At 29.6% G+C, this 72,089-nt stretch overlaps 5 protein-coding genes across 5 annotated transcripts in view; 4 read left to right on the top strand and 1 right to left on the bottom strand.

Moving 5' to 3' along the window:
- The window catches only part of LOC129914934 (uncharacterized), a 1,850-nt gene extending 1,627 nt beyond the window's left edge, over nt 1–223 (bottom strand). Inside the window, exon 1 of the mRNA XM_055994386.1 lies at nt 1–223. This exon is cut by the window's left edge and continues 175 nt beyond it. Coding sequence (XP_055850361.1) covers nt 1–223 — 223 coding nt within the window.
- A 41,947-nt stretch (nt 224–42,170) lies between these two features.
- On the top strand, nt 42,171–43,609 carry LOC129914628 (transcription factor Adf-1-like). The gene is made up of 2 exons (XM_055993965.1): nt 42,171–42,463; nt 42,819–43,609. Exons 1-2 carry the CDS (start codon nt 42,310–42,312, stop codon nt 43,499–43,501), a joined length of 837 nt encoding a protein of 278 aa, XP_055849940.1. The 5' UTR covers nt 42,171–42,309; the 3' UTR covers nt 43,502–43,609.
- Nucleotides 43,610–46,342: 2,733 nt separating this feature from the next.
- LOC129915848 (uncharacterized) lies at nt 46,343–53,388 on the top strand. The gene is made up of 3 exons (XM_055995538.1): nt 46,343–46,574; nt 46,649–46,753; nt 52,526–53,388. The coding sequence occupies exons 1-3, from the start codon at nt 46,538–46,540 to the stop codon at nt 53,386–53,388; spliced, it is 1,005 nt and encodes a 334-aa protein (XP_055851513.1). The 5' UTR covers nt 46,343–46,537.
- Nucleotides 53,389–57,426: 4,038 nt separating this feature from the next.
- Nucleotides 57,427–61,568, top strand: LOC129915849 (uncharacterized). Its single transcript, XM_055995539.1, has 2 exons — nt 57,427–57,657; nt 60,776–61,568. The coding sequence occupies exons 1-2, from the start codon at nt 57,510–57,512 to the stop codon at nt 61,432–61,434; spliced, it is 807 nt and encodes a 268-aa protein (XP_055851514.1). The 5' UTR covers nt 57,427–57,509; the 3' UTR covers nt 61,435–61,568.
- Nucleotides 61,569–64,036: 2,468 nt separating this feature from the next.
- Nucleotides 64,037–67,948, top strand: LOC129915241 (uncharacterized). The gene is made up of 3 exons (XM_055994721.1): nt 64,037–64,217; nt 66,882–66,899; nt 67,071–67,948. The coding sequence occupies exons 1-3, from the start codon at nt 64,082–64,084 to the stop codon at nt 67,778–67,780; spliced, it is 864 nt and encodes a 287-aa protein (XP_055850696.1). The 5' UTR covers nt 64,037–64,081; the 3' UTR covers nt 67,781–67,948.
- The last annotated feature ends 4,141 nt before the right edge of the window (nt 67,949–72,089 follow it).

Below are 72,089 nucleotides of genomic sequence, written 5' to 3'. Positions count from 1 at the left end.
CGTAATCCGAAAAATCATCACTAGGATCTACGTAATCCTCTTGTTCAGAAAAACTGAAAAGTTCGTCAGTTAAAGTTATAAATTTATTCCAAGCATCTTGGAGGCTTTCTAAGCGTGTTTCGAGAAGCTCAGATGACACACGGTCATCTATATTTTCAGCAAAAGTTGCTGCCCGTGTCAAAACCCCTTTAACATGACCACGTTTTGCTTTTAAAGCATTCATTTTTAATTTTAAGTCTTTAGTTTGTAGTAGAAAAACAAAATATTTTAATAAATTGAATGAATTGAAATTATTTCAAAGTAATTTATCGCACTTGTTTTTTCAATTAAATTCAATTTAATACAGCTTACGGTTCTTATCCAAGTTATCCACAGATTCACAGTTAATTCTTTTGCTTTCAATACCCACCATTAAAAAAAAAACATCAAGTTCAATTTAAGATTTATGTATATCGAAATAAGAAATAAATCACGAAAAAGGTTCAATTAATATGGCGAACGAAGGACCATGTTCAAAAACGAAATATTAATACGAAATAATAAAACCAAAAAAAAAAAATGTCTTTCAAAAGAATATTTAATGTTTACTGCTCGGTGGTTGTTAACAGAAAAAGAATGCATTTTAGTTCAAGATGATTGACAACGGCAAAATTATTATGCATATGTAACAATATGTGTAAGTAACAAACAACAAAGAAGGGGAATAGAAACGTTAACATTAGCATCGAAAGATAAAAAAAACTAAGCATAGGCCGTTAGGTATACATTTGATTTTGCAAAACAAAAAATAGGGTAATTTACTAATGTTTGGCCAAGTGGCACATATAGCAAAAATATTTTAAAGTAAAGCAAATTGATAAATTAATGAATTCAAACAATAATTAACATAATAAACAATAATTTAACTATGAATATAAAACAATAGGTATGGAGACCAAAAGTCTCACAGAGATGATTTCATCACATTATTCAAAACCATTTGATAAAAAAAAAGGTTCTGACAATATATTTTTGTATTTAACTTAAAGTGCAAATTATTATTCTTAAATATCCAGATTCAGAATTTTGAATCTCAGATTCATTTTTTTGAATCTCAAGCCGCAAATAGATCATAACTTCTGAGATTTTTCCACTATTTCCTCTCTTCACCCCCCCTTTCAGCTGTCAGATTCGCAAATCTCATTCTGAATCTCGTCAATAGAAAACGACATAATGTGCTTTACTCAAAGCAAATTTTGTCCTCTTTACTTATTCCCATATCAACTTGAGATGTCAAACTGGAATCAGTTGGCGAAAGATAGAGCTGGCTGTGGTAAGTAAGGAAGTGCGTTATTTACTCTCCGTTACTTTTAAAGTTCCCATTAAAAATGAGAACCTGGCAAATTTTAAACTAAGCATAAAAACTCCCTAACGCAGTAATCCCTAAGACATTTCCGTTAAATCAAAAGTTTAGAGGTCTTTGGAAAAAAAAAATCCGTGACGTTGTGTGTACTTTAATATGAGTCAAACTGGTAATTACTAACAGAAAAAAATCATTAAACTCTACCCTTAAGTCAAAAATTAAGAAAATAAAAAATTTTACCCGAATGAAGTATGAAGAACTTCTTTTCAAGTAACACTAATGTGCTGGTCTCGGGTAGTTGGACATTATGACTTCACAATCCAACAAACAGCAATAAAATCTGAAACCAAGTACATATACAAATCCAATAAAAATCCGAAAGAATCTTGAAATCTTCTTAATATAACTGAAACGGTACTGTTTTTAATTATTCTTAGACCTTTAATACGCATCAATCGGATGCTTCCGGCTAACACAAGCGCTCTGTTAGCTGTGCTCTGGTTACCTTCCGTCATTAACTTTTATGTTTATAGCTTTCATTTTGTGGACCATTTTTGGTCGATGACAATTATATGCCAGAAGAAGAAGAAGAAAAAAAAGGCCGCTCATTCGTTTCAAAAGAATTAATTATCGTACATTTAAGAGCATAAAATCCAGCTCAACACACCAGAAATGCGTCCGAAAATACTAGATTACAAAAACAACCCCTTGAAGAGTCAGTATGTACGTTATGTGAGTACACCAAAAAAGAACAAGGGTTGTGGATAGTCTCACACAAGTACCGACATCGAAATTTTCGAAAATAATAATCATAATAATAATTCATAGTGTAATCCGTTTTCAAGCGAACAACGCGCGAAGGCACAAGACCACATGAACATGATGGTGTTCCAAAGAGTCCCGATCCCGAGTGCCATTGTCATAATTGGAAGCTGTTACCTTTTGGGTAAAATTAAGTTGCCATAGAATATATGGGTTTTCGGGGGTTAAAAAGGAAACCCTATTAGTTGGAAAGCTATCGTATCGTATTTGCATAATACGAAACTCTATAGTTTGATGGTCTTTGAACTATACCAACATGACCCCTTTAACTATCTTAATATGTGATGGGGTTGGTTGGGGAATATAGTTTGCCGCCGCATAACTTACGGTCACATATGGTGGTGACGATAGTGGTGCGGGGTAACTCACCAGGGCTTTAATGGTTCATTGAATCTTTCTTAGATTACATCGTTAAAATTAAAAGTGGTCTTTTGGGCTGTTTTTAAAAGCTTTGGAGAACGAGGTGCTTGAGGGCTTATTATAAAATTTTAAGGAAATTGGCTATTTTAAGGTATAACTGTACTTATTTAGTGGAAATCCCTTATAATGGTGGAAGCATAATTTTAAATTGCTATTTTAATTTATGTTTGATGTTCATAACGGCTGTGGGTTTATATGCCAAACAATTGTTGTTAAGGTAACTTACGGTAATGATTATTGTGACATGTGCCATTAGAAACATATTTCTTTGTAGTAATATTGAAACTATTTCTTAGAAACAGTTGAAATTGCTTTAAGTTTTCTTTAACGGAAAAGGGTGTCGTAACTTTCACATAGTCCTAAGGTAAAGTTTAGCCTCTGGAAGAGGCAGACTTTTAGTTGGATGTTTTGAACTTTGACTCTTTATTTGACACGTAGAAAACGTCCAATAGCCTCAAAAATGTTAATGAATTTACAACGGGCACTTTTATTTGTATTCATTTAAGTTTGGTGGTTTGTGGCAAACACACAGATTCGATTTAAACTTCAAAAGCTATTAAAAAGTGTCCACAAACCAAACCCTTATTTATCATTATCGAAATCCTTTTCACACATCCGATGTGTCCGAGGAACAAACACCCCACCAATTAAAAAAAAACTCACCACTCCATCCATCCGTGAGGAAATGTCCAACATTTCTGCTGACCATTCACCCAACAACCAAAAAAAGGGACTAATGAATTTTAAATAAGGGCTTGAGGGCAATCCCCAACCCAAAAACATCACAATTAAAAAAAATTCTTACTGTGCTACAAGAATTTGTGTTAATTAAAAAATACTTTTAAGATGATCTCATGATGTTCTAATTTCTAAACTTTTACTGCATCCAAAGTAAAACTACCCTGGGGGTGAAATTTTTAGAATCAATCAGGCATAAGACTTGTACAACAATTAAACATTTCATCCATAAAATGATTAACGCTTATAGCATATAGCAGGGTTGTTTATGGTACACCCAAATGGAGCAGTTGAGTTACTTTTTATTAATCACGTACTTGTAAAATAATAAAAAAATATTTAAATTTTATATTATTTCTAAACGGATAGGATGAATTCTGTAACATCCCAAGTCATTAGGTATGACGTGAAAATATGCGTCTATTAAGGTCAAAGATGTTAATAAACTCATTTGAATGGAATTTCAAAACAGTTTTGAATTTTTTTTAAATTTAATTAGAAAATTGAAAAAATTTCTGAAGATAATCAAAATGGGAATTATGGAACAATGTTCTTTTGAATATCACATTTTTTAATAAATAGTACAGGAAAGTTAGTAAAAAAAAAGGCATATTGTGGAACGAAATATAGGACGGCTGAATTTTTCAAATCTGAAAGAAGGGTATTAGAAAAGCTTAAGTCCTGGTATTCGGGACGCCACCCCCTGGCGAAATCCGCCATTTTGAAAAACGCGAATCGCTCTATACCTCCAAAACTATGTGTCCTAGAGAAATGGTTATCAGGCCAAAGTTCTTGGAAATTTAATTATCCTTTTCTTTGTAGTACATTATTTTTCTGATCGGGCAATAGTTTTAAGGTTATGTTGTTTTAAATTTTATTTTTTCGATTTTTTTAATTTTCTATCATTCCCGGTAATAGTAATATAATTTTTTAAACAGTAAAAGTTATAGACCATCGAATTTCCAATAGTTTGGTATATTTTTGAAAGTCATGCGATGTATGAGTCGAAAGTTATTGATCTGAAAACTGTAGTCTAAGTACAGGAAAGTTAGTAAAAAAAAAGGCATTTTGTGGAACGAAATATAGGGAAGCTGATTTTTTCAAATCTGAAAGAAGGGTATTAGAAAAGCTTAAGTCCTGGTTCTCGGGATGCCAACCGCATTAATAAATCCGCCATTTTGAAAAACGTGAATTGGTCTATATCTGCTACACTATTGACTTGCCCAAATAAGCTACCCAATTAAAGTTATAGGTAATATAAATATCTTTTCTTGTGCATTCACTGTTTTTCAGCGAGGACAACACTTTTGAGGTTATGTTGTTTTATTTTAAATTTTTTTGTTTTTTTTAATTTTCCTCAGTCTCTATGATAGAAACAAAAATTTTTAGTATCATAAAAGTTGGATGTTTGACTAAAAACAAAATATGTGTATCACAATAGCTGCGTTCCTTTGGAAATATTTATCTACTTTTTAGTACTTAAAACTACTTTGAACTACTTTTGCTATATTGAAAAAGTAGTTCAAAGCAGCTTTAAGTACTAAAAAGTAGATAAATATTTCCAAAGGAACGCAGCTAATATTAAGTTTTATCTTATATTATATATTTTTTGAAAATATTGAAATATTATTCCGTATCTTTGGTTTGAAAAGTCATTTAATCTTCAAAAGGATACCAAATTAATGGAAATTTGATGTTCTACAACTTAAATGATGCTAAAAATTACGTTTTATCATAGAGACTGAGAAAAATTAAAAAAAAAAAACGAAAAAATAAAACAACATAACCTCAAAAGTGTTGTCCACGCAGAACAAAAGTGAATGCAAAAGAAAAGATATTTATATTACTTTGGTTAAGTAACTTATTCTGTCAAGCCAATAGTTAAGTGGGTAGATATAGACCAATTCGCGTTTTTTAAAATGGTGGATTTCGCCATGGGGTTGGCTTCCCAAGAACCAGGACTTAAGCTTTTCTAATACCCTTCTTTCAGATTTGAAAAAATCAGCCTCCCTATATTTCGTTCCACAAAATGCCTGTTTTTTTTACTAACTTTCCTGTACTTAAACTATAGTTTTCAGATCAATAACTTCGACTCATACATCGCATGACTTTCAAAAATATACCAAACTATTGGAAATTTGAAGGTCTATAACTTTTACTGTTTAAAAAATTATGTTACTATAACCGTTAAAAAAAAAACGAAAAAATAAAATTTAAAACAACATAACCTAAAAACTATTGCCCGATCTGAAAAATAATGTAATACAAGGAAAAGGGTAATTAAATTTCCAAGAACTTTGTCCTGATAACTATTTCTCTAGGACACATAGTTTTTGAGGTAAAGAGCGATTCGCGTTTTTCAAAATGGCGGATTTCGCCAGGGGGGTGGCGTCCCGAAAACCAAGACTTAAGCTTTTCTAATACCCCTCTTTCAGATTTGAAAAATTCAGCCGTCCTATATTTCGTTCCACGAAAAAGTCTATCTTTCCTGTACTAAAAGTAAAAAGAGATGCTTAAAGAATTTTTAAATAAAAAATATATATAAACTACTTTTAGTTCAGATTATTACTTCATGGATTCATTATATGAAATTCCTGAAAATTCGAAAACAAATTCACTAATTTTTTTTTTATTTAACGAAAAACAACTTTTTTAAATTGATGATATTTCTTATGTTGTGTTAATTAGGTAGTTATTTGATTTTTTTTTTACATTTAACCACGTTTTTCTTTCTAACTTAACTCTTCTTTAAAAATTTAACAAAATAAGACTAAAGTTCAATTCGATGTTCATTCAAAAACTTGTTCAACAATCTGCTGACCAAATTTAAATTGTGCTCTACTCATACACATTTCTACTCCAAAAACCCATATGAAGCATCACACCCTCATGTTTCGCCATCAGTAACCTTATTACCTATACGACCTCAAATAACACCAAAAAGCCCTGCGGCTTGTCAATTCAAATTTGAAACATGTTAAGGTGTCCACAACATTTGTTCACTACTCCCAATAGATTAAAGAACTTTTTTTTCCCCTAAAAATGAAGAAAAAAAGAACATCAATTCTCTGGTATTTTTTATTTTACACATTACTTTTGTTGAAAGGACACAATTTTTCACCACCTTTTTGCCACATTTTTTCAATTTAAAATATCAAAACCCCATTTTAAGACAAAAAAAAAAAACATAGTCCAAACACGTCACTAAGTTCGACACAAAAAAATGTTAGAAAACGATAACGAATTTTCCAATACACGCATTATTACTGTCATACCCAATTCTAATTTCAATTTTTCAATAATCACAGCAAAAGGACCTTTGTAATCTTTTTTTCAAAAATTACAAACACCCCAAGGACTTAATATTGTTAAATTTATTTTTGTATGCTCACTAGGTTTTGATACAATGGTACATGTGTGTGGAGTTGTGAGGTCCCTTTGATTGTCAAAAAATTATGTGTGTTTCGTCCATTCTGTCGTCGTTGTCCCTTTTTTTGAGAAAAAAAAATTATGTCATCCGACAATCAACATGTCAATGTGGTTTTGAGTAGTTTAGAAGATGCCATCATGTTGAATAAAGAAGAAAAGAATAGACAGGAAGGACATTCATTTCTGACCAGCAGCAACTTTGAAGAAAATGAAATAAAAAGTCAATAGGACGAGAGTATAACGGCATCTACCCTGTTTGATCTTTGGCTCAACATGTAGCACATCATATTATCAATTTTTGTAAATTGACATTGTGCGTGCGTGTACAGAGTTTTTTTTTTTTTTTGTTTGTGTGTATTTTGTAACACTGGACAAAAAAATGAATGACAAGGGAAGGAAACAATTTGATTTCCGGTCGTTTCATTATTGAAAAAAGGTTATCCCAATGGATGGTAGTTTTTGTGTTTGTTTCATTTTTGAGTGTTTACTCGAATTGCCACATAAAAGGAATTTGAGTTTTCCGGCGTATTATTTGTCTTTTTGTGTATTAATTATGATGATGGACCAATATAAGCTAAGTGTTTACTTTGTGATTGAAATATTTCTGTGGTAATAAGTTAAAAGAGCTTATGTCGACATAAGTGAAAATCGATTTTATTTGCTTAACATGCTCACCTTTTGTTCAGCTTTGTTTTAGTCTGGGTCTCATTTCTCTACGCAAAATATAAACCGTTAAATTTAAAAAAATCATAGTAGCTTAAGTCTTTTTGGACAAAAACTGCATTTGCATAATAGCTAATGTATATGTTAAAATAAAATCGTCCAAATCTTAAAAAGAATACATTTTTTTAAATCAGCTTAAGTCGTGACATAAGCTTTTATGACAATTTGAATTCAAATATATTCATCGCTTAGGTCAACATAAGCTATTTTAAACTTGTGGTCGAGTGAACCATTTGTGTTCTTATGTCGACTAAAGCCATTTTAAAAAATTGCATTTTGAACCAAAACCAATTTTGCAAAACAGCTTAAGTAACATAAGTTGTTTTGCTTTTTGAAATGTCCGCCAAATTGTAAACTTAAGTCAAAGTAATATATTTTTTCAATTGTAACGGTCGTCCCGAACGTTTTCAAGAAAAAATATACATATGGAAATTAAGGGTATAACAAGCTTGTATCCTAAAAAAAAATTGTTAATCTAGCAGCAACAGTTTAAAAGTAATCACAAAAAAAGTACAAAAAAATCATGTCCACAAATTTCATTTGCTTATACTGAAAAATGATAAAAATTGACTTAAGCTCTTTTAACTTATTGACACAGATTTATTTATTGAGTTTTTTTTTTTTAGCAAAGTTAAATAGCTATTCTTTATACGATTGTATTTTGAAAAACTACTTTTGTCGTTCTTAAAAATTAACACTCACTGTATTGCATTAGAAATCGTTAAGACGTCGATACCAAATTTATTAGATGTTTTAATTCGCACAACGAGACTTTTTTAGACAAATTGAATTGAAAAATTAATCACTTTATTTTCTTAAAATTTTGTTATACCATTTTTTTTTAGTTTAAAAAATACTTTTTTAAAAAAATTACTCCGACAATTTTCAAAAAAAAAACAGGCAAATGGGAGAACATTAATAAATTCAAAAGATATTCCCATAAAAAAAAAACAAATTTGTCCCATAGTGATTAGTTATTTAGAGCACTTTTGGTAAATTCAATGAGAAATCGTATCTAAGTGCCGTACACTCTTTTTTGTTAAAATTAATTTTATTTTTATGAAAGCTATAAAGAACTTTAACATTCAAAGCAATTTTTACCATAAAAGCACTACCATAAGAGCACTACGTATTTTATAAAATGTGTACGACAGATTCTTTTTCAATCTTCAAATTTTAGAAAAATTTCAAAATGTTTTTTTTTTGGTTGTATAGTTTTTTCGGAGCCAATGTATTTGTATGTAAGATTTATTTAAACAAAACATTTTTTCCTTACAAAAAGGATACCTGCCATACAACGGTTTCAATTTCCTCAAATTTTTATTTCGAAAAAATGAAGAGCGGAAATATGGCGTCTTTTGTAAAAATTAATGTATTATATTTGGAATTCCCCTATATTTCCTAAGTGGCTCCACCAATGTCATTTAAATTTGTAATTGTTATCTTTTGGAACTAGGGTAATTGCGGGATAGATGCCGCGGTTTTTGAAAAATTAATTTTTAAATTATATAATGGTGAAAAATTTTAAATTTTTTTAAAAAAACTAAACAATGGGTTTGTTTACTATCCTAAAAAAATACTTAACCTAAAAAAAAAATATTTTTTTTATGAAATTAACAATAAAGAAAAAAGTATTAAGTGGGCCATCTCTCCCTTCATGTGTGGGAGAGATGCCGCATAGTAAATGCATTGAATTTGTATTTGTTAATTAATGAGGAACGTGTTGTATTTTTTAATCATCACGCCTACAATCTGTACGATTGATGAATTCGTTTTTTTTTTGTACAGGGTACGATTTTTTAGTACCCATTGGCTAAATTTTTTGCATTGGATACATTCTTGTTTTTTTTGTTGAGAAATAGTTTTTTCAACATTGGTCACAATTTTTTCGGTTCTCAGCGGGCTCAGCCAAAGCAACATTCACTTTTCAGTAGTTGTCTTCTTTTAACCTGTTTTTCTTTTTTTTTTAACGAGGTAGTTAGGTAGTGGGTAAAACGTCTGAAAATACCTTAAGTTTTTAAAAATTGGGCATCGGTTTTTCAGGAAGTGGTGAATTTTTTAAAATAATTTTATTGGCGCAGCGCTTTTGAAACAAGATGATGTGTGAATTCCCTTTTCAAAATGATTGCAAGAGTGAACGTGATTGCTTACGTGGGAATGTCAGTTCTGAAATTGTTGTAGGAAGAAGAGATGTTTCTGAAAGCTGAGATGTTGCGGGGTTATCCCTTTCTCGATGCATTTTAAAGCTTTTTCTAAGACATCTTTGGTCTAACTTCCTCTTTAACTCTTACAGATACATTTTCGTGACCTAATAAAGCTTAATATTTTCTTTTAAACGAAAAAAGACACTAAAATCAGAATGCGGCATCTTCTCCCAACAAAAATGCGGCATCTCTCCCTTTTGTGAGGGAGAGATGCCGCACGACACCACACAACAACAAAAAATAAGAACAAAAAAAAAATCACACCCATCACTTCTTGAAACACATATTAACTAAACAAAATCATTACATTTAGAAAAAAACGCAATAACTTGTCTCAGAAACGAAAAATTCCCACAGGCTGAAAAATTTCCATAGTCAAAAGGCGAGCAAAAAACAAAACAAACGACAAAAACTTCCGTTACATATACAATATGTGCAGATTTTTTTTGCTACGTTTTAATTTGAATGTTAAACGAACAAATTACAAAAAAAAATTTTTTGCCTGGACGACTAGATATATGATTTCAGTTGACTGCGGCAACTCTCCCGACGCGGCATCTCTCCCGCAATTACCCTATACTTGCATTCTAATTTAACAAAAATTTTAACAAAGATTTGTTATCTTTTGTTTTTAATTCTTTCCTTAACCAGTAAGTTTTATGAGGTTTGCTAAAATATAGGTAATTTGAACTGCAAGAGTTGACACAGTCGTAAATTTTTTTTTACCTATATTTTTTTAAATTTATATAGTCTAAGAGCCGGCAGCATATTTTGGCAGTTTTGATATAACCGAAATTCGAGTGTGCACATATCTAGATATGCACCACAGTATATCAACGGAACAAGTCTGGCAGTGATCTTTTTCAGCTTTCCCTTGCCAGACGCATCCAAAGTGCAGCAAAAAATCAATTTTTGGCGTTTTGGTATAACCGAATAAATGATACACCAAAAAATCATAAAAAATCCCCTGATTTCGAATCTGTGGGTACCGCAAGTTTCTTTTTCAGCTTTCCCCCCGCCAGACCGCTTTAAAGCTTTTTTAAGTGCATTTTTCTAATAAAAAACCTAATTACTTATTTTCTGTTAGGTATAACCGTATGATGGTAACAAATTAATATTCTATGTCTATTCCAGGTCTAGAAAATATAATTTTTAGCCAGCTATTTTTCAGCCTTCCCTCTGCCAGACGCATCCAAAGTGCAGTCAAAAATCAACTTTTGGCGTTTTGCTAGGTATTACCCCAATAAATGATACACCAAAAAATCATAAAAAATCCCCTGATTTCTAAAATGTGGGTACCAGAAGTTTTTTTTTAGCTTTCGCCCCGCCAGAACGCTTTGAAGGATTTTTAAATGCATTTTTCTAATAAAAAACCTAATAGCTTATTTTCTGTTGGGTATAACCGTATGATGGTAACAAATTAAAATTTTATGTCTATTCCTGGTTTGGAAAATATAAGTTTAAGCCAGATATTTTTCAGCCTTCCCTCTGCCAGACGCCCTTAAAGGTTTCCCAAACATAGAAAAAACACCTAGTTTCTGTTTTTTTCTTATAAAATTGAAATAATATTTTTTTGTTTAGAGTAACCATATGATGGCCAAATATTAACTTTCTCTGCCTTTTCCTGATTTAGAAAATGTAGGTTTAAGCCAGTTTTGTTTCAGCCTACCCTCTGCCAGACGCCCTAAAAGGTATCTCAATAGTACGGGAAAGTTAGATTTTGCTATATGGGTCTGGGAAAAAATCCGAAATGCATTTTGTCTTCAGGGATTAAAAGAGCATAAACCCAGGGATCGAAAGAGTCTAAAACCACATTTTGTACAACCGCACCAAGAATCATTTTGTTTGTCCCTATAAAAAAAATTGCAATTTTTTGAAGTTTTTTGCCTACAGATCGAAAACGGTCCGTCAAATCGAAAAACCAATATTGCAACAAATGAAGGTAATTAAAAGATCTACAACTTTTACAACGAACAAATTTTTTAAAAAACGCTCAAGTAAAAGAGATATGACAAAAATAAGAAAAGCACTTTTTGACGTGTTAAAAAAAAAAACACCCCAACTTTTAAACCTAAGGGATAATCGAAAAATGTTATTTAACATATATTGTAGAAAATTAAATTATTTCAAGTTTGTCATACATTGTTTTTTTTGTAGGTTCAAAAATACGCGAGTTATGTCAAAAACTAAAATTTGTATTAAAAAAAAAAAAATGGCGGCCAAATGACTCTTAGTGCGATTGAACAAAATTTAGTTTACGACTCGTGTCTTTATGCCTTTCGAGCCCTGAAGTCAAAATGCATTTCGGATTTTTTCCCAGACCCATATAGCAAAATCTAACTTTCCCGTACTATTGAGATACCTTTTAGGGCGTCTGGCAGAGGGTAGGCTGTAGGCTGAAACAAAACTGGCTTAAACTTACATTTTCTAAATCAGGAAAAGGCAGAGAAAGTTAATATTTGGCCATCATATGGTTACTCTAAAGTCAGCTATTACATGAAGCCTCAAGAGGCGCGACTCTTTTTTCGAATTTTCTTTTGATAATCATTCTGTGAGGCGCGTACTATTACACGATGCCTCTTGAGTCAAAGACTCAAATTTGACATTTCTCTTTTGATTTAAGTATTGTTGTTGTTGTATTCCACCAAGAAGCAAAAAGAAATGAAAGGGAATGTTGAAAAAAGAAAGAGTGGAAAAAGAAACGTCAAAAAAGAGTCTCAGAATTTTGGCCCACGACTCTCCGGTACACAGTGGTACCGGTTTCTAAGAAGGACGGCCATAGGAGATTATGGTTAGGATATCAACAAAATATACTTGAATATGTGTGAGAATATATTTTTTTAGCAATAAAAAAGAATAATTCCAATGAAAAACAATTGATTTATAAAGAAATCTTGTATACATTTAATAACAAAATGTAAAAAGAAGCCTTGAATTAACATACAAACAAATGATTAGTTATTTTTAAATTATTTATTTGTTTTTTTTTTTCAATTTCAGTCATAATTTTTATGTTACATATCAGATTTAAAGCTTGCTTAATATCATATATTTTTATAAAAATATGTACAAAAACTTAAGGAAAACATAAAAATTTAAAAAAAGAAAAAATAATTTTAAAAATTTTTAAATATGAGAAATATGGGTAAAATTGAAACAGTGAGTGTGAAAGAGTCAGTCGTAGCCCGTCGCACTTATTCGCAGACAGATTCAATTGTTTCAGAAACTACACATGCTAGAGAAAATATATGTATATGAATCATGTATTTATATTGATGACAACATAGTTAAAAGTTTCGTTAAAGTGAGAAGAAAAACAAAAGTATGGAATTTGAACCTGTCCTTTTCTAGTCTGTTTTTTATTGAAAATTTTAAATAAAATAGAATTGTAAACTCTTTAAATGTAGTACATACCTTCAACTTTAAGTTCCATAACAACAAAAAAACTTTAAAAATAATTTTAACCGAAAAATACACTTAAAAGTTTAAGTTGATTCGGGACCAAAAATAAAGCTTGAAACCAGACTTTTTTCGACAACTTTTCATGGTCGATATGAAAAGTTCCGTTATTTTCTCAAAATTTCTGTTACGCCATCTTAAAGAATAGGCTATTTATAACATATATAAAGAAAAATGACGTCATTATATTGACATCGATATTTCGGCCTATGGCCTACTACGGAACCACTGTGCGGTTGGACAATTTTTTGTTTTATCTTCTTTCTCTTTTGCACTCATTGGTTTTGAAAAGAGGCGCGCCTCTTGAGGCTTCATGTAATAGCTGACAAACAAAAAAATATTATTTCAATTTTATAAGAAAAAAACAGAAACTAGGTGTTTTTTCTATGGAAAAACCTGTTTGGGAAACCTTTAAGGGCGTCTGGCAGAGGGAAGGCTGAAAAATATCTGGCTTAAACTTATATTTTCTAGACCTGGAATAGACATAGAATATTAATTTGTTACCATCATACGGTTATACCTAACAGAAAATAAGTAATCAGGGTTTTTATTAGAAAAATGCACTTAAAAATGCTTTAAAGCGGTCTGGTGGGGGGAAAGCTGAAAAAGAAACTTGCGGTACCCACATTTTAGAAATCAGGGGATTTTTTATGATTTTTTGGTGTATCATTTATTGGGGTAATACCTAGCAAAACGCCAAAAGTTGATTTTTGACTGCACTTTGGATGCGTCTGGCAGAGGGAAGGCTGAAAAATAGCTGGCTAAAAATTATATTTTCTAGACCTGGAATAGACATAGAATATTAATTTGTTACCATCATACGGTTATACCTAACAGAAAATAAGTAATTAGGTTTTTTATTAGAAAAATGCACTTAAAAAAGCTTTAAAGCGGTCTGGCGGGGGGAAAGCTGAAAAAGAAACTTGCGGTACCCACAGATTCGAAATCAGGGGATTTTTTACGATTTTTTGGTGTATCATTTATTCGGTTATACCAAAACGCCAAAAATTGATTTTTTGCTGCACTTTGGATGCGTCTGGCAAGGGAAAGCTGAAAAAGATCACTGCCAGACTTGTTCCGTTGATATACTGTGGTGCATATCTAGATATGTGAACACTCGAATTTCCGTTATATCAAAACTGCCAAAATATGCTGTCGGCTCTCGGTCTAATAGGTTCACTGTGGTGTATGAGTAACTTTTTTTTTTATTGAAAAATCTTAAGTTGTCCTTTTTGACAGAGATATTGATAGATTACCTCATAAAGTCTGTAAAAATGTTTTTTTTTTGTAAATAAAAAGAAAATTGAAGGTTCTAAAAATAGGTATAACAAAAATATTTTTATGCATTATTCGACCATACGAACAGCCTACACTATGTAATTTGTCGGGTGTATTTTCAGTGTCGCACCGTGTTAGTTTTAAAAATACAACAAAACAAAATTGTTACCATATTAAAACATACAAACATTTGCTGCTAAGATCAAAAAGTTAAGGTGCTAGTCACCAGTAATTAATGTGGGTCGAAAACATAAAAATTCTAACTTCAATGAATGAACGAATTCACTTTGTGTTGTAGTTATTTCGCCAGTTTTTTTTTGACACGAATTAAAGCAATTTTTTACAAGTCATGTTAATTCCACACAACTACTACCGCCTACCAACCCATCACTAATTGGCCTCTTCTAACATTATCATTTATTAAACTTTAAAGCCTTAAACAATGTTTTGGAATCTGTTTTGCTTGCCGACGACGGACAACCAGTCCCTACCATGTCTCATGTCCCATGTCCCAATGTCCGATTTATATTTGCATATTAAAGCCATTTAAATGCTCTTATCCTAGTCTGGTCGGCTTGTTCTTGTAAATACTGTTTGGCCAAGCGTGGACCTAAACGGTCACAACATGTACTAGGATCATCTCTCTACTATATCCGCTTCAGCTCTGTTTGATTTATTTTAATTGAACACTATGTTTACTCGATGATGGGGCTTTACTGTTTTTTGTTTCCTCTTTTTTTTTCGTTTTCATTTTGTAACTTTAACAATTTATACCAGAGCTTAAGTCAACGTTATTGCTATTGAAGAGCTGGAATTCCAATTAATTGGCTTTTGATGGTCAAATATGCCTGAGCACACATTTATAGTCTCAGCAGCAGTAGCATTTCGGAAGTTTCAAATTGGGCCTTATTGTATGTGTCTCTCTTTATTCCCTGAAAATTCTGTTGCATATGCAACCCTCTCTGATCCCTTCCCGGAGACAAAAGGTAGTACTTCTATTCAAAATTGCAGCAAATGGATTTGAATGTATGATGCGGGGGCCAAAGATATATAAGTTTTGAAGCGATGTCAATAAGCGCCTCCATTGAAATTGCATTTGGAAAACATTTAAGCGGGGGATTGGGGGGGGGGGGGTCGATGGATATATGGATGAATGACGAGGATATGATGGTGGTCAAAATCAAAAGGATTCAAAGCACAAAGCAAGGTTGATGGTCCTGTGTTGGCATTGGCATTGATTTGATATATCAAAAAGGCAGCATGCAGTCCAGACAGATAAACAGACAGACAAACAGACTGACAGACACGGCCCGGCCCGGTACACACAAAAAACTATAGAAAATCCATTGATGGAAGGAAAAATAAATTTCCAAAGATAATAGCGATGGGGATGTTAAATCAATTGATTCCAGAAAATCCCGCATTGTACCTATACATAAGAGAGAGAAAGGGAATCCTTTTGAATGGCATCAGAACTTTTGTTCGGGTATATATTCGGAAAATTGCATTTAAATTTTCCAATAAACGTCTGCAACTTGTCGAATATACGAGTAGACTTTGAGCAAAGGGCTTCCATTATACTAATAGAATTATTGATGTTGATGATGGTATCTATAGAGCTACCTTTTGAACTTCAAATATAAGAGTTTTTGGACAAGACATTGCATACACACATAAATTTAATAAATTTGTTTTCAAAGTTTTTGGTTTTTAAAAAGAACTCTACAATACAAGCTTCTATAGATAAACTTTAAGTGCAATTTATGAAATTCTATATGAAAGTTTTCTGTTTGATGTTTTTTTTTTTATTTTGATGTGTTGTTTACTTGTTTACTTTACAATTTATGGTTTGGTTAACCAATGTCTCGGAACTATTTTCTAATAGTTTTTATTTTTTTTTAATATCTGCTAGGTTCTTCAGGCTTTTTTTTTCTTCATTCGTATGATGACGAAAATGTATAGCAAATACTCTCATCTGTAATAATATGTATTTCCTCCAATTTTTTATTTGGATTCTTAAAAATTAAAAAATTTGTTTGCTCCTTTGCAACTGGTATTGAACAGTTCACACATTGGAGGATGTCTTAACTGATAGAACTGACTCGAGAAAAGTAGGAAAATTAAAATATTGCAGGTTATAGTTTCTTAAGTACTAATTTTTTTATGGAAGTCATAAGAGCTTATCTAAAAGCGTTTAAAAAAATCGTAGCTAATTTTAGTAAGACTTCCGACGTTTGAACTGTAGGTATGCTACTAATGAGAAACATAAATGAAAAAAACATTTTTTTCCAGGTTTTTTTTTGGTGAAAATTTGAATACTTACAAAATCCTTTTAAATGATTAGAAATATCTGAGTGTATGGTTTGATAAAATCGGTCTATATCCTTTAACGAGAAATGCGTTAATAACCAAAATGTCAGTTTTCTCAAAAAACGGCAACGCCATATTTCCACTATCCAAATCTTTTGAAAAAAAAAACTAAAAACGCAGTTTGATTGGAATAGCTTAAATCAATACATTTACCAAATTTAATCGGAATCTCAGATTTCGAGAAAATTGCAATAACTCAAAAATTTTGTATGGGAGGTACAATTTTTAAGTGAGAAATAAAAAAATAAAAAAAAGAAAAGCAACCTTGGAAATTACAAGAACACCATCTGTACCGCCCGTTTAGGCTGCAGCTTCGGGTTGGGGTCGAAATTCTGTATGTTGCAAAATTCTGTATTCAAAATACTGTATGCCAAAATACTGTATGTCAAAATTCTGTATGTGCAAAATGCTGTACGAACAAAATTCTGAAAGTCAAAATTCTGTATAGCAAAATTCTGGTTGGTCATAATACTGTATTTCAAAATTCTGTACATCAAAATTCTGTATATCACAATTCTGTAAAAATGCTGTAAAAAATATCGTTTTGACAATGTAAAAAAGTGCGCGCGCACTTTTTTACATTATCAAAACGATATTTTTTACAGCATTTGTACAGATTTTTGAAATATAGATATATTTAAAAGAGGGTTTACTATGAGTTTCTAAGAGATCAACTACATATATAAAGAGGCAAACTTCTAATGCTGATTAATCTAGGTACTTTATTAGGAACTACGGAAAAAAGAGAGAGAAAACAAAACTACACTTATTTCAAAAAACAATCTGAATAAAACCACGTTGCATACCTAAAACGGATGAAAAAAAAAATTTATATTGATTTTTTTTTGTATATTTAAGAAAAGTTTGATTTGTGTTCCTAGAATTGATTTACTTTTTTACTTTAATAATTTTGTTTGTATAAAATTACAAATTTACTGTCAATAATTATATTTAGGCTAGTATTTAGTGTTTTTTTATCAAAGGAAATTTCTTTAAAAATACTGTATTGAAAATACAGTATTTTGCCGTACAGAATTTTACAAAACAGAATTTTGCAAGTCAGTATTTTGTTCATACAGTATTTTGACGTACAGAATTTTGTATTTACAGTATAATGACGTACAGAATTATGGTCTTACAGTATTTTGACCCCACAGAATTTTGTCGTACAGAATTTTGACAAGCAGAATTATGACCCGCTCCCTGCAGCTTCATGTACAAATAAAAGTAAAGACGCACAGATGAAAGTCATGACGAAACCCACTTTTTTGGATTTTCACATCGTAATGGTAGTTTTAATTAAAACCTCGAAACTTTATGGGCCAAAATTATGGATTGCAAAATCTGAGCTGCAGGCAATTTTTTTTTCATAAAAACAACATAAAATTAAAGCTTTTTCTAATTTACTGACTTCTACTAGGTGTGCATCTAGAAATATATTAATATTGATCAGTATAATAATATAGGTACACACAAAAAGCGTTCCCGGAACATTACATGCAAAAAAAAAAACAAATCAAATATTTTTAGACATTTTTTTTGGGTTGGGGTCAAAATTCTGCCGGGGTCAAAATTCTTTTGTCAAAATTCTGCTTTCAAAATTCTGCTTTACAAAATTCTGCTTTCAAAATTCTGCTTTTCAAAATTCTGTTTTTCAAAATTCTGTTTTTCAAAATTCTGCTTTTCAAAATTCTGCAAAAAATTAAAAAAGGGTTTGGAAAATGTTAAAAAGCGCGCGCTTTTTAACATTTTCCAAACCCTTTTTTAATTTTTTGCAGAATTCTGTAAAATCATCTTTTTGAAAAATTATCTGCTTATTTGATTACTTACCTACATAATTTGTCATTTTTTAAATGCGAATTAATTTTTGTTTTATAAATGAATAAATTTGAAAATATTAAGAAAAGGTTTTTAATATTAAACATTTCCGAAAATAACTAAAAATTTATTAATTTATCAAATAAAGATGAATATTCAAAAATTTGAATAAGAAAAGGAATATACAACATCGGTTCCAATTAGTATACATATTTTATTTGAAAGAAAGTCAGTATATGCATTTCAAAAAATATTTGCGACACTTAACACTTAAAGTACCAATGTTGAATTACATTAATGAGGTGTATTTTTCTTTAGCCAGCGCATATGCTATAAAAAAAAAAACAGAATTAGCAGAATTTTTTTGTTCAAATATAATGCTGGCAGAATTTTGAAAAGCAGAATTTTAAAAAGCAGAATTTTGAAAAACAGAATTTTCGCTGAAAAAGCAGAATTTTGAAAAGCAGAATTTTGAAGCCAGAATTTTGACCCGATCCCATTTTTTTTTCTACATGTCTTTAAAAAAATTAAGAAATATCAATACTTATAATAAAATTGCAAAAAAATATGATGCATTGTAACAAAGTGTCTTTTAGTGGCAAAACTTTAGTCATATCTAATGGTCAAATGGTAGTGTGTTTTTAGTTGGCGTTAAATAAATAATTTATTTTAATTTATGTATATTTAGTGTGTTTTATTTTCGTTTATAAGAAGCGTTCATCAATCAACCGTCATTCCAGGAACGCTTGTTTTAAGGGAAAATAAGTTTTTTTTTCATTAACAATATTGGAGACCACACCGAAAAAAAAAAATTGATAATAACAGCTATCAAATTAACATTTTTCAGTGACAAAAGTCGTCCAACAATTAAAATATCAATTTTGATATTTTATCATATAATTTTGACATTTTTTAATTTCAGGTGGGATAGTGAAAATTTCACTTTGACAATTAAAATATTATTTTGACATTTTTTTATGTTTAAGTGGATAGTGAAAAATTCACTTTGACAATTAAAATATCAATGTTGACTAGATTTTACGTTTTAGTTTATTATAATGAAACCTATTTCTTTCCTTTTCTTTTTTATTATTGTAAGAATTTTCTTTCTTTTTTCAAAACATTACTGAAAGGGAATATTCTTTACAAAATAGTGATGATATTACTTTTTCTATTATAGGATATATAATTGTTTTGTTATTTTCTCTCAAACTATGTGAAGTAAAATCTTAGTGCCGATCAAATTTTCTCAGTAAATCATACATTTTACTTCGAAAAAACACAAAGCGCCTTTAAATTGGTACACATTAAGAATAGAATTTTTTATTTAATATTTTTCAATAATTTGGAATGAGAAATTGATATGAAAAAATGATAATAAAATTTAAAAAAAAATTTCCAAAATGTGACATTTCAATATCATCCTGATAACATTTTAAATATCATAAAACACATTTTATAGAGCATTTTTGGCTGATATTTAAAAAATGTTAAATTGATATTGGTTTTTTTTTTGGTGCACTAGAATATAATCTCAAAAATTTTTCGTTTAACATAGTGAGATAAAAATTATGTTCAAAACATTATTTCCGGGAACGTCTTTTCTGGGAAAGCCGTAGGATTCTGAATAAATAATGTAGTATTACCGACATAATTCAGCCTGTTTTTGGTAAAAATCGTATTTTCGAAAAAAGCATTTAAATCCAAAGGTATGATTGGTGAGTTATTTACAATCGAATGTTTTTCTTAAATTCAGAGGAATATATTTTTGCATGAAAGGCTCAAAACAAATTTTAGTTTAATAATATGAGTTCATAGTGAATAGGTTTATACTTTTATGAACAAAAATAACATATTTATATTTTTGGATTATCGAAATAAAGGTTTACCCTTTACCGAAAAAGGTTCATTAAAAAAAAAAAACTCTGACTGAAATCGATTCTTCCACACTTCAGTTCCAGGCTCTTTTAACAAACAAAATTTGCTGACAGAAATTTTAATTTGCATTAAAAAGTAAGTAAGTTTCAAGTCAAGCTAATAAAAACGAAGCTTTTGTGTTTTAGAGAAAATTGCGTCAGTTGTACAACGGAGTTAAAAAGGAATCCATTTTGTATAATTTTTAAATAGTTAATTATGGATTTTCTTCTGAGGAGGTTTCAATTCAATACTCCACAACTATCAAATACACACTCCACTTTTTTTTTGTCGGTTTTAAAGTGATTCAAGTTATTGTTTCATAAACGGTCACTGTGACGTATGTGTAACTTTTTTTTATTTGAGGAAAAGTTTTATCTTACAAAAGAAATAATGAAACCAGTTGATATTATTATTTTGCAGACCAGTTACAGGTAGGTACAGTTGGAAGACGACTTAGTGTCATAATTTTTATATTTACGAAAATTGTTAAACTAAAATTTAACTGAAATATGATTAAGGTATTAAAAAAAAACTTTTATAAAAATAAAATATAGGTTCAAGATCATTAAGAAAGGATTTCAGGGGAAAAGTTCAGGTTTCTTTCGGGCTTGAAACCATTTTAAACTCTGCTAACTGATTCGAAACGTCTCATTTTGTTACTTCATTAAAAGTTTTGCCTCCATAAAAATTATGAACTGGCAAGGTCGAATTAAATTATGTTTAAGTAAATCGAAGCCAAAACTGATGAATCGTTGCCAGAACTGAAAAATCACAACTCAAATAAGTGAATTGCAGCCAAAACTGGAAATCACAGACAAAATTTGAAATTTCGATGGAAAAAATATTTTCTTTTAATTCCAACGCCATTTCAACTTTTATTTGTCACGTAAAAACTTCAATGAGTATTGGAATCAAAAATTCCCCTAGCCTCAAATGCATTTTCACGGTATTTCATCACTTACTCCAAGGTTTATAGTTTTAACAAAAGAAACTTTATCCATCTACTTTTACTTTACATTTACAAGTTCTTAACAAAAATAAATTTTAATTCCTTTATCTTATAAAAGTCTTTAGCCTTAACTTTCCTCTTCCTTGTACCTCAATCTAAAACTCAAAAACAAGATAAGAATGCAACCATCTTAAATTTCTACAAAAACCGATTAGACTTGAATCCTTTTATTAAACTTATTACCAATTAAGAGTAAAACACAAGAAGGACTCATTCAGATAAAAGATCTCATTTCCCAAAAATTTACTACACGAACACAAAAATCTGGACACCCATAAACGACCAACCAACCGACCGTTGTTGGGGGGGACCAAGGTATCCCAAAAAGGATTTTATTTTAAATATTTTTGGCATCATCCTTGTGGATGTAAATTTTTCGATGGAAGGTAGAAGATAGATAAATAAATACTCATTCCTTAATCTACTTGTTAATTTATATCTTCTGGGGGGGATTAAAAATCCACTTGGCGAACTGTTTTCGGAAGAAACAAAAAATAAAAACAGGAAAAAAAGTATCCTTTCTATGAAATTTGGGTGCGTGCACTCAATTGGAATGCAAAATCGGTCCAAGAGTCTTCTTGTAAAGAAAAAAAAAGTAAAAATTTAATTACAAATTCTCATCGTTAACAAGATTTAAAATTACCAATTTAAGTGAGAGGAGAGCAAGCAAGATATAGCTACCTACTTAATTAATACCAAACTGACTGATGGAGTGAGTCAGGTGCTTGTAAAATTCTTTGAACGAAAAATCTGGTCGATAAAGAGAAAGTGAAATTACGATAAAAATATGCAAAATGGCGATATCGTAGAGTTTTAATTTTACATAAATTTGTTTAAGTGTGTAAATGAGAATTATTTTGGGCGATGGTAATTAAGGATTAAAAGGGAAGGAGTGTAGTATTTATGACCTGGTAGAATTAGAACATACGCATTTTAGATCAAAAATCTGTTACAATATTCCTTTTCCTCCTAGATTTTTAATTTTCATATTTGTTAAGTCCGTCGAATCCGTTTAAAAGGACTTTTCCAGCTTAAATGAATCTTGTATCTGCCCTATCTCACTCCAATGTTTCCACCAAAAAAAGCATTCACATTTCTCAAAACCCAAACACGTTACAGAATCGAAAGTACTAACTGTACTTACTTCTGTTAGTTACCACCCTTAAATTTGACCTAAGCTTAGCTGCAATTTAACGCACATCGTTTATGTTAATCCCATACCACGCATTCGTCCTTTTTTTCTTTTGATTCTATATACGCGATAGTATGCCTCACCGAATGTTAATTTCATTTAAACGAATTGGACGTGGCACACAATTTTGCTACTGCTGCATACAATACTCGTTGCTCGCTGGCGTTATAAAAATGAACTTTATTGTGACTCCAATAATATTATAATCCTGTAGGAAGCGGAATGTAATGGTTTTTGTGTTGTCTTTCTTTTTGTTTCTTGCAAATTGGTCCAGCATATAGAAGGAAGGAATTCAAAGGCGAAAAAAAATCTTATTATCTCTTAAATTGTCTAGCATTCTGGTAGATGTAGAACCTGGTCGTGAAAGCTAAAAGTGCTTAACTGCGGTTAACTCGTTTTGGTATCGCATAAAGTGAGGGTGTTCCATGCATACTAAATGAGCTGGGTTCCTTGATGCTATTAGGTAATGTTGCTGTTTCTTTGCAAAACTGCATTTTGTATGTCTTAAGAAACAAGGAGTAACTTTTATTTACAGCTTTTTGGATTGCATTTCAGAAATTTGAATACAAAATAAGGAATTCCCCGTTAAATAGTTTTGAATCAGAAAAATGCATATCGGATATGAAACAATAATAAATCTTGGAGATGACTGGATGGTATTGACGGCGGGTGAATGATCCTGGCAGTGAATCCTTTTAATTCTTCCGATTTCTTCATTAAGGTCTTATGCCAACTTTTCACGAGTCGATTTTAACCGCTAGAGTTACCTAAGGTTTACGTTCACACGAATTGACTTACGCCGAAAAGCTCTGCCGGACGGTAAAAATCGACTCGTGAAAAGTCGGCATTACTAATTACTTTTTCTCCTTCTCATATTCAATCAAAAGGCAATGGTGTGAAATAATGAGCCCATATAGTCTATGAATTTTATTATCTAACACATGTTTCTTTCCACATGTTTCATACATCATTTTCATCTTCTAGGGATCAGGTCCATTTGAAATTTGTCCATTATACTTTATACAGAACTTTGAGGAGATCTTTTTCATGATCTAAAAGAGAAGTGGACTTGATCCATTTATATTCTGAACGCCTCATATCTAAACAGGTAAAAACTCGGAAATCGGTTGAAATTTTTGCTATTGCTAAGTTCCGAAAATATATTTTTTAATCTACATTTCGTCGGCGTAAAGCAAAATTGTTCAAAAATCCGCTTTTTACCGAAAATGAGATAATGATGCAGTTTTACTAATTTGAGGGTGATCTTTTCGAATTTGAAAACCGTTTTTGTCTAAAAAAATTTCTTTGAGCAGATAATATAATTTAATTGGATATAGATCAATAAAAACAGGTAAGTAGCTTTCTGAAAGTGAGACCCGAGTATTGCACCTACTAATGAGGTAAACTTGTATGGTTTATTCAAGAGAAAAGAACAAACTTTATAAAAAAAAAAAACTTGAATGGCGAACGAGCAGAAAAATGTCGCTTTAACCCTTAACTATAGTGTCGAAATTTTGTGACGTATCTATAGTGGTGGGTCCAGTGGACCCAGGTGTTATGAAATGATAAAATAAAATACAAAATTAAATTTTTTTTATAAATTTTTTTATTGAGCATTAAAAGATAACAATTTTAGAAGAAGTAAAAAAAAAAAAAAGAGAAAATTCATTTTCAAAATAAAATTTGCACTTTAAAATTCAGTCTTAAAAATCTTATTAACTTTTTAAAAGTAGATGTGGGTCCCCTGGACCCACCACTTTAGTTAAGGGTTAAACCAATTCGAAACTTAAAAATCGTTCCCTGTAAAATTTGCTTTTTGTGATTTAGAATAATTTTGCTTTACGCCGACGATTTGCAAACAAAAAAAAAACAAAATGTGCAATTTTACTATGGTAAACACGTATTTGGTCCTAAACTGACTTTTCCGATTTCCAATTTCTATATTGAAATATTAAAGTTAAAAGTAGCCGTAGTATTAAATTTAAATTTTTCAAGAAAAAAATTCAATTTCTTTGAGAATGGGTCGATGAATTCTTTGTTTTCATGTGTCGAATAAAAATTTCTTAAAAATCGCATACTAAAAAAAAAAAATTTTCGTGTATCTCAATATTTAGAAAATCCCATAAATCATACACAACATAACTCCAAAATAAAATTTAAGTTATTAAATCTTACTTTTCATTTATGTCCAAAAGTCACCCTTTCACCTTAGTTATTGTGTTAAATCAAAGAAGCCATCAAAATACAAAATATAGCACGTATACGCCACAGTGCACGAGGACAACTAAAAAATAATGTGAATTAAACTTTGGTCTGGTCTTGCACTCAATTATTGCACACAATAAAATTGAACAATATCTGCACTTTTTTTGTCCTCAGCGTTAATAAATAAACAGAAACCCAAAAAATTTATAAATAAGAATAACAAATTTAAAAAATATTTCTTAAATTCTTATGATTTTTTTTTTATTTTTTCATTTTTAATCAGTTAATTGTGTGAAAGAGACAGGAAGTGTTGCTTTTAACGAAACAGATATATGCAATGTGTGTTCTCTTAAATGTTCTTTGAATTCATTAAATGAAAAATTAAATCTTGATTGTTAAGTTTAAATCTAGAAATATCAGAAAAATCTGGAAAATGGCTTGTAAAATACATATTACAAAAACAAAAAATAAACAAATACAAACCTAACACAATAAATAAAACAAAAATACAAATAAACAAAATATAGTTGGCATTATTTTTTATCATACATGTTTTGATCACGGTTGCCACTCGCATAAAAAATTTCCTACCAAAGTTTCCAAAAAAACCTACCAATTCAAAGAAAAACCTACCCAACGAAAATTTTCGATTTTAAGAGAATAAATTCTTGTTTAAAAAAATAAAATGCACGACTGGGTCGCACGAACTTGCTCTTGGAGTTAAAGTTGCTTAAATTTTTAAGACTTTTTATATAGAAATTTGTAAAAAAAAAAAAATAAAATTCGTTTAAAAAAATAAAATTAAATCTGAAATTAAATTGCCCTCCAAAACAAGTATGCAGTTTTGATTGATATATAAACGTGCATTTTTAGAAAAAAAAATTTCAAAATCGTTAGAGCCGTTTTTAAAAAAAAAACAATTTTTTATAAATAATTTTTTGGAAAAAAACTTTTAAAATAAAATTGTAATGCCATTTTGTAGAAATCACTAATCAAGAATGTGAAGTTAGTGTTAACACAAAACATGAAAATGGATGAGTTCAGACACCAACAATGAGGATACTGCGTTTACATACACTACTTAATATTATTACTCTCGGTTTAGATGGGCACATTTGTTTGGCACAAATATTTTGGGTAGATTTGACATAATTACAATTTTTTTTGTCAATTATTAAAAATAAAATTATTTTAGAGAAAGAACTTGGAAAAACCTACCAAATTGACTTCAAACCTACCAACCTACCCAAGGTAAAAAAACCTACCTAGTTTGGTAGGATCCTACCCACTCCGGCAACCGTGGTTTTGATTACTAAGCATTTCAGAGATTTATTTGGCTTTAGTGAACGTCATTAAGAAAAAAATTTTGCATTCGATATGAGACCATTTGATCTCTAGCCGCTCAGCTAACTTATGATGCAGAAATGAATATGGATACCTATTGTTTTAACTTAAAATCTTGTGATATAAGAAATACAAATTTCCTTTACGTAAAGCCTAAAGATAACTATGTCTTGCCTATCTACCGTAAAATCTCAACATCTAGGTTGTCTACGAATTTGAAATCTTCTTTCTTCTTTATTAAAGCTAGCAATTCTAGGCATAAATACAATTTTAATTATCATTCTGTTTGGTTGAACCAAAAAAGAAACCGTTACTTTTTTTTTCTACTATCAATGCTAATCAGTCTAACAATAACAAATGAGTCAATGACTTTGAAGGCTTTTTTTTTTTGCTTATCAGACACAATGAAGTAATTTTTGCTTTATTAGATAATAATAGAAAAAATAAAATAGAAAATGGATCAACCAATTAACACCACAATCGTGGTCTCGTAGACGAGAATATCTTATCTACATACGTGTTGTTGGCTGTGTTTGCAGTCGTGAGTGAAGGCATCGATATAGTGTGATAACTTTGATTAAATCAATCCTACAGCTGAATTAAGTTTATTCTCCTTATATGAAGCTACTTAACTTCCGTTGAGTATTTAAATATTCCAGTCAAAACCATGAACTTGAAAATCTTTTTTACTCAAGTGTTTATAAATATTTAAAAATCCACTAACAAAAACTGATAAGATAGATTACAAGTTCACATTGAAATAAATGTCAATTGGACCAAGAGAGGCAGTGTGCAAAACGCCATGATGTTTTGAAATGACGTATGATTTGTGAAATCCCTTCGCATGCATAGGAAATGAGAATGCGAGGGTTGTATAATTTTGCATTGTTTTGTATTTTGTTTTGATTGAAATAAAATGTAACAAGATGATGTGTCTATTTTTGATTGAGGGGATTTTGTATGCGATTTTTCATAACATTAATGACTAACAATTTTTTTGTTTACAAAATTTAAGTTGGATTTTACATCATTTACAGTCATTCAAGACAATGGAAAAATAGTGCATTCTTTATGAATTAATACACACAAAGGGAAGACGGAGTAAACTTACAAAGAGTCTTTTTGGTGACGTGGTTTCTGCGAAATTTCTTTCTGAATTAAAAAATACAACTACTGTTTATAATTCAAGAATAATAGCCTTGTTTTCGAGAGTAGGTATTATGAAAATATAATGCAAGGTCTTGTAAGGAAAAACATTCAATCCGAATTCAATTTGACTAATTTTTCTAATTATTCCTCACAACTATAAATACAAAATTTACTTATTTCATTCAAATCAGAAATTCAAATTAAAGTTTATCCTTTTTTAAATGCATAGTTTGAAGTCAAAGAGACCATTCACTACCAACGAGAGTCCTTAAAATATATTTCCATTCAATTTTCTGCAGGAACGCAGGAAGCTTTTTATTCCCATTAAAAATAAATCGCAAAAAAAAAAACATATATAATTGCCTGCCGTAGCAGATGTTTTCATAATAAATTTTGTCCGCATAACCATCTGGATTATAAATTAGCCATGGAACTCATTTTTTATGCACACACAAAAAAAAAATAGGAAAAACCAACAAATCGAAAGTTTAAAAAATCATTCATGCAGATGATGTTTTTTTCGAATGTCCGCAAGCTTGATGATAAATCTCCAAAAGAGTAGTGAAATATCCAAAAAGGATAATAATAATGTCTAGTGTATCCTTGCGCTACCCTTGTGCTATTTATTGGAGAAAGTATACATTAACAAAGTGTTGAGTTGACTGATGTTTTGATGTCGAAAGTATTTGCAAAATTTTGCAACCCTTCAATTGGTGATGATGCGACACATAAATTTTAGCAAGGATAAAACATCATCATCATAATAGGTACTTCAAATAAAACGCTATAGGCTAAAGGACGAATGTGAGATATGCTAGCATTTATCTTGCAATAGAGTTGAAAAAAAGATTTTTTCAACGAATTGGGCGAATGAAAAAATTGCGTGGAATAGTAAAAGTGTACGGCAACATCAACATTTTTTTTTTCTTTTCCACAACAAATGTTTGTTTGGAATGAGATCTTTCAAAGAAAGAATACGAAAATGTTTGAGCATATAAGATGCAAGGAAATAATCAAGGGATGTTCGGTCAGAATACCAAATAAAAACAGTGAACGCATGAAAAGGACACGTTTCGATATGCAAATATTACAAATGACTTGTTTACTCCCATGTCCCGTGTGCATCTTTTTTTGCAAATGATTTTGAAATCCGCCGGCCTATTCAACAAGATGAATGATGAAATCCTTTTGTATACGGGCGTGGCATTTTAAAACGAAAAATCGGACTTTAAAGGCAGTGCAAAAAAAAAATATTTAATATATGCGTTTTCCCACTGCGTAAAGATTAAATGGATTCAATGGCACTCTATGACTTAGGAACAATGCCTATCTAACCACTGACCTTTAAAATAGGATTAGATAGAAAGGAGGGAAATAAGTTCTTGGTTTTTGCAAAAACATTGAGGGTGCTTCAAGATTTTGCAATCGTCCAAAAATTACATACATCCTCAAAATTTAAAATGGAGATTGTGATGAGGCAGATTAGGGTCAAGGGCTTAATTCAGTCACGTGAACAATCAATGAATTGTTTTTTTTTTTTTTTTTTCAAGAATAAAATCAAAATTTGCAGAAATAAAGATGCTTGAGAGGATTTTCATTCTAAATTTAATGTGATTTCAATGTTTTGTGTGAGTGGTGCATGATGGAATAGAACTCACTGTGTTTTTGTGTGGTGAGTTTCGAGTGGTTTATTACGTTTATTACGTTTTTTTTTGTTATCATTTTTCTTATCTAATCAAAATGGGAAATTGTCATTTTTTTAAGAAAATTTTACTACAGCTGTTTATTTGGCATAAAATCATTTTCTGTAAGATTCATGTTTATTTTGAGAAAGATAACTATTTGTGTAGTTATATACATAAGTCAAAGATGTCCCAGTCATCAGCCTGGCACTATTGCTATTGGTGTGATAAAATGCATGATAAATGTATTACATTAGGGTGTTTCATCTTTCCAAAGTTTTGATTTTCATATGACTTTGCTTGCTCCCCGAGTCTGAGATATATAAAAATTATATATGTATACCAAATTTCAAGAAGATATGTTCAAAGTTTAGGGGTTGCACACTTTGGTCACTTTTTCTCAACTTTGTGAAATTTCTTTTAAAAAAAGTGACTTAAGTGTGTAACCTCTAAATATGGTCCAATATTCTTGAAATTTGGAACAAAATGTTTTATATCACTTAAACTGGGTGCGTAAGAAAAGTCTGCAATAATTTCACATTTTATTTATTTCCTTATAAAATAAAACACCCTCATCCAGCTAAAAGATATTGATGTCACATTACAACTAATTATATCTTCTTTCTCAGTTGAAAAGTTCAATTTTACAATGCCACTAAAGCCATACAAGTCCAGTACCACCCTCAAATTTTTTGGCTCATTTGGTAGAGAATTAGGTGAATATCATAACACTAATTTTTTGCACTCGTGAAATTCACATTTAGGCCGCCCGGCCGTCTTGGATTTTAGTTTTTATTAAATATATCGACTTCTGTTCATCCTAGGTAAAAGACTTCAAATCATTAGGCGCCCACCTTACCACCTGAACCAACCCGCTATGAAAATATTGATCGCGATTTTTGTTCTAGTGCCAAGTTGCAAAAAAAAAATTAACTTTTCACTCAAATTTTAATAAGATTTTCTCTATAAAAATAATAAGAAATCCTTATAAAAAAACCTTATTAACCGTTGCTTTTAATAAGATTTCCTCATAAAACATATGGGCAGTAAAACAATATGGCAATCTGTAAGTTTCTAGGTGGTCATATTTTTATCTGTGTAGGATGTAGGTACTAGGTACCTATGAACGTAAAATCAGTCGCGAATTTTATTTTATTGAAAAAAAACAAAACAACAACAATAATAATTTAAAATTATTTACATCAGAGGTGCGATCCTTTTCTAACCATAGTTAACTATTGTAAAATAGTAACGAATCGTTACTATTTCCAACTCACATCCATGAGATGAGTTGAGGGTGTTGATGTGTCGAAGTTTATGTTTTGTTCACAAGATAAACTGAAAGATTTTTCTTCTTTTGGCAATTAGCGGAAAAGTGCAATTAAAATGGAAGTTTTGCAATCTTATGATGCAAGGAAAATTTACATATTTTGAATAAAAACATGAATTTCTGTTGTATCTACCTTGTATTCTAAGAATCTACACAAGGAAACAAGCAAAGAACAGAGGTCTATATTTATGACTTGATGAGGAGTAAGTATGACTTGATTGATAGAACTTTTTTGAAAAACGTATCCGCAATAAATGGAAGTCCTGCGAGTTCATTCTACCTAAAATAAGGCTTTTATTATTGTAATTTAGTAAAACCAACTATTAATTTTTCATGTTCCGACGGATTCCCAGTCTAAGCTAAGAGGGAAAATTCAAACATTAGTTCATAACTCGTTCGGTTTAAATCGGGCCAATACATAACGTTTATGAAATTTAGGCTAACTTGCTGAAACGAAACTTTAAGTAGAACATAAACTCTTTTACCTTACGTTTTCCTCTGCGTAAACTGTCACATAAAGTTTTATGTAGAACTTAAATTCTTAAGTTTCGTTTGAGCAAACCGCTCTTAGACAAATATTGCTTGGCACCCCTATTTTAGTTCTCCTCTTAAAAGAAGTGCTTAAATTTGGTCTGTTGGCTAGTTTTGAAATCTTAAACATGAGGTTTTAAATATTTTTTCAATATTTGTATGGTCCTCTTAATAGACAATTAATCAGAAATATTTTTTTTCATTACAAGTCGTGAGTATCATAAAGTGAGGTTACACCCACATTTAATAAATTCAATTTAAATTTGTTTATCACTCAAAAAAGTAACCCAATCAGCCTTGGCAACAAAATGCTATCGAAAAAAAGATAAATAAGTTATTGTCATTCAAAGTATAAAGGTTTAATTTTTGTCATTTTATATGTAACTTTTATTGATTGGTATATATTTATTTTGAATCAAATCAAAACAAAAGCCAATGTACAAAAATATAATTCTTCTTTTATCAATTTATACGTGCTCTTGCATAGCGATCAATCAATATAATTTTATTTGTCATTTTGGTCATACCTTTTGCTGATTGTATTGACAGCTGTTTGAAAAGAGCTTTGGTTTTATCATTTCAAGTGACCGATATTGCTAAATGCATGTACGACAGCACAGATAATAAGAATTTAAAAAAATTAATAAAAAGCACAAAAGACCCTTGAACTATCATGATAGGTACTAAAAAAGTATAAAATTGTCAAAATCGTTCATTATTTATTAAAAAAGAAAAGTAATCTAAACAATTCAAACCTTAAATGGCGCCCAAAATGTGGGAAGGCTGAATAATTATCATTTTGCTTCCGGATTTCTTTATTTTATTTTCAACCCTAAAGTCATTCATCATATTATTAACACTCAAAATTAATTCATTTTACATGTCCATGTCAAAAGGTCTTCTCAACTTCCTTGACACCAACTTAATTTACCGTTTTATTTCATTTCGCAATCGGAGATAGGTATTCATTTCATTTAAAATCAATGTAAAACTCCTCCTCTTCATCCTTTCTATATAAAGTTGCTTTAAAATAAAATTAATTCTTTTCTGCACATTAACATTTAGTAAATTTATTTAGATATTCATTTCTCTCTCTCAACTTTTCAAGAAGTGATGCGGTGTCTTGTAATCTCATGAGATCTACTCATCCATTAAATTAGAATAAATTATGTGTTTGCCACACTCTCGCACTTCTTTTTACCAATTCAAATTATACAAAAACCGTTTTAAATATCCAGCAACAAAGGTGAATGTGAGCGAGACTATGTCATACCTCTAGCTGATGGCGATAGGAACCTATCCAAACCAGACATCATAAATAATAATCTCTAACGCGTTGTGCTACCGCATCCTTAGCTGCCATTAGCAGTATCGAGCCACCATACCGCCAGCAACTCGACGAATCTTATAAATATTTTATGAATTTTCAAAAATCATATCTCGTCGGAATGTGTAACCTTTGGAAACAGTAATGGCGGTGGTGGGTTGGTATAGAAACACTACGACGACGCTAAATTTTAATATTCAATTATCGAGGGTCCTTTTTTGGGTTGAAGTTGTTGTAGATATAAGTTAAAAGTTCTTCAAGGTATACATTTTGCTCCTTGACGCAGCACAGTACCATATTTCCATAAAATACAAACCAAACCGAACAAAAGGATATAATATATCCTTATCGCCTCCGAATTGACTTGAAACATAATTTCGAAATTCCTGATGTCTAAGTTGCACGTCCATATTAAGGCAAAGGTAATGGAGGAAGTTGGAAGGATGAGGTATTTTATTTGAAGAACAAAAAACAACCTTAAGGCGTCATTTCTTAGTCCTTCGACTTTTCTTTTAATGGAACATCATCGCGGCTATTAGCAAGCACACACAAACGGAAACAGAAAACTCCTTTGAAACGTCTGTTGTTGAAAGGACATTGGTTCATGGACCTTGTTGCTGTGTGAAGATTGGACACGGAGGGTGTGCAATTAACATACAACCCCCTCTGGTTGAATAACCAACCCGTCAGAGAGTATACACGTTTTTTATATTATTCTTTGGTTTTTTACTCTCAGAATTTTTTTTATATTCAATTCTCTGGTGAATTTTATTGCTTTGATATTTCCCTCTGAATGTCATAATTTAAGTCCATTTGCAATGAGTTTTTCGTTAACATTTTATTTTTTTTTTTTTGGTGTTTCCGGGGTTTTTTGATATCACGATTAGTTTTTTTTTGTTTTGTATTCTAGCCTGTGATGTTTTTTTTTTATATTTCTTTTTTTTTTGGAATTTTAAATTTCTTTTCAATTTCAATATTGCATGTTGCGTTTATTATTATTTTTTTTTTTTAACTTTTTATTATTTTTTTTTTTTCGTCATGTTGTTAGTGAAAGGTTAAGAATTTATTATTCGTCTGTTGAAGATTTATGATTTGCGTGTTGAGGGGTGTGTGGCAACAGATTAACACAGTTTTTTTTTTTTTTTTTTTTGAAAGGAAGATGATTAGAACTAAGTCGAATAGAATTTGAAAAGAGAATAAAGATATGAGTATTAACTGTTTTAAATTCATGGGGATATTCTGTAAGGCATATCTTACCTACCTAATATGTAATTTGATTAGAAAAATATTGTGGGTAGGTACATTTTTTTTAGGGTATCGTGCATTAATTTTTTTAGGTTTTAGCTGAAACCTAAGAATCAAGCGAAGAAAGGGATGAAGATTTGAGAAGAACATTGTAAAAAGGCAACCAATCTATAAAGCAGAATTGTAAAAAATAATTATTTTTTTAATGCATTTGTTTCCCATAAAAAATGTTTTCGATAAAAAAAATATCAATTGCAAATGAAAACATTTTGCATTAAGAAAAATGTAATTGCAACCGAAAAATATTTGCTTAAAAATAAATTTTGTTTGCAAAAAAAAAAAAAAATTTGCGTTAAAAAAATTTTTATTGCAAATACAAAATTTTCTGCATTGAAAACAAAAACAATGCATAGTGTAAATAGCTTATGTATAGTCAAATCTGAAAAATTGTAAGAAATTCAAAGAATATTATTTAAAAAAAATATTTAATGCACACATTTTGCATTGATTTTTTTTTCAATGTAGAAAATTTTTTATTTGCAATACTACCTAATTTTTTTTAATGCAAAATTTGCAATAAATATTTTTTTTAAATGTAAATATTTTTCAGTTGCAATAAATTTTTTTTAATACAACTTTTTTTTTTTGCAACAAATATTTTTTTTTAAATTTCAAACGCATTTTTTTTTTTTTTTTCAAATGATATTTTAACAGCCCTGCTATAAAGAAAGTCTTTCGTCAAATGTTCAAATGTTCTTAAATAACTGAATATGTTGTAAAATCTTTACACTTTTCTTTTTGATTGTAGGATTGATACCCATTATGGGCGAACTTTGTTCTTCTCACAGATACAAAATAGCTAACAGTTTTTTTTTTTTCTTTTAATTTGAATTTTAAATTCATTTTTATTTTTCATCATCTTAAAAAGCTAGACAAAAATTCATAAAAAACTAGCCGACTTATCAATTACTTACAACTAACTTACTGGCCCTATACGGGCACTCTAAGTTAAACTTCATTTTTCTTAATTCTAATGCCTTTCGGCCTTATAACAATTTTAATACTAATATTTCAATGGTTGTTATTTTTCACCAAGAAATAATTTAAAAAAAAAACTTGGAATAATATCATTTTTTTCTTATTTTTAAAACTTACACACTAATTAAAACTGCTTAAAACTACTTAAACTACTTAAGTACTAGAACAACCACAGCAAGCAATCCTTTGTTTATTTTTTTTTTTTAGTTTTTTTTGTATTTTGTTTTTTTTTTTGTATTTTTTTTTATTTTTTTTGTATATTTTTTTTTTTTAATTTATTTTTTTTTTATTTCCGAAAATTATAAAATTGTCTAGCAACAAAGACTCTAATCTAAAGTCTAAATTGAATATTTAGCACCTGGATAGACTCAAGATATTCAAAGAAAGTACCACAAAACGCTCAAAAATGCACTCTTTGAATCAAAAGTTACCAGTGACTCATAAATCGCAGAAAACAGTAGGTTTACTGATATTTATGAAAATTATAAAATTTTGGAATGTGAGATCGAATCCCTTTTTCTATCTGCACTGCAGTCCCCATTGCATTTTTCATCCACTGGGGATCGATCTTACTACTCCTGCGTCACAAGGCGAATGCTTAACCAACGTGCTATCTCATCGTTGGAAATTAGGGTGATAAAATGCAACAAAAGCTAAAGGCCGTGAAAAATTTAAAATTTTCTTAAGTTGTTTCAATTTTAAATTAAATTATGTTAGTTTTTTCAACATTAAATCAACGTTGAAATTATTAAATTTCACGTTGCGGTTTTTTTTCCTCAGTGTACCTACTGAGAAACAAACCCCTTTCAATAATGTGTAAAAATTTAAGCTGAATTAAAGACAAAACTTTAATAATAAAAAATAATAAAAGAAATTCAAACCTTTTTTTTTTCTTTGTTTTAATTTGCAAACCCAACCTAAACTATTTCTTCTCAACCATTTTTGGTATTAGATAGAATACCTACTTAGATGCAAAAGCTGATAAGGAATCTCATAAATTTGAATTATCAAAGCTTCAACCATCTAATTTCTAGTCATTTAAATATTCGACTTCAATTGAACTGTGACTTCATTTGATTACCAAAACATTTTTAGTAAAACTTATCATTTCTCTAAATTTAGCGTTTTATTTTGCTGTTAATTAAATCTCCGATTCTTACACTCTACATAATTATTTCTCTTTAAGCTCTTCCAACTCTTCGATCTGCATAATCTAATTTTTTCCAAGAGATACCATCAAATATTTCATTAACTTTAAGATTTATTTTTCTTCTACTTCGATGGAAAACCTTATCAAATCCAACTTCCTGGCTTTATATCCTCTCCCCCATTCTACCGGAAAACATGTCCGAAAAATCTTAAGAACTTCTCATCCACCATATCCACACAAAAGATGTGTTTACTTGCAACAAACAAATTCAAACCCTGACTGTGTTGTTTGTAAAGCCAGCCAGCAAAGCCTATAGAAGTTATAAGCAACACGGCGGTAAAGGATATAAATTTTCTAAGGATTTGCCATTTTCACCCCTTTTATTTGAATTGAAAAACCAAAAAAACCTCAAGACATGGGCTGACTGCTGCTGTGTCGTATTCTCGTATTCAATCTTAAGCCACTAAATAAAGAAACGAACAACTTGCAAAACAAGACAACAGCCAAGTAAGCAACAGAGTCACACGGAAAAACCGCCCACGAACGACCGTAACATTCAGACTTTTTTTGTTTGTTGATTTATTTCTTCGAGTTTTATTTTTAATTTACGACCACTTTTTCTAAGGGAGTTATAGGGTTGGTGTTCAAATGAAGACACCAACCCAAGACGACCAACGACGTCAGAATGGCGGCAAGACAATTCAAAACAATGTTCACCATCTTTACATGAAAAATAATTGCTCAAACAATTGGATGATGAAAGGGATGAGCAAGGATTTTTCTTCTTCTGCCCAAAACTTTTTTGGTCAAGCCCATATCCGAATCTCTACGAAAACCAATCAGATGGTCCACTTAAGTTAATGAGATTGAGTAATTAGACGGAACCAGTTGCCTGTTTCGTATGTTTCTTCATTTAGGACATTTAGGATATCTTCATTTAGGACATCGAAGATATTTATTGCTTCGTGTCATATTTCTTTGAGGGTGATGAAAAATCGCCAGGATCTAATGAAATTTACGACTGAAACAACAAATTGTGTTGATAAATGATGGACACTAAGATATTGGTCAATCTGGAGAAATTTCTTGGTCAGATTTGTTTGAAATAATTCCACAAATCTACAAATGCTAACGAGTTTGATTAATTTGAGGTAAAAGGATTTAAAATTGATAGATCATTCGAAGAAGAAATTTTGGTTAGACTGAGTTCCGAAATGTAACTATTTCTTAATAGCCCAGAACATATCGTAAAAACGATTCCCGTTTGGGTCGTAAAGGTTCATTCACACACATAACTTCAAGGAGAGTGATTTTATTGGTAACCTTTCTCACCATTTGTGTTATGTTATCTACAAAATCCAAAACCTACATTTGCATTTTTTTTTTTTGTTATCCTTATCCTTCCCCTAGCAAAAAAAAGTCCTTTAAATATCTGCATCTGAAATAATCTTTAACCGCAAATCTTTCACATTCGACACCATTCGTCAAAAGCGTGCTATTGACATAAAAAAATAAAGCAACTACCAACAATAACTCTGACTGGCATGATGAGAATTTTTTGATATGATGAGGAAATAAAAAAGGATATAAAAAATATAAAATAAAAATAATAAAGGAACTCAAAGTGCAGATCACAGCACTTTTTGTTAACAAAAAAAAAAAGCCGGAGTAAAATTGTTTTTATTGCTTAGTAATAAAGATGAGAGAGATAATCTGTATTTTGGGAGTGCATGCACTGTAAACCCACAAAATGAATATTAAAATGGGATAACAAAAATTAAAAACAAACAAAAATATTATTATATTACTTTCTTAAAGAAAGCCTATTGATGATATCCCCCATAAATTGGCTCAATTATTTTATAAAAATATAAAAAAAAACTTATTTCTGAAAAAAGTTCATGGATATTTTTGATTTCGATATAATTTTTTAAAGGACAAACAGTATAGTAAGATCAATTTGATATAAAATGATTTTTGATTTTTATTCAAATGGGCTATGTGAAGTTGGCACCCCTAAATGCGAATTCTTTTTCAAACTTGCCTAGAATCTTTTTTTCACATCAGACACCGAAAAAAATATTATCTTTTTTTCCTATGCAATAATAGTTAGTTTAAAACCGTGGTTTGTTTGCCCAAGGTTAACATAGGATTACCCAACTATTATTTTCGCTATCCTACCATTAAAAATGGTCCTATCATTAGATTAAAAATTATAGAAACATTATTTTGTATTGACCTCAAAAACCACATTTTTTTTTTTGTTCAGTGTAAAAATCGTTGATTTATCATTGTGGTTCATTTACCCAAGGTTAGTCCAGGCTCAACAGTAGTTATAAAGTCCAACCAGCTTCATTAATTTACAAAAAAAAGTACGTATACACCACAGTGACCATTTTAATTTATAATTTGGAAAAAGTAAATCCACTGATGTGGGCACTGCGCCTCAAATGTTATTTATTTGATTTAGAATTCTTACTTGATTGAATATACATACATACATATAACCAGGGTTGTAAAAAATAATTTTGAATGCATTTGTTTTCCATTACAAATTAATAATAATTTTTATTGCAAATAAAAAAATTTAATTAAATCAAAAATATTTATTGCAAATGAAAAAAAAAATGCATTAAAATTAAAAAATTTATTGCAACTGAAAAATATTTGCATTGAAAATAAAATTTGTATTGCAAGTAAATATAATCTCAACTAACCATGGCAATTCCAACAAATTCTATCACTTTTCTCGTTAACCAACTCTTAGTTAAAAAAAATTATTACAATAAAACTTTTTTCAAATAAAAAAAAGAGTTAAAACTTAAAACCAAAATTTCAACTAAATTCATTCACAAAAAAAAAATCATTTTTCAAAAAAAATTTTAAATTAGTTTTTCTTGAAACTTCTAGAACTTCAACTTTATCATCAGCCCTTTAGACCTATCAAGTTTCAAGGCAAAAAGATTGCTTCTTCAATGAGATAAACTGGATTATAAGCGTGAAAATGTCCTAAAATGTAAATGGAATGGCCGATTTTGATGATTTGTTAAATGTAACTATGTTTGTAGAATAAAATATTATATTTTACTTTGAGGGATTTTTCTGCTATATTTATAAAAAAAAAAAAACACTACAAATTCTTGAATTTTTTACATTAAATTTATCACTTCTGCAGCACAAAAATACCCATTACATGTCGCACTCATTTTCAATTTTGGGAAAAGTGAAAAAAGAAATGTTGGTTTTGTCTTTCCCACGGTTATTGTTATTGCAACCGTAAATTGCAAATCACATTTTTATAATTAATACACCACAACAAATTAAAAAAAAAAAAATGTATTATTTAATTATTAAATTATGTAATTTTTATTTTGAAAAAAAAAAAATCACAATGTTTAAATTCAGTTTTCCAACAAAAAAAAAGTAAATTGATTTCAAATAGGTATCTAAATAATATAAATGTACCACAAATATTTAGAAAGACACGAAACTAATTGTAACTAGGGTCAATGTGGGTAACTGTAAACAGGGGTAAATGAGAACATGGCTCATAACAAGCTTCAGTTAAATCTTTTTGATGCATACATAAGTACAAATCGTGGACGCATGTATTTTTTAACTTATACGTCAAACTCATTGCTGTCAAGAGATAATTCATTCGACGAGCGTATTTTCCGTGAAAGATAATTTTTTAAAGTGTCAAACAAGTCGTTAGTCTTTAAGAAGTATTAAAAATTTTTGCAGATTCAATTAAGTCAGTACAATTTGCAAATACTTTTTAGTTTCGAATTTTGATGTAGATTCTATGTGAAACAAACAAATTTTAAAATACAGGACATTTTTGTCGATTTGCATGTGTTTACATTTACCCCAGAATATTTTTCATGATGGGAAAATGTAAACAACGTATTCTGGGGGTAAATGTAAACATATATTTTTGCTGAAATTATTGGTTTTAATATAATCATTTTTAGCAAAAAAACAAAACCGACTTCCATGGATCAAAACTAGGTTTTATGGTTTTTAAAATAGTTCCTATGGCAAAAAGTGAACGAAATTAAAATGGGACCACACTGCAGCCACCAGCTATTCAATACAAAAAGAATTATCTAAATTGGTTCACTCAGTCCAAAGTTATGCGGTAACAAACATAAAAAAAAAAAAAAAAAAAAAAAAAAAAAAATACAGACGAATTGAATACCTCCTCCTTTTTGGAAGTCGGTAAAAAAATAAAGTAGTTTTAGTCAATTACTATTGCTAAAGTGCCACGGAGTAACACTTTAAAGTAGCCAACACATCGTTTTCAGTGAATGATGTTGCAAAATCGGTCTTTGACGTAAAAAAAATAAAAATATGACGTTCAGAGCTGCTCAGGATGCATATTGGGTGCCTATATAAAGAATCAAAGGAAGAAAACAAAAACTTTTATTGGAATTTGAAAAAGTTTTGAAAGTTTTTTTCAAATACCTTCTTGAACGTTTTTCAAGTCGTTATCCATATGATAAAGAGGAAATTCTAAATTTTAAACCACTGTTTACATTTACCCCGAATTTGTAAAAAAACACAAACATGGTGGGGTATTTGTAAACTTGCCATATTTGACAGCAATTTAAACACTTTGGTTAATATTTTTTTAAATTTATAAAGAAGAATTGCCATCATTTCATATTTGCATTTGAAGATACCTGTCAAGTTGTTCCGTAAAATCATATTAAAATCTAAAGTCAAAAGAAAAAAAAAACATGAAATTGTTTACATTTTCCCACATTGACCCTATGTATGTAGTTTTTATTTTGTTTGAAATATAAAAATCACGAGAACAACACAATAAACTTTTTAAATTCAAATTTTCAAATAAAAATAATTTAATTAGAATTTCAAATATTTATGATGTGACTGAACTGGCATATTGCATTTTGGATATGTACAAAACTCGAATTTGGTTGTACAAAACTGTACAAAACTTGTGCATACTTTTTTTTTATTTTTTTTTTTATTTGAGAAATGTCCGGGCTGGGGAAATCAATTGGCTATAACTTTCGTTGTAAGCTTGTACAAAACTCGGCTTTGGTTGTACAAAACTGTACAAAACTTTGGCATACTTTTTTTTAAATTTTGCGATAGGTCCGGGCTGGGGAAATGGACGTGATTTTGACGCAAACTTGAATTTTTTTTAAATTCATGGGCAGGTTCAGAAACATTAGGGACTAAATATTTAGGTAATTTCTCGTGCTCTGATTGGTTAGCTGTCAAAAAATGTCTTTCCAATTTAGGTAATTTTATTGGAAAGCTGACTGGAAAATTAGGCAAGAAATTTTTCCTTAAAAAATTAGGAAAGTTTTTTTTGTCAACATGACAGCTGATTGTTTTAAATACAGAATTATTTTAGCAAAATTAAATCTATTTGTGTGAAAAACGAGTATAAAAGTGCAGTATCGGTTATAATTAATATTATTTATTTATTAAAGTGATGTGAAATTTGTTGCCTGCCCCATGAGATCTCTAAAATTCTCAAGTAAATTTCGAAACTTTACAATAATAGCGTATCCAAACTAATTTAGTCAATTTACTCAAATTTCCGTTCAGAAAATTTGAGTAAATTGACTAAATTAGTTTGGATGTGATGCTATTGTCAAATTTCAAAATTTATTTAAGAATTTTACCGATCGCATGGGTAAGACACCAAATTTCACTCAACTGTATCTAATGAATACATAAAATTAATTATAACCGATAATACACTTTTTAGTTGTTTTTCACACAAATAAATTTAATTTTGCTAAATTAATTCTTTAAATAAAAACAATCTGCTGTCAAGTTGACAAAAAAAACTTTCCTAAATTTTTAGGGAAAATTTTCTTGCCTAACTTTCCAGTCAGCTTTCCAATAAAATTACCTAAATTTGAAGGATTTTTTTTGACAGCTGACCAATCAGAGACCGAGAAATTACCTAAATATTTAGTCCCTAACGTTTCTGAACCTGCCCATTATCTTAATTAATTTTAACATGCTTATTTTTGTTTGAAAAAAAAAAAACATAATTTAACGCTTTAATTTTTTTTTTATTTTTCTTCAAAATTTTTGTTCAGTATTTAAAAAAAGAGCTTTTAAATTAAATTGCCTTTTGAGTATTTTCGTACCTCATTTTTGCTTTACTTTGCATTATTCTCACAAAAACAAAATTAATTGCTGAAATCTAATCGCAATCATTTCTTGTTGTTCCTACCTCATTGAAAGTGATTCACAACAACAAAAAAAGTTGTAGTACAATAGTAGACAGCGCTGTTTTCTTTCTGATTTATATACTGATACACACATTCAGACCTTAAAAGTAAATATACATACATACAAAATAAATCCCAGAAGAGCGAATTCGCTTGAGGGGAAACAAGAAAACTGGATTACGTGTTACGCCACTACTTCTTTTTTGTTTTATTTTAAGGAGCGACCGAACATGGCAAAACAAAAACATTAATATTGTTTCGTCTTGTGTTGTGTTTGGTGGTGTCATTTTGTTTTTAGTTTCTGTCTATCTTCAGTTTATTTTGTTTTGATTTTAAGTGAGGTTGTGTTAAATTTGCAATAAGATGCTTAAACTCAACGATTTACATGACATTGTTAAGCTAATAAATTTGATAAAAATACGACCTGGAATATACGATAATACTCAAGGTGATCACAATAATAGAGCAACTGTGGAAGCATTATGGAAAGAAGTGGCAGATGAAATGAATGCAACACGTAAGTGAAATATGTATTTTTTTTTTATCGTTTGTTGATAGGGTTGATGAATCTTAAAGAATGAGTGTAATTTTATGTTGGCGATATTTAATGTTTAAAGAAGATGGTAAAATTGAATAATGTGTGGTAAAAGTAGAGAGTTTCTGTATCGATTATGTGTGTGTAGTTGGAATTCATGAAATGTGAGAATGTATTGTTTTCTTTTGTAGAAGAAACCAGAGCTGTCGCTGTGAAATTAAATACTTTATTATTTTTTTTTAATAAATTAAAATAAATTAAAGAAATAGTGATGCCAAGTATCTTTTTTATAAAATTATTTATTAATTTGTTATTAAATGAATAATTTTCTTTTTAGCCGTTGACTGTAAGAGAAAATGGGCTTCATTACGTAATGCATTCTCACGAGATCTTAGAAACGAAAGGGATGCCGAAATAAATAAGCGTAAAAAAAAGAAATGGTATTTGGCTACCCATTTATGGTTTTTGCGTGATTATTTAACTGTTAAACCTAGAGAAGAAAAAGACACCATCAATGAACAATCTGAATACACAATGGATGGAAGTACACAATTTTTTAACACTTCAACTCAAGATGGGACATTTGAAAATTTATACCCAGAAGAAGAAATTGAAGTTGAAGAAGAAAAAATTCATGCTTTTGCCGTACAATCACCGCCACTTGTTTATATCAACAAACGAGCACCTTCTTACTATAATGAACCAGAAATTCCTTATAATAATGAAATACCTCATTCTTCTAAAAATGAACAACCAAGTCCTTATAAAATCGTACTACCACGTCCAACTAATAATGAAGTTTGTGAAAATCCTGCAAAAGAATCTCATGCACCACCGTCTTCTATTGCAAAGAAAATTCGTTTAACTGAAAGTTCAGAATTTGATGAAAGGAATATGATATTTTTTAAAAGTTTAATTCCTGATATTCTAACACTATCCGATAGGAGGCAGCGTTTGTATAAGCAAAATGTTCTCAGGAAACTGAATAAATTTTTGGATGAACAAGAGGCGCAATCTTAAGCAAGAGTCTTGAACTTAACTTGAAACTTGTCAAGTCGAAAAAAAATCGTAGATATTTCTTAAGTTTCTATTTTTAAAAAATATACTTTTTTTTCTCTTATGTAAGATACCTACAATTTTGAAAATAAAAAAAAAATGTAGGAAAAAATAAAATGTTTTTTATAAGAATTAACAGTGCTGGATAAAATAATAATTCTCTCTGGGATTTTTTAAATATAAAATTTTAAGTATGGGCAGTAACTAAAAGTAACAACTAGCGTTACCTAACTTTTAACAAATCGTGGAAAAACACGGATTCAATTCAGCTGGAAAAAATAATTGAAACAAAGTTGAGCCTTTTTACTAGTGCTTTACATATTCGTCCCGCAGGTCGGAAAATACAGTTAAGTCAAATTTGTTAGTGCTCTATGTAAAAAGATATTACATATAAGAAATACACCATCTTTTTACCCTTATCTCCGAAATGTGACTATGAAAATAATTATAATTTTTTTTTTGCTGCCGAAACAAAAATATACTTTTCTGAAGGTTTTCGATGTGCTGAACTCGAAAACTAATCAGCTTACGTTTTTGAAATATTACCGTTAGAAAATGCTGTACTTTGGACCTTATTTTTTTATGAAAGGAAAATTGTTTGAGAATATTTAGTAACGGTTTCTATAAGAACTATTTTCCATCTTTCAAGACCGATATCTTTTTTACTGCCCGAGATATTCTCAGCTGTTTGGCATTTAATATCTACCACACAAATTTTATAACGCCATTATCTCCTATATTATAAATATGATGCCAAACCCACTTATTTTATTTAAAGATATCTCGGGCAATAAAAAAGATATAGAAAAGATTTAAACAGGTTTTGAAAGATGGAAAATAGATCTTTTAGAACCTGCTACTAAATATACTAAAACAATTTTTCTTATATAAAAGAATAAGGTCCGAAGTACTCAACAAAACGTTTTTTTGCATTTTCTAATGGTAATATTTCAAAAACGGGAGCTGATTAGTTTTTTCTGACTTCAGATTCGAGTTCAGCACACCGAAAACCATCAGAAAAGTATATTTTTGTTTCGGCAACAAAACTCTCGTAAACCAGTGTTATCTATACCTAAAAATTCTCCTATCTATATCTATCAAAATAAGTAAACGGTAAAAGAAAAGTGTTTTTTTTTTTCGTTTCTCTCTCTCGTCTTACGCGTACGTAAATCATATTGACCTTTTAGTCCTGTAAGCTTTTAAAAATTCCTGAGAGTAAAAGAAACCACTTCAACGCCTAAAAAAGTAGGTGTTTTTCAAAAATTCATATTTAAAAACTAGGGACTTTGAAACAAATCCGTATCAGATCTCTAACATTTTTTTTCAGTATTTTCCACTTCAAAACTACTGTCATTACTTGAACAAAAAAAAATCAAGATTAAAAAAGATTCAACCCTCTACGACTAACCGTTTAGAAAATAAATTGTGCTTACCATGTCGTTTTACTCCTATTTACTTTATTTAATTATTAAATTTTTAAAAATCCTTTCTCAGTTTCACGTTTAGGATATAACCTTTCAAATAAGATAAATGTTAGATTTTTGTATCTATTTATAATAGTTAACGGAGATATGGAACGTCAGCATGAGTCCAAAAAGGAGGAGGTATTCAATTCGTCTGTATTTTTTTTTATGTTTGTTACCTCATAACTTTGACTGAGTAAACCAATTTTGATTATTCTTTTTGTATTGGAAAGCTATGGCCTGCAGTGTGGTCCAATTTCAATTTCGTTCAATTTTGGCTATATAAACTATAAGACTCAGTTTTGTGGTTTTTTAAAGCTTATAAAACATATACCTAGTCTATGAGCATGCGCAAGTTTGCGCAAAAAATTGGTATTTTAAAATGATTTTTGACCGAATAAAGGGAAAAACATATTTTTTTGTTCCAAGTTATTTTTACCGTGAGAAAATAACAAAGATTGATATTTTTGCTTTTTCTTATGAAAACTGATTGGGTTCAAAAAATTCTAGCTCTTTTTGTAGTTGTCGCACAGACATGATCGATATAAATATTTTGAGCTGAAATAATAGGCTTTCAGATGGTAAAAAATTTATTATAGGTTGTTTTATAAAAAAAATTAGTTTTTGGGTGATGGACCGATTGTTTTTGTGAACAAAAGCATAAAGCACACAACCTGTTTTCTTATGAAGTTATCACGTAAAATTATCGTCCGTAAACCGACTTTACAGGCAACCACTTTTTGATAAAAAAGATTATCTACATATTGTAAAGACTTAACAACATTTGTCACTTTTTGGAAAACTAAAAAAGAATTTTTTTTCATCATAAAGCGATTGGTTTTCGTAAAGAACTACTGATACAAATTATTTTCTTAACCAAAATATAAGCCTTCTGCATAATGTTTGCAAAATGTTTTTCCATTTTGGGAAACCAAAACCATCAGAAAATGTGTTTGAAAATTTTCACTTTTGTTCTTTATCACTTTTTAACTTTTGGGGCATTGTCCGGGTTGGTGAGACACTTTTAGTGTTATAATTTATTGTTTCCTATTAAATTCAAAAACATAAAACTCAGTTTTGATCCATGGAAGTCGGTTTTGTTTTTTTTGTTAAAAATGATTATTGGTGCATGCAGTCAGTGTTTACGATTTATAAGACGTTATCACTTCAAAAAGATATAACCTGAAAATAAAAATCGTTATAGGTACTTCTATACGTACACTGCGTCAATACACATTGGTAGTAAACAGTAACATTATTGTAACTACTTTCTAACCTTATAACGACGACTCTGAACGAAAACATAAAACAAAAAATGAAATACATTACACCCCAAACAGCAATGGCAGGCAAAAGCAATGTGTGCATTGTATATTTTTGTATTGTGTGCTGTTGCTGTAGCTGTAGCGGCTGTAGCGACTGTAGTAGACACAGCGACAGCGTGCTTTGTGACTGGCATCAATGAATTGAATTATTAAATAAATGAATGTGCGATGTGTAGACGCTTTTGGTGTATTTCTTGAATTGTTGTCTCTTTATGATATTTGATATTGAAAAAATACTCGAATTGCAAAGCAAGTATAAAGTTTTCAATTGCGCCGGTTAAAAGAAAAGACTTAAATTATGTTTGATGTTCATTTACTCATAGAATTAATTAAAGCTCGTCCTGAGTTGTATAATCACAAATCATCCAAAACTAAAACTGAATGCGCTATTATATGGAATGAAATAGCTGGAAAAGTGGGTAAAAAAGGTAAGAAATTGTTGTTATTGAATGCGTAGTTACTTTTTGTATGTGTTTATGTGCATAATAAACATTTGTGGATTGTTTTTGTATTGATAACAAACTAATGGCATTTAAAGGGTTGCCATACACAAAATTAAAAAAAAAAATAGAAATTAACAATATTTAAATATTCTGTCTTAAAAATTGCATTATTTACTTTATATGGTTTTGTTAACATTTTATAATAAATATTAACGACGAGATTTTGTTTTTATAAAAAAAAAAAAAAAAAATAGAAAAACTTTGTTGCATTCAATCACAGTCTTTTCATACATCGAAAAAGGAAACAAATCGTTGTAAAATCATTGTGTAAGGATAACACGGTTTTAAAATATCGTCATTATATTCACCAACCTTTTTGTGTGATACTCAACAAAAAATGCAGTCAACACGTAGAAATGTAAAAGGCATTCGCGCCGGCACCTGGATTTGGAGGAGCACCCCCAACTGCAAACCCTTAGGTACTCCGCCTGCTTTGTAGAGCTGTGTCAATCGTGATTGATTCGGTCTTTTTGACCCGTTCACCGAAAATTCTGAGTGTGATTGCAATCACTATAAACCAAATCAATCAATCCTTATATCAATCTCGTTCATAAAATAAGAAAGTACGAAGTAGAAAATTACGTTTCGTTCATCCAAATCGTTTACAATCAAAAACCACGAAGTGGAAAAGAACGTTTCGTTCATCCAAATCGTTCACAATCAAAAACCACCAAGTGGAAAAGAACGTTTCGTTCATCCAAATCGTTTACAATCAAAAACCACGAAGTGGAAAAGAACGTTTTGTTCATCCAAATCGTTCACAATCAAAAATCATCTAAAAAATCACTCAGAACTCGGATTTCGTTCATTCCATTCATTCTCAATCATCATTTCGATTCCATGCATACAACTGATACAAGTTTATATAAGCAGGTTCAGAGTTTGAATTGAATCGGATTCGATTGGGAATTTCTATCGAATATCTGACCTTGACTTCTTTTTAATTTTGATGTATCTATTTCGACGTTTCGAACTTGGCGGAGACATAATGCCTTAATCAAATTTACCATTAAAATTTTCCAAAAATATATTTTCAAAAAAAAAAGCGGAGATAATTAGATTTTTAAAAAACTCTCATAGAAAATATGAACGAAAAATTGTTTTATATGGTTGCATTGAAATGTTAATATTTCAGGTTATACGCGATTTCTTGTTTCTTCTCTCATTTGTCAGAACGAAATGAGTGAAAAAGAAATGGTTTCGGTTAAATGAACGAAAGAACGATTGATAGAAAAGACCGAATCTTTGGTGAAATCAATCTTTGAACGATTCGATCTTTTGAAATGAACGATTTGCCTAGCTCTACTGCTTTGACTTCCTTCGCAATGGATACATTACACTGGTCTACAAAATTAAACTCTGTTTTGGTATTCAGAACCAAAATATACTTTTCTGAAGGTTTAAAGGACGCTGAACTCTGAAGTCGAACTACGGCATACGTTCGTTAACGTATGGTTGCTATGTGTCCCTATCTTCTTCTACTATTTAAATAGTATTAGGGTGGTTCTAAAAGATTTTATCTTCTTCAGCTGCTTGTGATTGAACAAAAAATTGATTTTCACTACAGAGAATGTTTATAAAACATGGTAAATGAAATATAATGTAGAATTGAGTATTTTTGCATTAGGGGGCTTAGAAAATTGTTATACATACCTGTTTTACTCTTGGAATTTAACCAACAAAATCGATTTTATTTATTTGATACAAATTTAATATTACCATAACAAAAAACGCACCTATGTAACATAATTTCGGTGCACAAGAAAATCACTTTTTTTCAAAAATGCAAAAACAAAAAACTTTTTTGAACACTCTAAAGAAATATACTTTTTTCCATCGATAGTTTCTTTCTAGTTGTTTCAATTGTTACTTAAGACGGTTATTCCACTAGTATTTTTTGTGCCACCCTAATGTACCACGAATTACAAATTTTCTGTGTTATTAGCTGCGTTCCTTTGGAAATATTTATCTACTGCTTAGTACTTAAAAACTACTTTAAACTACTTTTGCTATACTGAAAAAGTAGTACAAAGCAGCTTTAAGTACTAAGCAGTAGATAAATATTTCCAAAGGAACGCAGCTATTAAAAACAATATTTCGAAAATTGAAAAAGGAAATATTTTTAAACAAAACTTATTCCGTGGTCATTTTTTATTTTTTTTTTTCTTACGTTTATGAACATTAAGTGACCACAGCTGATAATTCTACTTACGCAGGTGCGTATTTGGTGTGTTCAATGGAATATAGCAGAAAGACGATTGTAATAGCTCAAATTTCCAACGTTTATGAAAACACCCTGTGTCCTATTAATTGTTAGTACTTTACCTACATACATACTTTAAGTGCGTTTAAATAGTTTTAGTTTTGAACCGCCCGCAACGATATGTTGGTAGAAATATAAAAATTTTAATACACTTTAACGAAGATATCAAGAATATTTTAATACGACAGCACTGCACAAAAGAGCTCTACGTTACGTAAAATACAAATACAAATCTGGTTCTGCTACTGTTTTGTGTAGGTTCTCGTATATACATAGAATTAGTCTGAATACCGATGAATTTTTGTTTCCTACGCCATTCATTTCCATGCAAGATACCATGCAGCACTGCGTATTGTGATGTATGCCAAGCATAAATCAATAAATAAGTGAATAAGCCTTGTGTGGACGTGTACTGTTGTCGTGTGTACGTGTTTTGTTGTCATTTTGATCTTTTATTTAGTTAATTTTTGAGAGCAATTTAATATAAAATTAAAAAATGTTCGATGTGCATCAGATGATAAGTTTAGTTAAAGCACGTCCTGTATTGTATAATACAACATTGTTCGAGTATAAATCTAAACGATTTTGTTCAGCAGTATGGAAAGAAGTCGCTGATATAATGGATAAAAAAGGTGAGATACCTACTTTTAATCGATACAAAATTCAATGCAATGTGTGTATGTTTTGTTGTATAATGTTGATGTGGTCTTTGTATGGACTGTACCTATGTACATATGTATATTTGAGTTGATTTTAATCGTGTGTGCAGAGTTGCCATCAATTACATTTTGAAAATTGGATTGGATTAGGTTAAATGAAAATAGTAAAAATTGTAAGAAATTCGACTAATAGGTATTAAGAACAAAATATTTAATGCAAACATTTTACATTGAATTTTTTTTTCAATGCAGAACATTTTTTATTTGCAATAAGTTTTTTTTTTCAATGCAAAATATTTTTAGTTGCAATAAAATTTTTTTAATGCAAATATTTTTCACTTGCAATAAATTTTTTTTTAATGCAAATTTGTTTCAGTTGCAATAAATATTTTATTTTTTGAAGTGAAAACTTCTTTAGTATCGTATTATTTGAAACAAGATGAAACGAAAAAGCGACAGGAAAAATCAATTGATTACAACTTTTTTGTTTTAATAGATAGATGATTGAATTATACTGTAGATATTTAATTAAATAAACTATAGGGTAGAGTTGCCTAATTCCGGCCCTCTCCAGTAGCCGGCCACCTTTTAGAAAAATCCTTATAACTAGTGATTTCGTAGGATTTATTTCAAATTTTTGCTCTTATTCTGTTCTTTTAAATGTCTCTCCTAAAATTACAATAATTCTTATTATTCTTGTTATTCAGTATTCTTAGAAAAAAATAAGTTTTTGTGAAGTGATCCAATCGGGTATGGTTTTTTTAAATTTTACTGCCGAAACCTCCTATCGTAATTAGTGTTTTGTGGAAACAATTTCAGAGCTAATGCTTTGAAATGTTGTTTTTCTTATTAAATATATATTATTCTTCAAATAAAATAGGTTTTAAATAGGAAAAGGATGTGAATTTTGGTAATTTTAAGGGGGGCCGGAGATAGAATACAAAAAAAAGCTTTGAAATTCAAGAGTTTCCTGAATTCGGCCCCCTTTTATTGATAAAAGTTTAAAAAATGGGAAAAAATAAATACATTTTTAAATCATTTGATGTTATAACTTATTAACATTCAAAATTGTTTCTAAGTTCTTAAAACACAAAAATTTTAATGAAAAACATTCAATTTATTTAAGACCTTATAAAGTCAGTGGCCGAAAATGGGACACTTGATGGCCGAATATAGGAAACAAAGGCCGGATTTAGGAGAATCGGACTTTTTTTACACAAAAACTTAAATAAAATATTTTTGGTAACTATTATTAACTATTTTTTTAACCATACCGAAAAATTATTAAATAAAGTACATTTTATTTCAAGAATTATTCGAAAATTTTGATATTTGCCGTTTCTGTGCTTTTTTTTATGAGACAGAATCCAAGGGGCCGGCTACTAGCAACTCTACCCTAATTGTGCGAATTATTTCAATTAATTTCATAGTCAACATTTTGAGATAACGGTAAAAAGATGTTCTTTTTTTAAACACGTTATATCTTTTGATCTAGAGCTCATACAAATTTTATTTAATTTTATTGAGCATGCTGATAGTATTACCTTTCATTTGATATTACACATAACGGTACTTGCTCTACAAGTTACACAATCTTAAATTGAAAAACTTGAAAAATAATAATTCAAAATACCTATGGAGATATGTTGCCGATGACCAGCTACCAGTGTAGGAAGTACCTTAATATCAGTTTGAAATTTCGTTATTAGAGAAAAAAGATTGATTTTTTTGTTTTTTTTTGATGAAAAGTGATTGGGTTCAAATAATTTTAGCTCTTTTTGTAGATATTGTATAGACATGGTCGATATAAATATTTTAAGCTGAGACAATAAGCTTTCAGATGATTTAAAATTTATTATAGGTTGTCATATAAAAAATATGGATTTAAAGGTGATGGAATAAAAATAAGATAAATTTATTCGATTTTTTTTTCGGAAGAAAAATGATTTTTTAAGGATTCACTTCTAGTACGTGCGAATTGCACACATGATTTTTTTTTTTTTAATTTCAAATACATTTTTGTAATTGATATTTTTACAACCCTGGAATATGTGGTATGATTCTTTAAATATTTCCACTTTTGTCTTTTGCCGTAAGCAAATTTAAAAATAACTACAACTGAAAAATCAACGAAATAAAGTTACAACTTTTGTGTAATACTCCAATTGCCATTAGGTTAGGCTACTCCTAAAGAAAAAAACACCCTATTTCATTAAGAAGTTTTTGTTTTTTTTTTTTTTTTTCAATATTTCATCATTTGCATTTGCATTACAGTTTATACCTACCCTCTTCAAAAAAAAAACGGTGGCGCCCTCTTTACTTTTATACATTCATACGGTATGATACGTATATAATATAATAGGTATATTATACGTATGAATGATCAAACATCCGCCATTTATTCAACACGACACAGAATATCGCCCCCGCTCTAGTAACAACTTCTTATAAATATAGGGCCAGGAAGGGTTAGAGATAAAAATATGAAAAAAATAGGGTATTTTTTAATCATTTTTTGAACTTGATTTAGGAGGCGTCGGTCGGCGCGCGTCGCACTCAATTTTCGCAGAGTAAAATAAGGACCACCCTAATTTCTATACGGATAAAAAGACCACATAAAAACAAGCGGATTTCTGAATGGCAACATTCCATTGTTTTTAGGTGGTCTTTTTTTCCATGTATGGTATTTTTTTTTTTTTTTCATTTTTAAATGTATTGTATTACCTATGTGCTAGATAAAATGTCTTTCTTTTCTAACTATTTCCATATTTTCAGTTTCAGAATGTAGAACAGTATGGACAGGTTTACGTTCCTCATATGCTAGACACCTGCAAAACATGGAAAACAATGAAAATGGAGTTAATCGAAGAAAGAAAGCCGAATGGTATCTAGCGAGTAAAATGTCATTTCTCAATGAATTTATGCAACGACCACCAAAGGAACGTAATATCACCATTTCTACAAACAATGAAGACCTTAACAGTTCAACAAACAGTGTCGAAGTCGATGATAGTTCAACAATAAATTTAAAATTCAATAATCAAAGAACCGAATCAACTGACGATGATATACATAGTATTGTAACAATTAAATCTGAAGAAGAAGAATCATTATCTGAAGAAATAATGCAGAATGCTTTTGAAGATAATCCTATAATAGAAGAAGAAAAAACTGTGAATGCTATTGAATCTAATAATTATACACTGAAAAAGTGTCGAGTAGAACTCAGTACAAATGATCAAAATATTCTTATACCGAAACGAAATGAACATCAACTTGAAGATCCGTCTGCTAGTTTTTCTAAGCGACTGAAAATGTCTCCAAATGGAACGAATTTAACAATTGAAGAAATTAATATTCCTGAGAAAAATACTGTAACTTTGAAAACAAATGAAAACAAAAATGAAATTTCTAAGGTTATTGTTTCAAAAACACCTAAAACGCCTCAAGCTAAAAACAGTTTCACAGCTAAAGAGGAAATCGTTGATGAAAAAGCACGAGAAGAGTCGACGATGATGTTCTTTCAAAGTATTCTTTTTGAACTCAGGGAATTGACTGATAGAAATTTACGTTTATTTAAACAAGATATTTTACAGGACTTGAATAAATATCTTGATGAAGATGAAAACGAAGATTAACCCTTTGTAGGCACACCTCTTTTTTGTGACGTGGTAGGCACACGGGTGCGAATTTGGTTTGTACTTATTTCATGTCGCTGGAACTTTTTTCAGTCTCAATATTTTATGGAGAATTATATATGAAATTGATATAGAATTTTTCGAAGAATTCGAATATTGTATTCAAAATTCAAAAAAAAAATATATTTTCACCATTTTGTAAACAGACTTTTTTGCGATCACTTTTTTGAAAAATCCTTATTTTTTAATTTTTGTCTTGCCAAATTCGCACCCGTGTGCCGACAGAGGGTTAATCGTTGATTATTTTTCTTTAATTTTAGTTTTTATAAGGTATTTGATTTTTTTTTATCAATTTAATTATTTAATAATTTAACTGTAATTTCTATAAATTTATTGTAAGGACAAGAGCAAAAATATTATTTAAAAATACAATTTTCACATGAAGAAACGAATACATTTTGATTTTTTCATTGAAAGTTTTATCCCTTTTACCCCTTCAAAATGTATGTTAATGAATAAAAAAGTTATGATCTTAACTCTGAAATCGATTATTTCAAAAACAATTGATTGAAATAACTTGATTTAAAAACTTAAAAAATTAATAAGAATTAAGTATAAGATTCTACCTTTTGAAAAAGGTATAATTCATAACTTTAAGTGTTGCCGTTGTTTAATTTTTTTGTTGATTTAGAGTATTTTTTTTTTTTTTTTTTTTGAAAATTGTCACTCCTACCTAATTAGGGTAAAGAAAGACAGAATTACAATAATTATAAAATTAAATTCATCTACAACTCTTGACGCCAAAGTTATTGTACTCGTGCCATAGTTTCCGAGGAATGTAATGTTTTTATGTAATTTTTTTACACGTTTAATATTTGTTTCCACTGTTTTACTTCTTAATTTTTTTACTAAAATAATTAATGATTTTTTGTGTACCTATTAAAATGAAAATAATCCAGTCAAATAAGGGTTTAACCTCGGAATGAATGTTAGTAGAAATTTTTTTTGCTCAATATCTTCCTCTTGCCATTCTATAACATATCTCAAAAGTCTAGAAAAATCTCATGTCCGCTTGTCGCGATTTCAAGGTCAAATCGCGAAATGGAGATTTTCAAAATTAGCAAAAATAGGCTATGGTATTATATACACATATAATACATGATTTCAAGGTATTTTTTAATGCTGATTCCAAAAAATCTAAAATCAAGACAATCTGACGTCTCTGGAAAAAGTTATACCTGTTTTTCATCTGTCAACTCATATTATTATAACAGTTGCAAACTTACTGCCGAAAAACCCTTAAAAGTTATGGTAGATGAACTAAATTTTGCATGAAGATTTTAGAATCCATCATTATTAAAAATCAAAACAATCCATTACAAAAAATATATATACCTACGAAATAATGGTATTTTTTGATGGAGGGGCAAATTTTAGGATATGCACTAAAGAAGATTTTTGTTCATCTTAGGAATAAGTGCTAATAGGCTAATTTTTTCATTTTAATCTTTGTTTGGATATTCTTTAACTACCCTCAAAAATCTAAAAAAATCTCATGTCCGCAAGTCCTAATTTTCTTGGTTTGAAGATAAGGTGCAGATTTTAAAAAATTGAAAAACTACACTTCAGATATTTGTGTCAGATCAACATGAATAAGGTGCATTACTTTTCAGGGATGGTCAGGTTGACTTGTTTGTTGGAATGAGTGTTAAAAAATACCTTTAAATCATGTCGCTTATGTTGGTATACATATAAAAATTTAAACTTTTCTTATTAATTTTTTAAAATCTGCACCTTATCTTCAAACCAAGAAAATTAGGACTTGCGGACATGAGATTTTTTTAGATTTTTGAGGGTTGTTAAAGAATATCCAAACAAAGATTAAAATGAAAAAATTAGCCTATTAGCACTTATTCCTAAGATGAACAAAAATCTTCTTTAGTGCATATCCTAAAATTTGCCCCTCCATCAAAAAATACCATTATTTCGTAGGTATATATATTTTTTGTAATGGATTGTTTTGATTTTTAATAATGATGGATTCTAAAATCTTCATGCAAAATTTAGTTCATCTACCATAACTTTTAAGGGTTTTTCGGCAGTAAGTTTGCAACTGTTATAATAATATGAGTTGACAGATGAAAAACAGGTATAACTTTTTCCAGAGACGTCAGATTGTCTTGATTTTAGATTTTTTGGAATCAGCATTAAAAAATGCCTTGAAATCATGTATCATATGTGTATATAATACCATAGCCTATTTCTGCTAATTTTGAAAATCTCCATTTCGCGATTTGTCCTTGAAATCGCGACAAGCGGACATGAGATTTTTCTAGACTTTTGAGATATGTTATAGAATGGCAAAAGGAAGATATTGAGCAAAAAAAATTTCTACTAACATTCATTCCGAGATTTACCCCTTTTTTCTCCTTATTTGACTGTATTAAAACAAAATCTCACCAAAATAAAAATTGATCACTTTTCTTTTTCATCACTGTTTCACTCGAATCGGTTCTATTCCTTTTTTCACCACTGTTATTTTTCATAGCCTTAGTAATAACTAATTACCTTTAAAATAAAAAAAAAATTTTTTGCAACCGATAAAATAAAACCGGAACCCCGAGATTTGGGCCTCAACCAAAAAGATTCACGAGATGGTTTTCATCCATAAATTTGCATTTGTAGTGTTTTGCCAAGAACAAAAACAAGTACGATAATGCGCTTTTAAAATCGTTTGGCTAGGCAACTATTAGATATTTCTTTTTTCTTTTTGTTTCGATGACAAATTGAATATTTATACTAAAGTTCTTTGACATTATACATGAATCATTGGTTTTTTGAGACCAATTAGGTACAGATTTTACTGTTTCTTCGAAAAACAAAAAAAAACCCTTTCAAATTTAAAAAAAGGAAATTTTTTTTCATGAAAACTCTTTATTATTGCTTTCTATCCCAAATGCAACGTTTTTACAAAATTTCACTAGGGTGGCCCGATAATTTTGTTTTTCCAATATATCCACATTAGCAGACTTAATTTATTCCTATTATACCTTTTAACCATTAATTTTATCGGACTTATCGCGGATTTTCCTTATTTCCCAAAAAAAACACCCTTTCACCTAAAATATTTTTATAGATTGCTTAGATTCTTGATTTTTGTTATAAGTGAAACATTTCTACCAATTTTCATTGGGGTGAAAATTTTTTAACAGTTTTTGTGTTACTAACTCAGAATTTCATCACTTCTTAAACAAAATCAAGAGCAAGATAATTTTGAAGACTCTGTATATCGAAAAGGTGTTCTTAACATAAAAGACGCGAAATTTAATTGCCTACGTTTTTTGTAAACTCAACTTTTATGTAGGATAAATAGAAATCAAGATATTTAACAAAAACTAAAATCCAAGATGGAGCCGAAAGGTGTATTTCACGAGTGCAAAAAATCAGGGTAATGATATTCAGCCAATGCTCTATGGAATGAGTAAAAAAATTTGGGGGTGGTACAAACTGCTGGGTCGCCCATATATGAACAAAATAAATGCACTGGACTAATTCTCACACATAACTCAACACTTCAAAAAAAAACACCCTATCATCAAAATTATAAATGCCTATTTTACCTGTACTTAATTAGTAAGATGTATATTGCATGTTCTTACTACATATGACAGCACTGGCGTAAAAACAACGAGACCAAGAAAATAACAACAAAATATACCTTTACAGGTACATATTTACAGAAATTATTTAGTATATTCATATAACAATTTTAACACATACTTCCACACAAACAAACCTACATACTTTTGAAACAAATTTTGTGAGTTTCAAACAAAAAAGAAAAAAAAAAAAAACAAAACAACAAAGGGGAATATAAACTATTTTTGCTGCTGCGTGCTGCCCCTGCTGCTCGTGTTTGCATTTCCATTGTTTTTGTGTTTCATATTGAAAACGAATTCGCCCGAACATTATTTGTTTTGGTGTTTTTTTTTTTTTTTGTGTTTTTTGTTTTGCTTTTTTGTTTCAGTTTCAGATTCTGTTTCCTTGCGTTCTGTTCAGTTCAGTGCAGTTGTTAATTCGAATTGTGTAGAGGTTTTAAAATAAAGCAAACAAAAAAAAAAATGCATCGAATGAAAACAAATATTGAAGATTTTATCTCACTAATTGAAAACCGTCCTGCATTATATAATTTTAAAATTCCAGACTTTAAAAATACAAAATTAACAGAAAAACTCTGGGAAGAAGTTGCTCGTGAGTGTAATGCAGATGGTATGTATGGAATATACATAGAAATAGTAGTGAACTGTGTAGTTAACCATAGTATAAGGAGACAAGGCAATATCATGCGCAGATTGTCAGAAAAGAGAAATGTCAGATGGAAAAATGTAAGATGGCTTCCTTATGTTGAATTCCTTTCAAATTAAATAACAGTTATGCACGACAGAGTTATGCGTGTCAAAGGTATGAAAAACCGAAATTATGAAAAACCAGAGCTATGAATACCAACGATATAGATAAAACGTGGTTTTTGGGTTGGCAACAATTGAGAGAAACGATACTGGGTGATACAGGATGAATGTTCGAAAATGCTAGAGCGTTTGGGTAGGGTCAAAAGAAGAAAAAAATTGTATGGGACCGTTAGTCGGAAGGGACTATTTAAAAAAAAAAAATTGACTTGACTTGGAAAAAAATTATTAAAAATCAGCGTTACACCTTTAATCTTTCATTTATCATGTTTTTAAATAAAGCTGTTTAATGGGCTAGTTTTAAAAAAATTTATTTTCAAAATCAAAATTTTGAAAAAAAGTGGTTGTCTGTAAAGCCGGTTTACGGACGATAATTTTACGTGATAACGTCATAAGAAAACAGGTTGTGTGCTTTTGTTAACAAAAAAAATCACTTCCATCACCCAAAAATCCTTTTTTTTTATAACAACCTATAGTAAATTTACCATATTAAAGCCTATTATTTCAGCCTCAAAATATTTCGATCATATCTGTGCGACATCTACAAAAAAGAGCTAGAATTTTTTGGACCCAATCAGTTTTCATAAAAAAAGCCAAAATATCAATATTTTTTATCTTCTCACGCAATTAAATTAATTTTTTTCTTTTACAACCTATATTAAATTTTATATCATAAGAAAGCTTATTATTTTACCTTTCATATGACGCTTCAGTCATATTTTTATCATGTCTACAAAAAAAGTAAGAATTTTTCAAAGCCAACCATGTCGAAATTTCAAACTGAGAATACGCAGCAGATCTCCACAGGTGTTCGAGGTATTTCTGAAGTTTTTTTTTTAATTTAACATTGTGTAGCTTGTAGTAAATGTACCGTTATGTGTGATATATCAATATATGAAAGGTAATATTATCAGCATGATCAATAGTTAAATTGAGTTTTCATCTGCTCTAGATCAAAAGGAAGAACGTGTTGAAAAATAAAACTTTATTTTACCGTTATCTCAAAACTGTGACTACAAAATTGTTTCAAATTTTGCACAATTATAGTCTTGTCTTATTATCTATCTACAGTATAAATTTCATTTATTTATCTGTTGAAAAAAAATATATATATAAATAAAAAACGGTTAAAAACGGTCAAAAAACTTGGGAAAAAAACTTGTTTTTCCCGTTATTCGATCAAAAATCATTTTAAAATACCAATTTTTTGCGCCAGCATGCGCACGGTCATAAATTATAAGTTTCATGAGTTTGAGATTTTTTGAACGCTATGAAAAAATGATTAAAATAAAAACCCACACAGAAATACTCAAACAAAAGTAGGTGCTTTTCAAAAATTCATATTTCGAAAAGCAGAGATTAAAAAAAGATCCGTTATAGTTACGGTGACCATATTTCTACGGGCAAAACCCGGGACAGATAAAAAATTCGTTGGATTGTATTGAAAACATTGGTTTTTCAAAAAAAAAAAAAATAAATAATAAAATGAGTTTTCCTAATTTTTCCTAATTTTGATATCAAGATTTCTTAAACTATTTTATGAGAACATTTTAGTCGTTTACGAGGAAGTCAGAAATCAAGAAAACGGGTTTATAATAGGTACTGTTAATAACTTCTTAAAAAATATTTTTTTAATCAAAATAATGAGAGCTGTTTTAAAAATTTTATTTTACTTAAATGATTTTGAAATTTTGTAATATCCATTTCATATGTTGTTCAATACACGAAAAAAACTTTTTCTGATGTAGCTTTTCAACCTGACAAACACAAGCTAAAACTAAGTAATTGACGAAAAACTAATGGTTTTATACTGTTTTCTTGTTTTCCGTACAAAGTATTTAAATTTTTGAATACAAAAATCAGAGAATGTAGAAATACGGGACAATCACGGGACAAATTACAAAATACGGGACACTTATACGTCCCGGGTTTCTTAAATAAAAACCCGGGACAAGCTATAGAAATACGGGACAGTCCCGGGCAAACCGGGACGGATGGTCACCGTAGTTATAGTCCTTTAATCTATTTTTTTATTATCTTTTGAATGACGTTTTTGAAATTGTCAAAAAAAAAAATGTTCCCTACCTATAATCACTACTTTGTCAAAGGTCTTCCTCATGTTTTAGTTTTAAAAAACCATTTATAACTTATTTTTTGAATTTTTTTTAGAATTTTTCAATACTACAGCCTTACAATAAACTTATCTATCGATAAAAATACATAAATCATATAAATATGTACAACGTCGCGTTTAGAAAATAGCCACTTTTCTTTTACCCCTATTTACCCTACTGAACTACGGAATTTTTTTTAAATCCTCCAAATGTATTCAACGTTAGGTTATTATCTTTCAAATAAACTATAGAAAATTTTTGATGTCTAAAAGCTTATTTTTAATTTTGAATAAGAATTTTTGCCGCACTGCTAAAATTTTCAAGTGGAACGGGAGAAAATGACGTCACTTTTTCGTAGATGCTGCCGTGGTTCATCGATTTATAAGACGTTATCACGCCAAAAAAAAATTTTTTTAATATTCGAACAAATTTTTTTTTTCAAAATTTTAATCGACTAGTTTTTTGAAAAAAATAATGGTAGTTAATAACGTTGAACAGAATTAATACCAATATAAACATTGTTTTTGGATGAGAAATCACTTTAAACCGCGCAAAATTTTCAAAATTTTTGAAAAAACTTCCGAAAAAAATTGTGTTCAAAGTCGTACCGATAACTAAAAAAACTAATGATGCCAATTGATGTCTCGGATCCGAAATAGGGAAAACAGTCAATGCGTAAATGTCTTAAAATTTGTTTCGAAAAAACTTGCACAGTGTTTTGATTACATTTAATTTAGCTTATAATACCTACTTCCGTTCCTACTAAAAGACAACTCAAAATTTTAAACAATTTTTCCTTACTTTCAGTTTATACATGCAAGTCCAAGTGGTCAAATTTACGTGTCTCATTTGCGAGACAAATACGATATGAGCAATCTAATGCAAACAATTTGCCTTTGAAAAATGATTGGTATTTAAAGGATAATATGGCATTTATGCGGAATTATATGCGCTTGCACAATCCGAAGAAGAATACAGAAAAGTCAAAAAAAGAAAATCCAAAAAATCAAGAATTATTAATGGAATCGAGCTTAGAAGTTCAACAAGACACAATTTTATCCAAATCAAATTTTGAGATTAAAAATGAAACTCTGTTAGAAAATGAAAATGTTTCGGATTGTATTTCAATTTTATCAACAATTTCCGATGAATCGAATAGTGAAACAGTACAACTAACAAAGACTTTCGAAGGAGCAATATATAATAAACCTGCCCAGAAAAGGAGATCACCGATACAAGAAGATCAATCCTCAGAAGAACCTTTAAAGAAAATAATGAAAAGTCAAGAAATAGTAGAAAAACCGTCATCTTCATCTGTTAGCAAACAACAAAAAGAAGATGCAACTGTGAAGTTTTTTAAGAGCATGCTGTTAGACTTTAACAAATTAACTGCAAGAAGGCAACGTTTGTTAAAACAAGAACTTATGGAAGATTTAAATACACTGCTTGACGAACAGGAAAATTAAATTGAATTAATTTGTTTGACAGTTTTGCCGTTTGCCACAACTGTGATCTTTATTTTTAACATTAAAATTGTACTGAAGTAAAAGTGTGCACATATTTAAATTAAAAGTTTTTACAAAGACTAAATAAAACTTAATAACAGCATCATTTTAATTTATTTATAAAAATTTGTTTTATCTTTTTTGTTAAAAATTCTGCTTTAGGTAAAGTTCTTTTATCTGGTCTAGAGATTTTTTAAAAAAATCTCTCCAAATTTTAAAAGACCTTAAAAACTAACCTTAATTAGAGCTTATTTGGATATCTAGATGTTTGACTCTTTATTAAATCGGTATGCAAACATGTGAATTCCATCAGCATCAACATGCCTTTCAGATCGGATAGCTCCGATTTTTATGATTCTTTTTAAAAACTTTAAAATTTAATAGTTTTCAGAGATATGTTGTCGTTATATCTGATGTTGGAGGTTTTTGGAATTAATTTTGTTGGACCATAAAATAAAGTATCTGTCATACAAATATTGAAAAAGTTAAATTTTTTCAAAAATAGTTCATACTTTTTTGATTAAAAAATGTAAATATAAGTTTTAACACAAATTCTATCTTTCAATGAACAAAAGTTTTTTTCAAAAAATTGGTTTTAACGGTAACTCCAATTGAACCATTTTTTTAGATTACTCCCAAATTACTGGTTCGATCTTATTGACGTTTTTTTTTTTGCAAAAGTATTCATATAATTTATCAATACAAATCTAAATTTCAAATTAGCAAAAGGTAGGTACATTTTTTTTAACCCTTTCGGACTCAGCGTTACTCTCATGTAACATATTTTTAAAAATTCGTAAAAAATATTCCATTAAATAATTTTTTAGGTTTCAATCGCTTAATTGAAAGATAATAATGCCTAGTTACTGGATTATTACAAAAAATTTGTCAAATATTTTTATTTTCGCAAAAATTTTTTTTGCCATTATTTTGAAAAAAAAGATATTAAAAAATGTTAATCGACAAAGTGTTTTGTTTTATAGCTTAGAAGAAGTAGCATACATTAATACATACACTGGTTAACAAAATTAAACTTTTTTTTGTTGCAGACACAAAATTGTACTTTTCTGAATGTTTTCGGTGCGTTGAACTCGAATCCGAAGTAAAAAAAAATTAATCAGCACCCGTTTTTGAAATATTAAAGTTAGAAAATGCACTACTTCGGACCTTATTCTTTTATATGAGGAAAATTGTTTGAGCATATTTAGTAACGGTTTTTATAAGAACTATTTTCCACCTTTTTAAATCTGTTTAAATCTTTCCGATATCTTTTTTACTGCCCGAGATATCCTCAGTTGTTTGGTATTATTATAAATTTTATATGATCGTTATCTCCTTTATGATGTATGAAGCCAAACCCACTTACTTCATTTTAAGATATCTCAGGCAATACAAGAGATATTGAAAAGATTTGAACAGGTATCGAAAGATGAAAACCGTTACTAACTATGCTCAAACAATTTTCCTTATACAAAAGAATAAGATCCGAAGAACCCAAAAAAACGTTTTTTTGCATTTTCTAACGGTAATATCTCAAAAACGGGAGCTGATTAGTTGTTTCTGACTTCGGAATCGAGTTCAACACACCGAAAACCTTCAGAAAAGTATATTTTTGTTTCGGCAACAAAACCTTTGTAAACCAGTGTTATTGTTCCATAAAAAGTTATTTTCTCAGTTGTCCGACTTTTTTTGGTGGTCATAGGCAGTGCATGTTACTTACTGTAACATGAGAGTAACACATTAGTTTTGCTATTTATTATTTTGGAAAATAACTTTTTGCTATTCAAATTTCTTAGTTGTGATGTTTTTGACACGATAATACTGAAAAAACATTTTTTAATATTGATTTTCATTATAGATTGGGTTCGAAAGCGTTAAATTGCAATTATTGACTCAAAATTTTAAACGATTTAGTAAAATACTAAAACCATTTTAGTAAGATACTGCGTTAAAAAAAAGTCTGTTTTTAACAAAAAAATTAGGACTTGCGGACATGAGTTTTTTTTTTAGATTTTTGACATAAGTTATAGAATATCCAAACAAAGATAGAAACAAAAAAGTTAGCTTATTAGCACTAATTGAAGGCATACATACATTTTCGCTATCAAAATTCACTTGTTCACTATACCTTCTTTAAATAAAACATAGGTACCCACCCCCAGTATTAAAGTGCAGTCGACTTCCTCTAGGTCAAAACATTCCTGCAGTTGGTTATTCAAGTACACATTTTATTTTTAATTAGTACTCGTACATGAATCTGAATTCAGTACTTTTAAGTACGCACACACATTCGACAGCACTGAATACAAAAAATCACAAACAAAAGAAAAAAAAGTATTTCGTATTCGTATAGGTAAGGTACAAAAACTCAAATAAACTGGTTCCTTCCCCTGCGCTATGAATGGAATGTTGTGAGAAAAAAAAAAAAAACAATTCGCTTTATGGAATCTGTGAGAATGAGAATATTTTGCTTCGCCTATCTTTTTGAATTTAGATTTGTATATGAATTAAATGTGATATGTTGTGAATTTTGTGTTCTCTTATTCTCGAATTAATTCATTTTATTTTTGTGTAATTTCATTAAAAAAACAAACACTGTGAATTAAAAATGTTTGATCCTGAATTATTTATTAATTCAATAAAAGCGCGCCCTGCTTTATATAACACAAAATCGAAAGTTTATAGAATGAGACTTGTTACAGATGAATATTGGACTCAAATTGCTAACATTATGAAAATGGATGGTAAGAATGAAAAACGAAAACAAAAATATATGTGTGTGTGTGTACGTCTTTGATAGAGATAATGTTGTTTGTTGAATATGATAGGTACTGAAAACAACAAAAGAAAGGTCGAACAGTGCAGACTTATAAAATTGATACATGTACAAAATAGTTTAAATTGATAGGATGGAAAATTGATTGAAATAGTTTATTGAATTAAACATAGGGTTGCCAGATGCGCTGAAACATAAAAACCAATTTAAAAAAATTTAATAAATTGATAATGAATGAGGTAAAAATATCAAAGCACAAATCTTTGAAAAAAAAAAAAAATATTAGTACCTGAACTAGGTATTTGGAAAAAATATAGAATTTTAAAGGGTTGCCTGAAGCTCCAACATTAAAATATTATGTTCGTAGGAAAAAACAATAGTGTGGAAAAAGCCATAGGGCTGCCAGAGACGTCAATATTGGTTGCCATAAAAAAAGAAAGATAAATTAATCGGTAGATCCTATAGGGTTGCCAGATTAGACATAATATGATAGCATAGGCAACCTAACAAATTCAATTAAAACTAAATTTGTGGCACTAGGGACTCCCGTCGTAAAGCTATTGCATAGCATTTTTTATCGGCTTATGTAATTTTAATTATTTACTTATTTTTTATTTGTGCAGTACCTATTTTTTTTTTCTTTGATATTAATGCAAGTTTTTTCTTTGAGATTAATTCAAGTTACAATAATTTATCAAAGAAAAAAAACGGTTGTCTGTAAAATCAGTTTACGGACGATAGCTTTACATGATAACGTCATAATTTATATTTTTTAAAGCTCAATACATTTATGTACAATACATAATGTATTGTAAAAAAGTGGAAAACAAATTATTTAAATTAATTAAATTAAAAATTAGCTTTTCACATTATGTCAATTTTTTTATATACAAAAAGAAATATTGTCAATATTTTTACATTCTATGTCATCTTTAAGCTTCCAATATTCATCTCAATCATGTTTGTACGACTTCTAGAGAAAAAACCTGGAATTTTTTGAATGCAATGAATTTTCATCAAAAAAATAAAAAAAAATTATTTTCTTTCATTTCGATTTGGTCTATTTTTTTATTTTAAAACTTATAATATAAATCTTAAAACATTGGAAAGCTTATCATTTCGCCTTTAAAATTATGCCTCAACCATATCTGTACGACACCTACAAAAAAAGTTACAATTTCTTAAAGACAACCATATCAAAATTAAGACTGGTGGCTTGTGCAAGCTTCGTAAAAACGTACCATATATGTACATAAATACGGTTGGGTTTTTTCGTTACGAAACTTCTTGATTTGGTCCCAGCGCTTAAGGCCCGCGATAAAATCTATGCAATAGCTTAAAAACTTAATTAATAATGCAAGACCCGAAAATATCAAAACAGTTTTATAAAAAATATAAAAAAAAGTGAAATACATAAATATGTGTACACATGCAGGTGCTTGGAAAAAATATAGGTGAATTTAGAACCGTAGGGTGCCAGATTGGACATAATTTGATAGAATATGAGGCAAACAAAATTACAAATTTGTGTACAATCATTTTTTTACTTGCGATATAGGGCAAGTTTAGGATTCGTAAAGAAAATCGAACTCGAGATAACAATTTTACATGACATTACGATGATGGAGAATGCCAAAAAAGTAGGTCCGGCAATTCTGTCTGTCTGTCCGTCTGTCTGTCTGTATGTACCTCGAGCTACAGCCTAAACTATTCGAGTGATTTTGTTCAAACTTGATAGTAAACAGTTTTGGTTCATTCCCTAGAGAACAAATTGAAATTTTTGTAGGACTAAAACTAACGGTAGGTACCTACCTATCATAAATAACGGTAATAGAAAAGTTATTTTTATTTTTTATAAAAACGGTTCTAACGATTTTGATTAAAAATTTTAAGTGTAGTATAACACGTCATAAGAGCCAACTTTTGAAACAAAAAAATATTTTTTGTACCGTTATTAACGGTACCTGTCATAGAATGGTTTTTTTGATTTATGAATATCTCGTACAAGACTTACTCGATTTCAACGAAAATTTTTATACAAAAGAGTTTAAGTAAATGTAATATTTTAGAAAATTTTAGAAAATTTTCGAAAAACTCATTTTTGGATTTTTAAAAAATATTTCAAATTTTTTTTTTTTGAAAAATCAATTTTTTGAAAACGGGTTTATGAAAAATTTTGAAATTTCGTTCTTATGTGTAAATAAATTTTTTCTTCCAAATGGTATACCAACTTTTTTTTTGAAAAATGTATATGTATATATAAAATAAAATAATAATATAAAAAATTATTTTTTTGGAAAACGGCTCTAACGATTTTCGATAATTTTTTTCTAAAATTTCCTTTTTATACAAATAATAAACTGGCATACATGTTTTTTTTTGCTAAAGATCATTTAAAACGTTGTTTAATCAATTATAAAAACAGATTTTATTATTTTTAATTTCTTGAAAGTATCAAATTTTAAATTTTCTTGAATAAAAAGCTTTAACATTAGAGTAACTTTAAGCATAAGAGCAAGTGCGTGCGATCCCAGTCGTGCATTTTATTACTATGGCAATCTCAAATGTATTTTTTTTAAACTGCGCCAAAGTTTGAAAACTAAAATCTTTGATCTTTTTCTTCTATTTTCAGTCAAAGAATGTAGAACAGGGGGTACATTCTATAAAAAACGAAACGAAAACGATCGTTCGTTTTTGAAAAACGAAAGAAAATTTGCGACAGATACAGAACAAATTTTTTCGTTTTTCAAGTTGTATGAATCAAACCTTTCGCACACACGAAAACGTTTGTTCGTTTTCGCCATACAGAATCTCACCCCAGTATGGGCTGGTTTTCGTTCATCATATGCAAGACATCTTCAATTTATGAGGAAAAATAAAGAAGGCCCTAAAGACAAACTGATAAAACCCTGGTACCTTGCAGGTCACATGTCCTTTCTCGATGAATATATGAAAGTGAGACCAAAAAGACAAAAAACGAATAATCCAAATCGTACAGCAACAACAAAAATTGATGATAATGATAACTCAACAACATCATTTTCAAATATTGAATATAAGAGTGAAAATCGAACAATGGATGAAAATCTGAGCTTGAGTTCAATAAAATCTGAAGAAGAATCATTAGGATCTGAAATTGGTGAAGAAACAACGATTTCTGTGAAATCAGAACCTGACGAAGAAACTAATGAAGAAGAGTTAACAAATTTGATTGAAGATTTGGTAAAAGAATCTGAAGCAGAAGAAAATCCTAAAGATGATAACTTTTGTGTGAAAAAGTCAGAGATAGAAACTACTGATGAGGATCAAAAAGAAACACAACCTGCAAAGCGAATTAAAAAGGACACATCTGAATCGAGCCTTAATGCCAAGGAAAAATCAATTCAATCACGTGAAGAATCAGTCGTGACATTTTTTGAAAGCTTACTTCTCGATATTGGAAAGTTGTCTGATAGAAATTTAAGATTGTTTAAGGAAGATGTCTTAAAAGATATGAACAAATATCTAGATGAGCAAGAAATTGATGGCTAGATCTTGCTTGAATACTCTATTTGAGTTCGTTTATTTGGTTAAGTTTTGATATTATTATTAACAAGCCGTTTCTTATGCAACATTAATCCTTACATAGTTCTAAGTTATTTGAAATAATTTAAAAAAAATGTTTTATAAATAAAAACAAATATATATTTTTATCTTTAACACATGGTATTTTAATTAAAAAAGAGTAAACATCAAATTGGAATCATTTTTTGGAAATGTAACCCGCCTGGAGCTTTTTGGTGACACTTTAAAATTCGTTTTTTTAACAGGACTATAGCCCTTATCATATACATAGTTCATAGGAAGTATGAACTTTTTTGTTTGTGTAATATAAAAAACTCAATATCAAGCCTTACAAACAATATCACCGTTATGGATCAAAATGTTAATAACCCAAGAAATAAATACTATAGTTTTTTTAAATAAATATTTTTCATTTAATTTTATAAGAAATTTAATTAAAATTTGAAAATATTGTAAAATTTGTTTCTAAAATTACAAAAACATCTCTTAACTCTTGAGTAGTTTTGGCCTCCAAACGAAGATTGTTAATTGTTTGGTTTGAATGTTTTGTATAATAGATAATTTTTAATTTTTTTTTTGGAAAATCGTTTTAAATTGAAAAAAATAATTTGAAAAAAAAAAAAAAATATCGATAGACATAAAACAAAGTTAAAAAAAAAAAAATATATATATAACTGTAGGACCTTATTTCCCAGAGTGCATGTATTTTTAAAAAAATTTAAATTCACTTATTTTTCAAAAAACACTTAATCTAGATTTTACATTTTTTTGCCAACATTTTTAAAGAGTGCATTTGCGAGGAAGCACCTGACATTTTGTGTAAAGACTCTCAGCTAAAACATGAGGTATGTTATAGCATTTATCAAATATTATACAGTGCGGTTCACATGGTTAGACGCACCAATTTTCGTTTACATAAATTTCATTTTTTTTGTGTGTGTGCAAGAATTACCAAAAAAATTGTATTTATTAGAATGGTTATTTAGTTCTTAATAGAAAAACAAAAAGAAATAGTGGGTGAGTGGAAGTTAACGGTACTTTTTAGTCCTTCTTGTCTGTGATGCAAGAAAAAGGACAGCTTTTTTCGGTTCACATGATTAGACGCACACCTTAAATTAGTTAGTTTGGCGAGATCTATTGCACTGATTTGATTAAATTTGGAAGAATAAACAGCAAGAAGTTATTTTTTAGTGATTTTCATTCAAAATTTGTTAAACAAATTTCTGAGCGCGAAAGAATAAGGGATACATGACGCGTTGGATTCCAAAGGTCTTTGCATTAGCCCCATTGCCAAAAAAAAAATAGGATGAAGTGACTATTTCGAGAGAAATTATTTAAAAAACAGTGCCTCCTAAGAAAAAACTTCAAAGGAGGAACAATAGAAGCTTTAACACCTCAGGAAAAATGAAAATTTATGAAAAAAGCGTCGAAAACAGCTCTTTCCCCGAGCAAAATTAAAGAAAAAGCTCGGCTAACGGGAAGAACATCAACTTTTCGGTGAATTTTTTTGAATGCTGAACATCCTAGATTAAAATTAAACTTAAAAATAGTTTTTAAAAAGCACAATTTGAAAGAAACAGCGGATGGAGATCGCACGTCTTCACATAACGTGGGAAACAAGTTTTTGAAGTTTTTTTTAATTGGCGAAATGTGTTTTTTTTAATGAAAAAGAATTTAATTTGAATTGTTCTCATGGGTATTTCCACAACTTTCACGATTTTCACAAGGAGGAAAAGTTTTTGACACTTCAACATTCAAGAAAAGGAGGAGTAATGGTTTTGGGAGTCATTTAATATTACATTCGATTTTGTTTTCGTTTCAAACCGCTCTTTTTTTCAAACGGCGTTTTTTAAAGACTATTTTTAAGTTTTATTTTAATCTAGGATGTTCAGCATTAAAAAAAATCACCGAAAAGTTGATGTTCTTCCCGTTAGCCGAGCTTCTTCTTTCATTTTGCTCGGGGATAGAGCTGTTTTCGACGCTTTTTTTATAAATTTTCATTTTTCCTGAGGTGTTAAAGCTTCTATTGTTCCTCCTTTAAAGTTTTTTTTCGTAGAAGGCACTGTTTTTTAAATAATTTCTCTCGAAATAGTCACTTCATCCTATTTTTTTTGGCAATGGGGCTAATGCAAAGACCTTTGGAATCCAACGCGTCATGTATCCCTTATTCTTTCGCGCTCAGAAATTTGTTTAACAAATTTTGAATGAAAATCACTAAAAAATAACTTCTTGATGTTTATTCTTCCAAATTTAATCAAATCAGTGCAGTAGATCTCGCCAAACTAACTAATTTAAGGTGTGCGTCTAATCATGTGAACCGAAAAAAGCTGTCCTTTTTCTTGCATCACAGACAAGAAGGACTAAAAAGTACCGTTTACTTCCACTCACCCACTATTTCTTTTTGTTTTTCTATTAAGAACTAAATAACCATTCTAATAAATACAATTTTTTTGGTTATTCTTGCACACACACAAAAAAAAATGAAATTTATGTAAACGAAAATTGGTGCGTCTAACCATGTGAACCGCACTGTACCTACACATTGACTTCGAGTACTGCCGAGTACTTATTTGCATTTGCGAGGTGGCACAAGACATTTTTTAGATAGAAGAGAGTATTATCTAAAATATGGTGTATAGTGTAGCTTTCTTGTGCATAAAAAGATATAATGTTTTGTTCAAAGAAGATTTTTGTCAGGGTTGTTTTCATTTAAATAGGGTTGCCACATTTATAGACTTACGTTCTTTATATTATTTTATTATTTTTTTTAACTATTTAGACTTTCGTTTGGCATTTCAAAAATTTTTTTATCTGGCCAAACAACAAAGATATGAATGTATTACTTATGTGATAATTTTTCCTTTCAAATAGGGTTGCCACATAGAAGTTCCCATTTTAAAAGTGGCAACCCTATTTTTTTTTATTTTCAGTATCAACTTATCTTTCATTTGAATCCAATTTTTACCTCTAACTTGGACTATTAGGTCTCTTCTAAAGCTGCATTTTCGTGAATTATATTTTCAGTTAAGCCTAGTACGCAGATCGGGAAAAATTTTATTTCTCATACAAATTTTTTCTCGGGACAAATTTTGTCTTGAATATTTTTCCAAGCAGTACGCAGTTCACGCGCAAAATTTAAATATTTGAAGCCGCTGTAAAGAAAAAGTCTCCACTTAATTTTGCGCCGACAAATAATGTTCGAAGCATTATTCTGCCGGCAAAAATAGTGACAAGGAAAAAAAACAAAAACAAAATTGAAAAAAAAAAATCAAACAAAACTAAGGTGGACTCTTTAATAAAATACTTGGAAAGTGAAGACGAAGCAAACACAACTCAGAATCAAATCAAAAATAAAATTAATTAAATTTGAAAGAAGAAAAAAACTATTGATAGAAATTACTACTACTGCCCTATAATTGTTGCGATTCCCTATGTGAATGGTATAAAAACCATTTACAGCTACTATTTTTATTTTTTTGTTTAAAAATTCACTTTTCCCGCATTTTTAGAAAACGAGATATTGATAATTACAAAAAAAAGTATTACCTAATAATAATAATAATAGTTTTATGCTATACAGAAAAAACTCTGAACTAAAGTTGGTGTGACATTTGCTTAAGTTGCCAATGATGGGTCAGTTTACCCTAGGTAATTTCTCCAACTTCAAAATTTTGCGCAGGATTAAAAAATGTTTTGTATAGATTAAAATTGTAGAGATAAAATTTGTTTTTTTTCCCGATCTGCCTACTAGGTATTTACCAATTTGAATCAGGGATGAAAAATCGTCTTTGAGCATTGTATCGAAAGTAACATAAAAAGTGTATCGAATTGTACTTCTTGAATCTTTCAAATTTTATTTCGAAAAATTTATTTTTAATGAACGATTAACTTTAAGATAAACCAAAAACTAAATTAATTTTTTTTTTTTTCAAAAAAATCAGAAAAACTTTTGAGGCCATTTTTGATTTTGTTCCTTGTTACTGTGATAAGGAATAGGTCGTTTACAACTCCAAAAGAATTATTGCAGGTGTATTTAACTTTAAAATAAAGGCTTTAATCTTATCGTCAATGGCTATGAAAATTGAGGTAAATTAAAAAATTAAAAAAACCTAACCTGTGCCAATTTTTTTTAATAAATTTCACATGTAAAGAAAAAATTAATGTCCTTAGAAGAAAATTTTATTTCTTCCAAGAAAATTAAATAAAGACTTTAAATTCACCCTTGACCGTTGAATGTTCTATTCCAAACAAAAGTGTAATTGACTTATATTGCAGT

Source organism: Episyrphus balteatus, chromosome 3 (assembly GCF_945859705.1).
Source record: "Episyrphus balteatus chromosome 3, idEpiBalt1.1, whole genome shotgun sequence".
In the NCBI taxonomy this organism is placed as follows: domain Eukaryota; kingdom Metazoa; phylum Arthropoda; class Insecta; order Diptera; family Syrphidae; genus Episyrphus; species Episyrphus balteatus.
This window is presented reverse-complemented; position numbering and strand designations above follow the sequence as displayed.

Bases quoted from the DNA above. Each gene is read 5' to 3' on its own strand.
- LOC129914628 (XM_055993965.1), top strand. From the start codon at position 42,310: ATGCTTAAACTCAACGATTTACATGACATTGTTAAGCTAATAAATTTG. The intron at 42,464-42,818 runs GTAAGTGAAATA...TTTTCTTTTTAG, and splicing joins AGATGAAATGAATGCAACAC to CCGTTGACTGTAAGAGAAAA.
- LOC129915848 (XM_055995538.1), top strand. From the start codon at position 46,538: ATGATATTTGATATTGAAAAAATACTCGAATTGCAAA. The intron at 46,575-46,648 runs GCAAGTATAAAG...ATTTACTCATAG, and splicing joins AAAAATACTCGAATTGCAAA to AATTAATTAAAGCTCGTCCT. The intron at 46,754-52,525 runs GTAAGAAATTGT...CCATATTTTCAG, and splicing joins TGGAAAAGTGGGTAAAAAAG to TTTCAGAATGTAGAACAGTA.
- LOC129915849 (XM_055995539.1), top strand. From the start codon at position 57,510: ATGCATCGAATGAAAACAAATATTGAAGATTTTATCTCACTAATTGAA. The intron at 57,658-60,775 runs GTATGTATGGAA...CCTTACTTTCAG, and splicing joins TCGTGAGTGTAATGCAGATG to TTTATACATGCAAGTCCAAG.
- LOC129915241 (XM_055994721.1), top strand. From the start codon at position 64,082: ATGTTTGATCCTGAATTATTTATTAATTCAATAAAAGCGCGCCCTGCT.